This window comes from Rhinoderma darwinii, chromosome 6, assembly GCF_050947455.1.
Source record: "Rhinoderma darwinii isolate aRhiDar2 chromosome 6, aRhiDar2.hap1, whole genome shotgun sequence".
Taxonomy (NCBI): domain Eukaryota; kingdom Metazoa; phylum Chordata; class Amphibia; order Anura; family Rhinodermatidae; genus Rhinoderma; species Rhinoderma darwinii.
The window spans coordinates 131,885,576-131,946,523 of NC_134692.1; the positions used below are offsets into that span (position 1 = coordinate 131,885,576).

Consider the following 60,948-nt stretch of genomic DNA (forward strand, 5'->3'; position numbering starts at 1 on the left):
GATCACATGTTCCCCAAAGATATAGTTGGAAAGTGATCATGACTTAAAGGGTAACTAACTTTTAAAAAACTCCTGACATGACATAGTGACATGTCAGAAGTTTTGATCGGGGGGGGGGTCCAAGCACTGAGACCACCACCGATCACTAAAACGAAGCGGCAGAAGCTCTCAGGTGAGGGCAGAGCCGCTTCAGTTCTGATCGGCGTTTCTCGGAAAGCCAAACAGTTGGTGTACGAGCCCATAGATTTCTGTTGAGTCCGTACACCAATTTCTCGGCTTTCCAAGAGAAGCCAATCAGCAACCAAGCGGCTCAGCGATCACCCGATCACCCACAACAAAAGGAGGCCACTGCCACTTCTGCCGCTTTGTTTTCACAATCGTGGGGGTCTCAGTGCTCGGACCCACACCAATCAAAACTTCTGACATGTCAATATGACATGTCAGAAGTTTTTTAAACGTTTAGTTACCCTTTAAGACAATGGACAACTTTTTGAAAAGGATTCCCACTGGTGACTGTGTATTTGTTATGAAAACATAAGGGCTCTAACATTGAATATACAGTTTTTTCTCCTTTTAAACAAACGTACCCGATGCGGCGCCGAACGTCACTCACACAATGGCCAAATTATATGTGCCGCGGTATGCAACTGCCATCGCCATTTTCAGCCCCTCTCGGAGATGCAATGTAATGGAGCCAATTTATGTTGTCAGAGGCTGTTTCTGTCTCTATCAAAGTGGAAGATTCTTCTTTTAAATGCTGACAGTGGCTTTTCACCTCTCAAGCACTAAAGAAATGCATCACTGGGTGAATCCCGGCCATGTAATTTGTGTCATTGTCACTACACAATGACAAATTGCTCCTTGATGTTAAACTTCCGAGTAAAGGCTTCTTAGTGCACTTACAGCAAGGAGCCGTCAGTGACCCATTTCACGCTTCAAGAAAAATCCTATTTTGTTTTCTGTTTTTCCGTAAAAAACAAAATAAAAAATTTGAACCTACTTCATAACAATAGCCACCTATGCAAATAGTCCGGAGAAATTGGCTGCATTGTTTTCAAGATGGTCGATTGATTTTTTTTTTTTTTTCCTTCTGAGCTTGTGTCTCTGCCATGTGTATTTTCCAGATAAATAAAGACATTTTATAGACCTTCTGTTAAAGGCAGCAGAAATCCAATCTCTCTCCACCTCTCAACTCAGACCACTGGTGTTTGCTGACTATATTGCTTCTATATAAGACAAGTCATGAAAAAAAAAATGGTCTTTTATTGCTTGACTCTTTGTGCCTTGGAACTCAGCCGGGTGTTTAATCAAACGCAAATCTATTCTTTGCTTGTGGCCTCCTGTTGTTGTTCCATATTACATTCATCAACTTAACCCTATACTAATGATAGATAGATAGATAGATAGATAGATAGATAGATAGATAGATAGATAGATAGATAGATAGATAGATAGATAGATAGATAGATAGATAGATAGATAGATAGATAGATAGATAGATAGATAGATAGATAGATAGATAGATAGATTAGATAGATAGATAGATAGATAGATAGATAGATAGATAGATAGATAGATAGATAGATAGATAGATAGATAGATAGATAGATAGATAGATATGAGATAGATAGATAGATAGATAGATAGATAGATAGATAGATAGATAGATAGATAGATAGATAGATAGATAGATAGATAGATAGATAGATAGATAGATAGATAGATAGATAGATAGATAACAGTGGCTTTGTGTTCTGCACTTAAGTCTCAGCCAGACTAATGAGGAGGACAGACATTTGGTAGGCAGTGCCTGCAGGGTGCTGATGTTGGCTGCGTTATTACAATATATTCTACTTTGCGTATCATTATGTCGTGGTGCGCCTCTGTTTATTTGTCTTTATCTCAATCTTCCTTTATTACTTTTTATGTAAATTGCAGATACACAGAGATAATCATTGTCAGGATGGAAGAAAAACTCTTAGAGAATCAGCCGCCAGATATTTACGGTGCAATGTGTCCATGCAGAATGAACTGGGAAAATGCAGAAGCAGAGAGACCACCGACTGGACCCAGAGGCCGACACTAAGAAAATGACTGCTGTTAATCATGCAAACAAAGCATCGTGCACAAATAATGAGCCTGGTGGTAACTCAAACCAAGAGTCCTCGGAGACATAAATCAGGGAACACGTCTTCACCTGCTGTTACTGCTCAGCAGAAAATATTCAGGGAGATGACTAAAGGTGGATATATCAGCAAGCTCTATAGTGCCTGCTGACAGGTACTCCTCTCAGCAGGAACAGTGACATTTTCTTCTCGTTCTAGGCATGCCCAAAATTCTTGGCAGATTAGCACATCTTGTATTACGAAACTACCAGCAATAATCGACAGACTGACCCCCTAGTCCCTGGATGGTCAGTGGAGTTTATCTAAAAATTCTGTAGTTTTTCTGCTGTGAGACCCTAAGGCTCTGTTCACATACTGTTTGTGAACTACATTCTGTGTATTTATGGGTCTCATTCACCCGGTATGTGCTAAAAGGGTGTCCTGCTTTTGGCACGGCCTAATAGGCATACACTGATGTTACTCCTTGGAGTCTTTGTTAAGCCCACGGCTACCATTCAAACCATTAGCATCCTGCAATCATGTCACGGGGGGGGGGGTTGACAGGGGGAGCCAGGCACCCGTGCCAAGCTTGTGCCATAGTGCTCTAAAAATCCAGCGCTGTGGCATAGTGCGTGTTAATGACTGCTGTAAAAAGGCGTATGGGCAGTCATTAAGAGGTTAAATAATAAAATTCAACCTGTCTGCAGCTGCCACTAGGGGGAGCTCACTGCATAGGGATTTATACAGATTCGATTGACCTGAATAATAAATGAGTATGCAGTGAGCTCCCCCTAGTGTAACAAAAAAATGAAAAAATATCTTTCTTTTTTACTAGGAAACCCACCCAACCATGTTTGCCCGAGGGGGTTAAGAACAGAAAACTAATATTACAGAAGTGGATAGGTCAGAAAGGTCTATAGGACTAAAGCTGGCCATACACATTGGAGTAATGTCAACTCAACGCACAAATTTCGGTGGGAACAGTCGATAGTCTAATCTGTATAGGGAGATCCAAACAGTCCCCTGATGGTCCGTTGTTCCCAAAGGAGATAAGTCAATGCCAGGGTTGTCTGGTAGCCACTTATCCCTGTCTCCCTATTTAAAGGATGTTTGGGGGGGGGGGCAAGAGTCGAAGCTAGACTTTCCTTCACCCGGGGAAAAGCTTCAGTTCCTTGCCCTAAGGGTATGTTCACACGGCAGCGTCCATTACGGCTGAAATTACGAGGCTGTTTTCAGGAGAAAACAGCTCCGTAATTTCAACCGTCATGGCATGTTGAGGCGCTTTTTCGCTGCATCAATTACAGACGTAAATGGAGCTGTTTTTCCTTGGAGTCAATGGAAAACGGCTGCATTTAACGTCTGAAGAAGTGACAGGCACTTCTTTTGACAGCGGGGCATAAAAAAAATGACCGTCAGAACAGAACATCGTAAGACCAATTCAAATGAGTGGGCAGATGTTTGCCAACACTATCGAGCCGCATTTTCGGACGTAAACCGAGGCGGAAAACAGCCGAATTACGTCCGTAAATAAGCCGTGTGAACATACCCTTACCCTGTAAATATTCTGGCCAAGGCAGAATGGCTTGTTGACACCCCTCCTGGTATTCGACCTGTTATATCTATGGCTGGCTTTACTCGTGGACTTATCCATCGCGAGAGCAGTTCTTTCTGACGGCAACAAGAAGAAGATTAGAGGGTTGGCTCATCACTACCCTGGACATGATACGCCATGGTTTCACATCAACAGTACTGATCTTCATTACCGGTGATCTGGGCAATTCAGACCAATCTCCTAACCCCGCGATGGTCAGGTTGATTTTTTTATATTTTTTTGCGGCAGGGAATGGGTCAATATTTGACATCTTGGGGGATTAAGAACAGCTGCACCAGAGCTCTGTAATAGAGCTCCATGCAGCTATTTGTAGGAAATGACTCTAACGCTCATTTCAATTTTACAAGATGTCGTTCCAAGATGTTTTACCAAAAAGTAACTGCAGATAATTTGAAAAACTGTTTAGATGTTTCATTATGGAGAAATAGGAAAATTGGTGAAGACTAAACATTTAATTATGGGGCGAGAACGAAATATTGCACCGATTTGACAGGTACCAGATGTAGCGGCCTCATTTCTGCTCCGATACGTAAAGTGTCAGCACTTGTGGCTGGTCTCCTGCAATTGAGGTAATGGTAACAGCAACGGTATGTGAGATCAGGTGACATGACATGGGGGCCTGGTGTTACTTTGCATATGAAGTAGTCAGCTGTCATGTATGGAATAACGGAGAGCTCCCATACTGTACATAAAGACAGAGCTTGGAGGATGCAGGGCAGAATATATTACACACCTCTCAGCATTATGCCAAGTAGCGTAGACATCAAGAGCATTTCTGGAGGAGCGTGAGCACGGCGAACAGATGCCTTTATCACAAGCATAGCAATTACAAGGGAATGTCAATCTCATGGCCTGGAAATCACAGCACTTAACTGTTGCCTGCTCAGCTGAAGCATAGAAGAACCTAAGGACCTTTATTCATGAACTTGTCAGATCACAGACTTATCTTGCCCTTGCTCTACCATATCCATAAGTCAATCTCCAGACGAATGCTGAAGACTCAGATTTGATTTTTCAACCTTGCCCCCCAAGTATTCCCTACTGAGGTTCCACCTGCTTCTGAGAGGAGGTGGTTGGTCTGGTCCCTGCAGGTAAGACTTGTCCCCAAGGTGAGGGTACAGGGTTGTCTTCAATGGGTTAAAGCATTATCAGTTGGGTCAATCTTGAAGGAGAATTTTCTTAGCGAGGCTGCACATATGGTGAGACCTAACCTGAACATTCAAGGTGGGATTGCTGGCTTATCTGTCCCTTCCTCCATTATATTGGAAATGGAAGACCACTTGTAGTGGGTGGTGGGGGTTTAGAAGGTCCATCATCCACCCCAAAAATATTTTATGTTTATAATACATTAGAGCATAGTGATAACGTTGAGTTAAAATAATGAAGTAGATGTGCCTGCCCTCCTGACCATCGATAACACCACATGATATTACAATGAGCTGTGCCAAAAAAAAACTCAGTGTAACAAGGCCAAGAGGAGATGTAGACCCACTGGGTCACTAATGGACTTGACTTACGTCTTAACCAGGGAGCGGAATCTAAGAGATTGTGGGTTCTTCAACCACAAGCCCGCAAGGGGGTGTGGACTTTCCCACAAGGAATCCCCAGGTCGCTGCCCGTGGAGTAGTAGCGGATGGCGCGTAGAGAGGCAGATAACACCAAGCAGTAGTACCTAGGCAGCTGGCAGGAATCGTTGTCAGATGGAGGTCAGGACAGGCAGCAGACAATAAGACATTGTTAATGCCAAACAGAACAGGAACAAGACATCTTTGCAGACTTCAGGAACTAAAAGGACTTTACTGCTAAGACAAGTAGAAATGGGGGAAAGTCCTTAAAGAGGATCTATCACTAGGTCATAGAAGTTGAACTAGTTTATTGACCTGAATAGTGTTGTCTCCCTGATTCCAGTGCTGTTTTTTTTTTTTCCCTGGACCCCCCGTTCCAGAGATATGGCCCACTGTGGAGTTTGCTCCCTTTATGCTAATTTGCTGCAGTTAGACAACAGGGCGTGAACTACCCTCAAACTGATTGGTCAGCATCAGAAGCAGGGAAGCTAGCTCCACCCCGTTGGCTAGCTACAGCAAATTAGCATAGAGGGAGCATCAGGGGCATTTAACTTTAAGAGCAACCCACTATCAGAGCGGTAAAATGTAGGGGGAGAGTGGTGGCTGGAGGTGGACATCGGGCACCTCGAAAAGTTGAGCCAGCAAGTTGTTACGCTTAGCAGTGCTACATCTGCATAGGACAGGGCCTGGAGAGAGTGACTTTCCTTTAAGAGTCTAAAGACCTTGTCTTACCCCTAATAACAATGAGAATCATGTAATGTCTGTGGAGTAGATTAACCCTACAGTGTCCAATGCTAATCTACAGTAAACACTAAATAGACGGTCTATCTTATCAATGCTCCGATACACAGAAAACAACTCGGGAGAGGTAAGGAAATCTATTGATTATGATATTGTGAATTATTAATGACATTCCCAATTACACCATTGGTATTTATAGCTTTGGCTCTGGCACACGGGATGAAACCTGCAATATCAGTGCATGACTACAAGCTGGAACAGTGTCTAGATCTGTAATGATCATAGATTCATCAAGACCACAGTATAAAACCCATCACCATCATTGATTATCGAGTCTAGTAGAAGAAGTTCTTTGGTTTGTATATGGATTGTTTAAAGTACTTATATTTCCAGGGCAGTTAATGGGGTTGTCTTACAAGAAGCTGGTCCTGGACCTGACTTCTATAACCCACCGGCAATCACTGGCCGCTGCAACAGAAATCTAGCATTACATGCCACCCATTCAAAAGATTGTCCGACCATGTAATGCATAGACGGATCATGTCTGCCAGAGCAAATCTCCATTCCGGCTCTTAAAGGGGAGTCTCCAATAGGCAACCCTCCCATATGACATCCATTTGCCCTAATAGGACATATGGACAGCGGTTGTATTTATGAGTCAACCCCTTTAAACGACCTATTCCTAAGAGCTTACAATCTATGTCAATCACAAGCCAAGTTAATATTAGTCAGTGGCCAGTAAGTACCATCTCCACTAGAAATTGTGCACCCCATACCCTTGTGCCCCCAATCCAATATTGCATCATGCTCATTAAAGGGTTTTGCCACATGTTGGGCGCTAGAAGACGTAAACTTTGGAAAGTCAAAACTCTTATGGGCCACACAAGTTATAGAAAAAGCCCTTGAGTGCTGGAGGTGTCCTTTTTGTTTAGGAGAAGGGTAGTGGACTTCCACCAATTGTAACTAAATTTCATAATGTGGCATCGGAAATTACATGAAATTGTTTTCTTTGATCTAAAAACCCCCTTTTAAAAAGGTTGTAGTAAGAATATAATCAGGGTTTTTTTTTTTCCAAAAACTGCACCACTATTGTCCATGGGCTGTGTCTCGTTTTGCAGTTCATCTCTATTAAAGTGAAAAAGGCAGAGCTGCAATACCAGACATAGTCCATGGACAAGAGTGGCGCAGTTTATGGAAATTGTCTAATTGTGGACAATTTAAAAAAATGAAACAAAAACATGGCTGATTTCTTCCAGACACAGTGGCACTCTTGCCAATGGTCTGTGAGTGGTATTTCAGCTCAGCCCCTTCAAGTCAATGCGGCAATACCACATATAGCCCATGGGTGGCGCTGTTTCTAAAAGAATGTTTTTGTAATCTCATATAACCCCTTTAAGGAGAGGTCTAAGTCTATTTGCAGTAGAAACGAAACACATGCGGAAAGACTAACTACAGTAGTCCATCCCATAGACCAGTGGCCCCCAAACTCTGGCTCTACATGTGTAGCAAAACTACAACTCCCAACATGTCTAAGACTATTGTGCTCCATTCTTGTTAGTGTGGAAATGGTCAGCCCAAGACTTCAATCTTCTGTATAGATCGATTCATCTCCTAGACAAGGGTATTGGAAAATACTTGGAGGGATAGAAAAAGAGGAACATAGTTGGAAAAACCAAAGGAATTAGGGTTATGGTATAAATACTAGTGGTCTGCATTCTCTAGATTGTCTATGTGCTAAATCCTCAATTCGTATCTTATCAGAGCTTCGGTCTAAGATGAGCATCTTATAAAAAGTGTTTTTGCCGAATCGGAAGAATACGCTGTCATTGTGTTACTGTGTGTTCCTCTCCTTCGCGGATCACAGGACGCACAGATGGCTCAAACATCTCCATGTTTTGGCACAGCTGAGTTCTTCATTAAGCGAGAAGGCCGTTCACAGCATATTGACTAAAGGTTCTTCAAACATGTTTACCTACCAGATTGATTACATGCAGACAGCGGCGATTCTTAAAATGTACACGAGCTGAGTCTCCCAGAGCTGCTGTCTATGACAGGTCTATTCTGTGTAAACCATCACATGTAGGGACAATGAAGTCTTCGGTTCTGTCACTTGACTAGACTAAGCCATCATGCACACAGCCATATTACCATAACTCCTGAGGTGTACGACGCCGTAATACAGCACCCATAGAAGTCTGTGGGCCTATAATGTATCTCCGTAACCGAGGCATATGGAGATTTTTTTTATTTTTCTCTCGGATCTATACAGAATCCAAGATTTAAAAAAATCATGCCATGTTCCACCGGATGTCATATTATGGAGAAATTCTCACCACTGTAAGGGTATGTTCACATGGCTTATTTTCGGCCCTTTTTTCAGGCCGTAAATGGCTGAAAATCGGCCGAAAAATCGGAAGCAGAACACCTCCAAACATCTGCCCATTGATTTCAATGAGAAAAACGGCGTTCTGCCCCGACGAGCCGTTTTATTACGCGGGTGTTTTGAAAAACGGGCGCGTGAAAAAACAGCCGCAAAAAAGAAGTGCAGGTCACTTCCTGAGACGTTTTTGGAGCTGTTTTTCATTGACTCTATAGAAAAACAGCTCCAGAAACGGCCGTAAAAAATGCAGCGAAAAACGCGAGTTGCTTAAAAAACGGCTGAAAATCAGGACCTGTTTTCCCTTGAAAACAGCTCCGTATTTTCAGAAGTTTCTTAGGTAGCGCGTGAACATAGCCCAATACAATGGCATTTAATTAAATTTAATATAGTGCAGAAACATCTCTATTTCCGGTACTCCAACCCCAATATATATATATATTTTTGGTGACCATTTAAGGATGGGGGTCACTACCAAATTATTACACTCCTATTATAAAATCTAATTCTAAACCATAAATTTATTTATTTTTTCTCAAAAATATAAATTTTCTAAAAATCATTGAATTTCGCCTCCAGATTTCTTTACACGACGTAAAATATAATTATCAATAAGGGCATCTCGCTGCCCTCCATAGGTGGAACAAAGAACCCTTCGCTGCTCCGAGAGGTGACATTTACTCCAACCATGGCAAGGTCATGCTGAAGGGTTTCCCAAGCTAATCACAGCATTATTGTGTTTCACAGTTCAGATGAATCAATAAATCCCCACCTCCTATATCCTGAGGCTAGACGCGTTCAGCCGCTTTCAGTCCCAGTGTGTACAGCTGGAATTTATGCTCTATAAAAACCCCTGACGTCAACAAACAATACGAGTGTGTGTCCACCGAGCGGCTTCCAGGCTCCGTGAATTCGGGGCGGAAATTAGAAAAAACGGTTGTCCAAGCTCTGTGGGATGTTTTTTCACTGAAGATAAATGTTGGAAAGTTTAGTACCTGACGGCTGCGGGGTAATTTATTTTGTATTTTGCAGGACGTTTTGTGATGTTTTTCACAGCACTTAAATGTGGCAATAGAAAGCTGAAAAGTAATTGGTCATATGGGGGTCAAAATGACCAAAAAAACAAGCAGCTCCGGAGCACTCGGTAATTACAATCAATATAATCCCCAGGCCATCTGGAAACTGTGCAAGTTCTGTTCCACAGGTTACGTAAAAAAACATAAAGTTGTATTCAACGTAGAAAGAAAGGAAGGCGGAAGTGATGTCGTTATTAGGGTTGGCACCGGCACAATTTTCTATTATTAGTGCCCAATAATAATATAGGCAATATTAATTTTGTGATCTTAAACTGATATGTAAGGTAATTGCATAAATGATAGTTCCATAAATCGTAATCGTAAGGCTGGATTCACACGAGCATGTTACTGTAATGGCAGGAAGGAGGTGAAGGGAAAGTGAGCCCTAATCTACCCACCGCCCTGTCCCTGCCTACTTGCAACGACCCGCCCTAGGCGACGGGGTACAACTGGGCGGCGGTCCCTACGCTGTCTAAGTGCACGGGAGAACAAACAGGGAACACGCAAGGGAAGGGTCAGTAGCCACGGAACGCCGCGAGGAAACGGAGCGGTGAATGAGTAGTCAGGACCAGGATGAAGTGGAGTATACCAAAGTGAGCACGGAGAAGGAAGCAAGCCAGAGGCAAAGCAAAGCAGGTTAAGCGGAACTGCAGCAAGGCAGAAGCACGGCAGGAGCAGGCTGGAGCAAGCAGCAGTGGGGCCAGGAATCCGGAAGAATTACAAGCACTGAGGAAGAGAACACGGCAGGTAATAAAGGACAGGGGGCGGAGCTAACTCTGACTGACCAGGCCGCGATAGGCTCTCCCACTCCTGAGCCTGCCACCCTGGTTGGTGGGAGATGGTGTCAGTCGAACAGGTCTGGCCTCAGATGTGGATTGATTAATCCCATGAGTATACCTAGACGTAGTACCTGGCAGATCCCTAACAGTTACGTCCGTAATGGACGTAACGTATTTCGGCCGCAAGTCCCGGACTGAACACACTGCAGGGAGCCGGGCTCCTAGCATCATAGTTATGTACGACGCTAGGAGTCCCTGCCTCTCCGTGGAACTACTGTCCAGTACTGAAAACATGATTACAGTACGGGACAGTTGTCCTGCAGCGAGGCAGGGACTCCTAGCATCGTCCATAAGTATGATGCTAGGAGCCCGGCTCCCTGCACTGTGTTCAGTCCGGGACTTGCGGCCGAAATACGTTCCGTCCATTATGGACGTAACATGGTCGTGTGAATCCAGCCTAATACAGCTCCATGCCACCTCCAAGTCGAAGGGCGCCATATTAGAGCTCCAATGGAGGTATTACTTCCAGGGAGAATATCTCCGACCTACTCCGTGTGCCGCCATATAGCCTCCCGCGTACAGCTGTGCTGTATACATGAGGCCTTATTCAGACCATTGCCAGTCCAACAGTAGGCATATAGCTTTGCAGGAGCGGCTTTGGACATCTCTCCTGCTCTTGTTTTTAAATTTCGGCAAGAGATGCGGCTTGTTCTTCTTGAGTGTGTCCCTTTAAATACTTCTCTAATAACTTTTACTTTTTTGTGCACTCCCCCTCTTATGTCTAATACCTTATCGTATAGGGACATTTCATATAGTTCAAGACCTCATGTAAAAAAGAAGCCGGAATTCACCACCCGAGAGCCTCATCAAAGCCCAAAAACTACCTGCTGACATCTGAGATACCTATTGAGTCTGGAGTCAGCTTCAATCATTAGAAATATGAAAGAAACAGACACGTCTCCCATCAATAGTGTCAAATATAGTGTGGACTGTTTTAAGAAAATCTCCAGTCATCACGTATTACAGTAGATGTTACATTAATGACACGAATGTGATGCCACAATATTCTTTGCCTAGATAGTGCCCAAAAATAGCGTCATACAGTGCCCATGTAAATATTGCTTACAGTGGCCAAATCCCCAGATAATGCCACACAGTGCCCATATCAGCTACGGCCACCACGATAAGCCCATAAAATGTTTACCTCCACCGTGTCCTAACACACACACATATATATATATTTTCTTGCCCTTATTGTTATTATATGTGGTTCACCTTTTCACTAATGATTTTGCCTGTTTCTTTTTACTGTACATGAAAGTATTGGATTCAATTGATTTATTTTATCTACCTTCTTTTACGAGAAAATCTCGAAGACAAGAAGGCACAACTTTTTTTTACTAACATCATTTACAGGGATATTCAGGAAGGCAGTACAATCTGTGCCTACATCATTTACAGGGAGAGGTGGGGAGGCAGTGCTATGTGTACCTACATAATTTACATGAAGCAGTACTATCTGTACCTACATTATTTACATGGAGATAGTAATATATGTTCCTACATCATTTACTAAGGCAGAGACAGAGGCAGTACTATCTCTGCCTACATCATTTACAGGGAGAGGCAAAGAGGCAGTACTGCCTCTACTTACTTAATTTACAAGGAGAGGCAGGGAGGCAGAATTATCTGAGCCTACATCAATTACAGAAAGAAGCAAAGAGGTAGTGCTATCTGTACCTACATAATTTACTTAGAGACAGTACTATCTGTACCTACATCATTTACAGGGAGAGACAGGGAGGCAGTACTATCTGTACCTACATCATTTACAGGGAGAGGCAGGGAGGCAGTACTATCTGTACCTACATCATTTGCAGGAAGCGGTAGTAATAGCTGCATCTACATCAGCAACAGGGAGAGGCAGTACTATCTCTGCCTACATCATTTCAAGGGAGAGGCAGGGAGGCAGTACTATGTGTACCTATATAATTGACAGGGAGAAAGAGGGAGGCAGTACTATCTTTACCTACATATTTTACAGGGAGGCAGTACTACCTGTGCCTACATCATTTACAGGGAAAGACAGGGATATAGTACTATCTGGGTAACCCACTCTATAACATCCATATGCCCTAGTAGAGCTTATAAACTGGTGTTGTGTCTATGAGGCAATCCCAGGCAGGAATCCACACTCATATAGGATTCAGAGCTCATTCTTGACACTATTAAGTTACTGGCTTCTATGTTCTCCACAACAGGAGTCGTTCACATACATGGAAATTACTCTCTGGTCCATTTCATCTAAATAACCCATACAGAGAAAGAGAAGTTCCTGACAACAGTAATAGCAAATGCTACTATAATATAATAATGTCATAGTGTGGCCAACAGCGGGGCATGGACTGACATTGGCCTTGCTGTAGGATGCAGTTGCTTGCACAGCAAAGAATTGCCAGATGGAAGATATGCAGACTATTGAGTAAAGGATCCTTTATCTGTCCTAGGAGGTAAAGCTGGAAATGTTCTTACTATCATCAGAGGTATCTTTCATCTTTTATTTCCAGCAGGGCTGCAGCGAAAGGAAAAGATGAAAAAATAAAAATCGGCAGAATTTTCTTTTATTCTAAGCCGGGTATTGCCGCTTCTCTTTCTGGACTGCGCGGTATTCCCAGAGGACAATGTCCGTTCGGTAGTAAAAACAGACGTCCCTGTTATTCTTCCCCTCACACCTCTGCGTTGTCTCCAATCAATCACACGCGCTCCACACAGCATAAGGGGACGTATAATGCTGAGGAATGGGCTCCAAACATTTTCTACAATGCATGCGGTTCTATAAAGCATTAAACAGGGGCATCAGTCTGCCGCCCGTCTCACTGATCCCCATCCTCACACACGGCAGCATGTCATAAATTACTCGAAATGGTGCCGCTATTACTGAATCTTAACAAGGAAATCATTAGAAGTCCAAAATTGCTCTACATTGGAGATCAGCGGCTAAACATCTAAAGAGGAACTCAGAACCGTAGATAGACTTTCCTACACCCAAGAAAAAAAGTTACGTTTGCTGCCCCTATCCCTATTCATGAATATCCTGGCCACGAAAAAGTGGTTTGTTGGCACCCTCCCTGGCACCCCATTAGTTGCCCCTTAGCTACTCCCCTGGAGGAACTTATCTTAGGAATTAATCTACTGAGTGGCCTTTTGAGCTATGATTTTAAAGATTTATGAACTGTCGTTGTTCCCTTCAATTGTGCTGGAGCCACTTATAAAGTTATACATGGCAGCACATTATTGATTCCGTCGAAAAAACGGAAAGCTGCCGGAACCGTGACAAATGGGAACCATTAGCAATGTTTCCGTCATGGTTGATATCAATGGTGACTGAAACGGAAGCTGTGGTTTCTGTTTGACTTTCCATTGAGGGGTTCACCCAACGGAAACCTCCTACGGAACCCCGGAACGGAAAGCCAACGCTGATGTGAACAGGCCCATATCGCATAAACACAACCTCTATCCCCTACAGTTTACGGGTGCACTCCCTTATGGCTTACCATGTACTGTAGGTATATATAATACAATCATACAGTGCCCAAATCCCACTACCAAATTAATCAACTAGGGAATGAAAACATTTATGGTATCCAGGCGGAGAATGAACGTGCGCCGCTCTCTCCTTTCACTTCTACAGGAGTTACGGAAATAGCCGAGCGCCTTTCCATTACTCCCATAGAACATAATCGACACCTCTCCATTCATTCTCCGCCCGGATGCAGTGGCCAGCAAGACCGGATGTTGGGTGGAGAATTCTCAACATAGATGTGGGCCCCGGAGCTTGTACCCACATCTATAAGACATCTATGGCCGATCCTGTGGATTTACCAAGCAAACCACTCTAATCCTATAAACCGAAAGAGAAATTTGCAATATCATTTTTACAAGCGTTTGAGCTGTGTTTGCATGGTTGCTGTTATAGGGGGCACTCCGGATCACAAAGCCAGACTGCTGTTAGGGCTAGTTCACACTGAGTATTTTGGTGCTGTTTTTGATGCAGAAACCTCGTCGAAAACTAGCGCGAAATGTGAGGCGTTTTTCCCGTGAGCAGTAAAAACGCTCGCGGGAAAAAGAAGTGACATGCCCTTTCTTCGGATGTTTCCATCTCTGACCTCCCATTGACATCAATGGGAGGCAGAAATCGTGTTTTTCGCCGCGGTTTTTGCCTGCAGCGCTCAAAAGCCATGGGCAAAAAACACTGCGTAAAAAGCGATAAATGTTCTGCCGGCAGGTCAAAATCTGCCTCAAAATTCCTTCAGGATTTTTCTGCCTTCAAAAAACTTAGTGTGAACATACCCATATAGGGGACGCTCTAAACTACTGCTGCTTTAGGCCCCATACACACGACCGTAGATATCGTCCGTAATTACAGACCCATTCATTTCTATGGCCAACGGACACCTTCCCGTATATTTGGTGTCCATGCCGTAGAAAGGCTCCGCAAAAGATGGGACATGTCTTACTTTTTGCTTTTTACAGACCGCGCTCCCATACTTTAAACGAGAGCACGGCCCGCAAACACGGGCGGCCGTCAGCAGCCGGCCGTGCCCGTAATCACAGACCGTATTCCAGATGACACAATCTGACTGCTGTTTGAGAGGAGCCTGCACTTTTACCTCCATGTAGTTTTCAGGTCCATGTGATTTATTTCTTACTAAAACTTTATAGAGGTCGGAGCTTTGCTTTTCTGATACAAAAGGAACTTTTTGCAGGCAGACAAAATTGTATTATTTAGCTCTACGGCTAAACTTGGGATTTGGAGCTGAGTATATAAAAAAACAAAGCACTGGCCGCAATAAAGATCTATCAATAGATGAATCAAAAACAAAACAAGATGGAATATGCGGGTGGATATTCGCTTTCAGCATGTTCCAGTGTTGCCAAATACATTTTCGTTATTTTTTTTAACATTATTTTATTTGTTTTATACATTTTTCTCCCATTGCTAAACATATATAAAGATTCTTTTTATATTACTTTAATGTCTAGTTTACTAAGGCAGGTACAACACGTGCAGTTACTTTATGAGCATTGTGAGTTATAGAAGTCCTGGGAAGACAGAACGAACATGAACTCTTTCTTATGTCGTGTCTGCCAGTCATTACATGCAGGGCCGCCATCAGGAATTTCAGGGCCCCCTACAGCTAAATTTTCTGGGCCCCCCTACCGTGGCACCGCCTGTTAACGGTACTCCGTCCAGCACTATATCATGGTACCCAGGACCGCCATCAGGGGGGGTATTAGGGGTACTGATGTGAGAGGCCCGGCCAAACCTAATTGAAAGGGGGGCCCGGCAACTGCCGCGACTTGCCTTTGGTAGAAAAAAAACAAGCCCCTGCAATGGGGCCCGTTTTTTTCACCAAAAGAATGTCGGGAGCTGCGGGCCCCCCTTTCAATTAGGTTTGGCCGGGCCTCTCACATCAGTACCCATAATACCCCCCCTGATGGCGGCCCTGGGTAGCATGGGGGTCGTCATGGGGGCCGTCAAACGCGCGCACCCGCAAACTCCCGCGCATGCGCACCCGCGGCCGCCTGGAACCGCGCACCGAATTTTGAGGCAGATTTTGACCTGCCCACACTATCTTGCCGCGTTTTTTGCCCGCGGCGATTGAGGACAGCAGACAAAAAACGCAGGGAAAAATGCATTTTCTGACTCCCATTGATTTCGATGGGAGGTCAGAGGCAGAACCGCGGCAAGAAAGGACGTGCTGCTTTTTCTTTTTTCCGCGACTGGCTCCCATTGATTTCAGATTAAATCAATGAGAAGTTGTTTGGTGCTGATTCTGACGCAGTGTCCGAGTCAATATCAAGGCCCAAAAACTCTGTGAACTGGGCCTTATTGTTAGGGCTTATTCAGATGAACGTGTAATACATCCGTGCAATGCGCGTGATTTTCACGCGCCTCGCACGGACCTATGTTACTCTATGGGGCCGTTCAGACTGTCCGTGAGTTTCATGCAGCGTGTGTCCGTGTGTCCGCTGCGTAAAACTCACGACATGTCCGATATTTGTGCATTGTTCGCGCATCACGCACCCATTGAAGTCAATGGGTGCGTGAAAATCACGCCCAGCACTTCCGCAGCCGTATAAACTATGAATGAAAACAAACATACAAACAGAGTGTCATAATGATGGCGGCTGCGCGAAAATTACGCAGCCGCGCATCATACGCTGCTGACACACGGAGCTGTTATGGACCTTTTGCATGCGCAAAACGCCACGTTTTTGCGCACACAAAAAGCACATGCTTGTGTGAATCCGGCCTTAGGGTAGGAACACACTAGGCATGAACACTGCGGATTTTATGCAACACATTTTATTGTGGACAATCCGCAGCGTATCAGTCGCAGCCGAGTGGATGAGATTAGAACAAATCTCATCCACACGCTGCAAAATAATTGACCTGCAGTGTGGCTTTTAGCTTTTTAAGCCGCAGCGTGTCGATGTATTCTGTGGAATCGCCGCTCCTCTGTTGCGGAAATGCTGCGGTTCTGCCGCAAAAAGCACACATGAGAAAAAAAAAAAAAGGCACTTTTTTAAATTTATAAAAAAGTTTAGACTTGCCCCGGCCGTAGTCCTGGTGACTCGATCCTCTATTCTTAGCGCAGCCCGGCCTCCTGTCATGACGTTTCATCCCATGTGACTGCTGCAGGTCACATGGTCTACAGCGTCATCCCAGGAGGCGGGGCTACGTTCAGAAGAGAGAGATGCGTCACCTAAACTACGGCCGGGGCAAGTCGAAACTTTTTTTTCCCTGCAGGATTCCCGCAGCGGACACGCCTCACGAAACCTGCGCCACTATTTGGTTCGGTTTTGCTGGCGGAATTCCCTGCGGCTACCGGGGGCAGATAAGCTGTGTAGTTTTACTCAGCATATCCGCCTAGTGTGTCCCTTATGATGTCGCTCCTGGAGCTGCTGCCGGTCTCTAAATAGGCAATTGGTCCAGTAGAATTTGGAATTATTTTTTTTTTGTGAACCAGCTTAAAAAAATACAAAACTTTTGTGTTAGGGCCCTGTTGGGCGCGCGCGCTTGCGGTCGTTCGCGCGTGGTCGCGCGCTCGCTCGTACGCGCGCAAGCGGGCGGTGTTTCGCGGCGGTGATAAGAGGGGGGCCCGCAGCTCACGACATTGTTTTGGTGAAAAAAACAGGCCCCATTGCAGGGGGCCTGTTTTTTTCTACCAAAGGCAAGTCGCGGCAGTTGCCGGGCCCCCCTTTCAATTAAGTTTGGCCGGGCCCTCTACACTACTACCCCTAATACCCCCCTGATGGCGGCCCTGATTACATGTGGGCATTGCGCCCAGGCGTTAGTAAGGAGGTATCAATCTCATCTTCTCCAAAGACCGAGCTTTGGGCTAGGTGACATGACACTTTGTCATTTTTCTTTCCACATGGAAGAGTTATCCGAGTCTCCAGAGCATCTCATGTGGTGCAGACACCTCAATCTATGTAGATATTTCATTCCAAAAAGTAAAAGGAGCATCGAAGGAAATAATGGACCTAAGGAGCAGTAACTTGTATAGACCCGCTCACTTCTCCAAGACTGCATAGAGAGCTAAAGCGAGACCAATTCGTGTCCCCTACAACTTTTCAGAATAGGTGATTGTATGGGGACCACTGAGAGAAAGGGTCAGCTCAGGATGACCCCATTCCTATTTTACATGGACTGTTTAAGCCCTTTGTATATGTAATATGCAATTGCCCCATTCAACCCGATATGTGTTGTGTGGTAACATGACCCAAAAGTACCATTTTGAATTTTTGCTATGGGGACCAACTATCTACACTCATAGGCAGAAAAAATGGGCAAGTGTAAGGCTCTAAAGGACCAAATTGTGATGTCTAGACGACTGGGTCAGAGCATCTCTAAAGCGGCCAGTCTTGTGAGGTCTCCCCCGGTAGTAGTTAGTACCTACCAAAAGTAGTCCAAAAAAGGACAACCGGGAAATCGGTGACAGAGTTATGGACACTTAAGGCTCATTGATACGGGTGAGCAGCGAAGGCTAGCCTGTCTGGTCCGATGCCACATAACAGCTAGTGTAGCACAAATGGCTGAAAATGTTACTGCTGGCTATAATAGAAAGGTGTCAGAACATGGAGAGCATTGCATCTTACAGCTGCGTAGCCGCAGACCAGTCAGAGTGCCCATGCTGAGCCCTGTCCACTGCCAAATGCGCCTACAATGGGCACGGAGCATCATAACTGGACCATGGAGCAATGGAAGAAGGTGCCTGGTCTGATGAATCACGTGTTCTTTTACATCATGTGGACGGCCGGGTGCGTGTGCGTTGCTTACCTGGGGAAGAGATGGCACCGGGATGCATTATGGGAAGAAGACAACCCGGCGGGGCAGTGTGACGCACTGGACAATTTTCTGCTGGGAAATCTTGGGTCTTGGCATTCATGTGGATGTGACACGTACTAACTACCCAAACATTGTTACAGACCAAGTACCTTCATAGTAACGGTATTTCCTAATGGCAGTGCCCACTTTTAGCAGGATAATGCCCCCGCCACACTGCAAAAAATGTTCAGGAATGGTTTGAGGAACATGACAAAAAGGTCAAGGTGATGACTTGGCCTCCAGATTCTCCAGATCTCAATCCGATCGATCATCTGTGGGAACTGCTGGAAAAACAAGTCCTATCTACGAAGTCCGCAACTCGCAACTAATAAGGATCTGCTGCAAACATCCTGGTGGCAGATACCACATCACACCTCCTGAGGTCTTGTGAAGTCTATACCTCCATGGATCAGAGGCATAGGAAGACCTACACAATATTAGGCAGGTATTTATTACTGAAGACCCCTATAACCTATGTTATCCAATGTAATCCCAATGTTAGACAACCTACGGCAATTGCAGCTCATCTTTCATCAGGGAAGTACTGACTTTTTTGGATCAGTAAATGGACACTCAATAATGGAGCGTCTATGTGTATTGCTGTAATGTTATGCAGAAATTTCTAGTTACCACCCAGAGGCAAATCTTGAAGATCCCTGACCTCAATGGAAAATCCTGGGTCCATCAATTAACCATTGATGACATAGTGCCAGAGATAGTCAGAACTTGGTTGGTGCCCTGTGTTCGAAACCTTCTATTAATGCCACATATTGGTGTACCAATCAGTTAGTGGCACCCTTTTAGTAGTCACAGGTCATGTACAGGTCGCACACCCCTATGGCTGGCCCGATTGGTGCAATATCCAGGTAAGTATTTAGACTGTGTTTACATTTGTGTTGAAGACACAGTCGCAAATTTAGTCAGGTCTACGATATTCCAAAAACAGCTTTCCATAGGTTGTATCAGGTATTGCAACTCAGCTCCATTGACAAAAATGGAGCTGAGTTGCAATACCGGACACAACCTGTTCACAGGTGTGGCGCTGTTTTTTTAATCCTGTACAACTAGATGAGAATGTTCCTCCACTACAGTCTGGTCTCGCTTGGCAAAGAAAGGGTTTAACTTCTGTCAAGTATTAATTTCACAGTAATTAGCTCTAGGATTCCAGTCCCTATAGATCCTACAATTCCAAGGCTTGTGAGAGTCTGAGTTTGTCCTGTTCTTTGCACAATGCTAATTGCCTGAATACAGATTTCTGGGTCACTAATTATCAGCAGCGACACTCAGCTCAGGGACACAATTACAGAGAAAACCCTAATTAATCAAGGGTAATTAAGAAACTTTATAATTCTGGGAGAGATTAATGAAGGTAGTCGTGCAGTAGAAGTCAATGCTTAGAGGCTGCGTCTTGCACTCTCTGTCACGGGTTGCGCTGTCTCTTCTGTAAAGTGGATTTCGGAACTGTGTCATGGAGTGGCCACCCCTAAGAAATTCCAGCGGAGAAATAAAAATTGGGTTTGTATCTATTACTAGCCCCTCAATATTTACCCCTTTACTTGATTCCAGGTTTCAAATACTCTTCAGTGAGGTGCACAATAAATAGGAATTTACGCATAAATTAAAGGAGATGTTCTGGATTAGAAAACATGGCTGCTTTGTTCCAAAACAGCGCCACATCTATCAATGGGTTGTGTTTGGTATTGCAGCCCAGCTCTACTAAAGTGAGTGGGGCTAAACTGCAATACCACACACAACCTGTTAACAGGAGTGGTGCTATTTTTGGAAGAAAGTAGCCGTGTTTTTGTAATTCTGGACAACCCTTTTAAGGTTGGCCATAGACGCCAGAGCTTGGCCGTGCTCAGATAAACTTCTTGAAGCCTTTAAACCACTTGCATTAAAAGATTTTTTTACCAAGATAAGAAAGTTGAAGAGCGGAGTCGTAGCTAGGTTCTCCTTCACCCAGGGAATAGATTAAAGAAACACTTGGGGGAAATTTTTTTATCTTGGCACCTCTTACTGGACACTGTATTGCTGAACTATCTTCTTCGTTCTGGGTCGCCATTATGTCCCTGCATAACCTGCACTTAGTCCGAATGCTCCAGCGTCTGCTGTGTGGACCGGAAATCTCTTTTAAAGGGTAACTAAACATTCATCAAACTTCTGACATGTCATAGTGACATGTCAGAAACTTTGATTGGTGGGGGTGACGGCCCCATTGAAATACATGCATGATGCATCTGTGTGACGGCCGTTGTTTTAACGACTGTGGCACAGACGTACTCTACGTTCGTCTGAATTCGGCCTTACTCCATTTTTTCCATAACTTGGAAAACCAATTTAATATGGTATTTTAGTGATGCCCCTGGTGGTGACATCACTAGTTCTAGCCTTGGGGTCCTGAATCCTCCCCATTCCTGCATTAGATGAATCTGCTCAGCCAGAGGACTATTCACATAGTTTAATAGGACAACTACATTAACCCTTCAATCCTATTAACCCATATACATAGGTATGTCCATGCCGCCTGTAGTCCGATACACTGCAGATATCGCAGTGTGAGTGGCCGTCGTGAGATTTCCTACTCTTTATATAAAGCTTACTTCTCCTTTATAGCTGTTTGATGAATGTAGGTCACAGTATATTACACCGAAACATAAAAACAAGAATCAATGTTTAATCGTAAAAGTCTAAAAGTGTATTCCACAGGGGACAATGACAGCATATTACAGACTTTATGTGTTAATCAATCCTTAGCTTAAGAACACCTAATAAGGAAACGTAATGAGAATCTTCTGCAAAATACAAAAAATCACCCAGATTAAATTCTACAGCCAGTCCAATCCAAGCGACTGCTAAAAAATGGGAGCTACAAAAAAGTTTTATACACACATAATTAGCAATCAATGCTGGTGCAGGTCATAGTAAAAGCTAAAAAGACACAAGCAACGTCCTAATGGAATTTAGAGGTCTGAATTTAAAGGGTCCGTCCATCTTTGAGCAGGATTTTACCACCAAAATGTATATAAAAAGTCGAGTTTGTATGTACTTACTTTGTACAGATCCTGAGTTACAGTCTGTATTTTACTCCAGAGCTACTTTCATAATTTTTTTGGTTGTTATTGGAAACAGTCGACAAGATTGTTGACAGACACGCCCCTTACAGCTTAGCTGTTTTAGAAGCTTTTATAGCAGCCCTATTGGTTGTCAGTTTCACCATTAGTTAGTGGCTCAGAAATTCCTGCTTCAAAACGGGTCACATATATGTCACGTGATCTCTATTAATGCTGCTGACCGGCTGAGACGGCCCTTAGCATACGCACTCTTCTGGCATCCCTATTGGCACTTTAGGGTGTAGCTTAGTAGGTGCAAATAGTTTCATTTTATTATGATATGACCTGATGTAGAGGCGTTCAATTCATTTTAAAGGTCGATTTCACACAAGCGCAATATGGGTGCTCTGTATTATGGATGCAACATCTCAACCTCCTGCGGTTCATCAGGACCGGAGTTAGGCACCACGGACGATGCTATGACCCAATGAACCGCAGGTGGTCCGGATTTTGTGTCCGTAATACGGACTCGGCCATTCATCCTAATGGACGGCATTTCATACTCCATTTGAGGCTTCCCTGGCCAAGGCTCCCCTCTATATGTCGTCTATATACCCTAATAGAGCCTGTGGAAAGGGCAGTTTTACCAGCTTAATTCATTCTACGCTATCACTCTTTTTCCCATTACATTTTTATTGTAATAATTCCATTCCAGCCAATGCAATTAAGGTAAGACAAATTCTGTGTTACGATTCCAGCGCAGAAATCAAGCCGTGAGTGTCACACAGGGGTGACTGATAAAAAATGACTTTCCAAAGATGAGATGCACTCATTGTATTGGGTGGTAAGGCCTCTTAATCCCGTTACTGCCCCAGAGGCCCGCATTGCATTGCAGCAAAAGGATTAAACTCCTTCAAGAAGAAAGACGAAGTGAGATGCTGAGTTTATCAGCTCGTACAGATGTAGCTCCTGTCATTGTTGCACCAGATAAAACAGTTTTATTAAAGCCCCCAAAATATCATAGGGTGACTATAGAATCAGCAGCAATGGGAGCTCTGAAAGTTACAACATAATATCACGCCAGAGAGGATAAAGAAACCTGCTGTAACGCTATAGAAAATCGGATGATATATGGAGAAAAAGGTTCCTTATCTGAGTATAGAGGAAAGCAGAGAGCAGCATGCAGTGCACCCCTGACTGGGGACGTGCCGTGGAAGCCTCCTGGCGCCGCTGCTCTGGAATTGTTTAAACTGATGTGACATATTTCAGTAAGATCATGTCTGGGTATCTACAGAGCTGGACAAACAGGGACATTAGAAACAAAGCAACGTTCTGCTGTCACAGATGGTGAAGCCGGGGGTCCTTCAGTAACCGGCCAATAAAAACAGGCCACTAATGATTGTTCAGCAATGGGACCAACGAACTGAGCTTCTTCAATTACTGGAAAATTACAGCTGTTAGTCCAATGCCAAAGAAAAGTCATCTAAATTCATTAGTATCTAAAGCATTAAAAAAAATAAAAAACGTTCTCACATAAATATTTTTTTACATGATTAGCTTAAAGGGTATGAATACTTTTGCAATTCCTTTTTAGTAATACAATGCATTTAAAAAAAATGAAGCAACTTTGCAAGTAGTCTTGATTCAAATTCTCCTACAGTTTTGTATCTACAGCTTCTATACAGACTTATGTGTCTCCATGGTTACAGACTACAAACAAACCCTGTATGTAGTCTGATCCTGCAGTCATGTGTTACTCTACTACTTTTGCCCCCTCTTCTTGTTACCATACTGAGAGTAGAAGCAGGTTCAGATTATAGAGAGGGCAAAAGGGGCAATTGCACTGGGTCCTCCATGACCCAGTTTCCTAAAGCTTTATCACTCTTCCAGCAGCAGGACATAGGAGGTGGAACCCTTTTCTCTTTGCTTGACGCTCTGATGTCCCATGTGCTTGCACTGCCAACTAGAAGAAATGCAATGATTATTGCCATAGGGAGGTAGAGTGTGGGTGCTACACGCCTCATCACAAAATAAAACATGTAAGATCCTTGTTTTCCCCAAAAGCAGACAACGGGGAACAGTTTTGCTGGTCCCATAAACATTTGTGGTATCTGCCTGCGTTTATCTAATGTCTATGCTAAATACTTGTGTTCCCCATAAAATCTAATTCTGGAGGATCTTTTCTTAGAATGCTGCGTTGTGCCATTCCTCTGTTATTCCTCCGGGAAATGTATGACTGAATTGACAACTGGGTGTTACCATTCCCCATAGTTAGCGGTTTGTGTCTCTCATAGCCTGATACTGTCCATTCAGTGCTGCCAGACTATGTAGAGATACCCTATTGACAAGGGCGATGGTAACACCCTGTCGTCATTTTATTTATACATTTCCAGGAGGAATAACAGAGGAATAGCACAATGCAGAGTTTTAAGAAAAGATCCTCCAGAATTATTATTTCATGGGAAGTACAAGTATTTACTAAAACAGACATGTAAGATCCTTGATTTCCCCAAAAGCAGACAACGGGGAACAGTTTTGCTGGTCCCATAAACATGTGTGGTATCTGCCTGCATTTATCTAATGTCTATGCTAAATACTTGTGTTCCCCATAAAATCAAATTCTGGAGGATCTTTTCTTAGAATGCTGCGTTATGCCATTCCTCAGTTATTCCTCCTGGAAATGTATGACTGAATTGACAACTGGGTGTTACCATTCCCCATAGTTATCGGTTTGTGTATTTACTAAAACAGACATGTTAGGAGAGGAGACAGGTACTCTTTACCTTAAGGCCGGGTTCCCACGTAGAGTAAATAATGCGGAATTTCCGCAATGGAATTCTGTGAGGAAATTCCACAGCGTTTAAAGTAGCAGCAAAGTGGGAGAGATTTAGTAAATCTTATGCCCACACTGCGGGGAAAAAAAACGCAGCGTAAACGATTAATAAATTGACCGGCTGTGCGGAATAAAAAATTTTAATTGCATTTTCACTGATTTTCTGCTGCAGATTTTCCCCATTGAATTCAATGGGGGTGCAAAACCCAGAATAGAAAGCCAAGTTTTGTGACATTTGCGGCGTATTTGCAGCGTTTACGCCGCAAAAATCGCAACACCGGAAAAATAAAAAAACATACTTACCCAGAACGCCCTCCTTCTTCCTGCAGTCCGGCCTCCTGGGATGACGTTGTATCCCATGTGACCGCTGCAGCGTCACATGGCCTGAAACGTTATCCAGGGAGGCCGGAGCAGACGTCAGAGGAGGGGGTGGGTATGTGCGCTTAATTACGCAGTGGAATTTCTGTCCGAAAAATCGCACCACAATGGTGAGATTTCTTGTCTGGAAAGTCCTGCGGGTTCCAGGGCGAATACGATGTGTGATTTTTACGCAGCGTATCCGTCCCATGGGAACCCAGCCTTACAGAGAGGGGGCCTCTACAAAAAAATATCTCTGACCCTGAGTAGAAAAGAGGGCAGAGGGAAGGGTCAGACTATATACACCGTGGTCCAAATTATTATGCACATTGGATTTAAGTGTCATAAACATTTAATTATTAGTTTTTCAATTAAACTCAGCTGTCAAACGACGACGCATAGAAATACAGCCTCGTCAAAAGAAGTGCAGGACACTTCTTTGGACGTTTTTGGAGCTGTTTTCTCATAGACTCCAATGAAAACAGCTCCAAAAACGGACGTAAAAAACACCGCGAAAACGGCGTGAAAACGCCGCGAAAAATGCGAGTTGGTAAAAAAACGTCTGAAAAGCAGGGTCTGTTTTCCCTTGAAAACAGCTCTGTATTTTCAGACGTTTTTGTTGACTACGTGTGAACATACCCTTAGGGCTCTTTGGATCATTGTAATCAATCTCAGACACCTGTGATAATTCGTTTGCCAGGTGTGCCCAATCAAAGGAAAACTACTTAAGAAGGACGTTCCACATTATTAAGCAGGCCACAGGTTTCAAGCAATATGGGAAAGAAAAAGGATCTCTCTGCTGCCGAAAAGCGTGCAATACCTTGGACAAGGTATGAAAACATTGGATATTTCAAGAAAGCTTAAGCGTGATCATCGTACTGTGAAAAGATTTGTGGCTGATTCAGAGCACAGACGGGTTCGTTCAGATAAAGGCATAATGAGGAAGGTTTCTGCCAGACAAATTAATAGGATTAGGAGAGCAGCTGCTAAAATGCCATTGCAAAGCAGCAAACAGGTATTTGAAGCCGCTGGTGCCTCTGGAGTCTCGCGAACCTCAAGGTGTAGGATCCTTCAGAGGTTTGCAAGTGTGCATAAAGCTATTATTCGGCCACCCCTAAACAATGCTCACAAGCAGAAACGGTTGCAGTGGGCTCAGAAATACATGAAGACTAATTTTCAAACCGTGTTGTTTACTGATGAGTGCCGTGCAACCCTGGATGGTCCAGATGGATGGAGTAGTGGATGGTTGGTGAATGGGCACCATGTCCCAACAAGGCTGCGATGTCAACAAGGAGGTGGCGGAGTCATATTTTGGGTTGGAATCATGGGGAGAGAGCTGGTAGGCCACTTTAGGGTCCCTGACAGTGTTAAAATGACCTCTGCAAAGTACGTAGAGTTTATGACTGAGCACTTTCTTCCGTGGTACAAAATGAAGAACCGTGCCTTCCGTAGCAAAATTATCTTCATGCATGACAATGCACCATCTCATGCTGCAAAGAATACCTCTGTGTTATTGGCTGCTATGGGCATAAAAGGAGAGAAACTCATGGTGTGACCCCCATGTTCCCCTAACCTCAACCCTATTGAGAACCTTTGGAGCATCCTCAAGCAAAATATCTATGAGGGTGGGAGGCAGTTCACATCAAAACAGAAGCTCTGGGAGGCCATTCTGACATCCTGCAAAGATATTCAAGCAGAAACTGTCCAAATACTCACAAATTCAATGGATGCAAGAATTGTGAAGGTGATATCAGAGAAGGGGTCCTATGTTAACATGTAACTTGGCCTGTTAAGTTTTTTTTTTATTGAAAGAGCTTTTGATTTCTGTAAATATGACCTCCTGATGCTGCAAATTCAACAAATTACCATTTTACTTCTCTTTACAACCTTTAAAATGTTTTGATCTCTGCTGTGCATAATAATGTGAAGCATTTTGAGTTTTTTACTTCTAAAAAAAAATCTGTTATCATTAGGAGATTTGTTCAATAAAATTTGCATTATACTCCAACGGTTGATGGCTTGAAGATTATACTGACTGTCATTTGCATCGACTATTTAGCAAAATCAGCGAAAAATAGCATTTGCATAATAATTTGGAACACGGTGTACAGGGTTTGTTTATAACCTGTAACATGTCACATAGGTCTTCATAGGAGCTGCATACGGGAAATCCTAATGTTTTCCCATGTAGGGAAAATAAATGGTGTCCCAATTCCTATACCCTAGTAGGGCCTATAATAAAATATTGCCTCACGCCACAAAACTACTTTAATTCTGTACTTCTTCAGAAAATGACACTGTGTCTAAGAGTACATCAATAAGAAAATATTTGCATTAAGTTTTAATGAGTATTTAGACAACCTCTAAACCTAGGTTGGATAATGAAGACGCAGAGTTCATTATGCATTGATCACAGTGAGGCAAGGACATTGTCACTCCATCTACCATTCCTTTCTCCATCCATATATTTGCATATAGTGATGGGAGTCATGCATTAAGTGTGATCCCGCTACATTCATTTTCTTTCACTCCACTGGTGACAATGGCAGAAGGCTATTATCTGCTGGTCTGACCCTTCATCTAAAATCTATTTTAAGAACTAAAAGACATGTTGGTTGAGAAGGGTCTGTTCTCGCCATGACCACTATAAACCTGGAAGACCCAAATAAAAGGATATGACAGCCGATTAAAAAGTGCTCTCTCCACCTCGGCCCCGACTCTGGCTGGTGCCCTCATTAGCATAGCGGGCTGAAGATGGACTTTGCAGAGAACGTCTGCCTAAAAGACAAACTGTCTCCATAACTCTGTCAAACGCAACAGTATTTGATCAATAAGGGCATCAAAATGTGTCGTGAAGAAGACATGTGCAGAACAGAGGACCTGAGGTGTGGTCCCCGGAGCACCCAGCCCTATGCCAGGTCTACTCCATTCTCTAATAAGACGTTCACATTGGATAGTGATGTTACTGACTGAATATGTAGACTGTTAGGACACTTTGTAAATTACACAATGTTCAACTTAAGGGGCCCTTTACATGGTGCGGCTTATGTACAGAAAATGTCAGAGGCGGCAAATGTAATTCTGTTTTTAAAATGCAACTGACATTTTTGTGCCACTCGTTGCCTAAATAATCCAGCAGATAGTGCTTCCATAATAGTTCCATACAGTGGCCATATAAAACTGTCATACTGTATAGTAAGCTCATATTATTTTTATGAAGTTCCCACATAATACTGCCATATAGTGCCTTCACAATAGTTACACAAAGTGTCCGCATAATACTACCATATAGCGCCTTCACAATAGTTACATAAAGTGTCCGCATAATACTACCATATAGTGCCTTCACAATAGTTCCATAAAGTGCCCACATAATACTGCCATATAGTGCCTTCACAATAGTTACACAAAGTGTCCGCATAATACTACCATATAGCGCCTTCACAATAGTTACACAAAGTGTCCACATATTACCATATAGCGCCTTCACAATAGTTCCATAAAGTGCCCACATAATACTGCCATATAGTGCCTTCACAATAGTTACATAAAGCGTCTAATAATAATACTGCCATATAGTGCCTTCACAAAAGTTACATAAAGTGTTCACATAATACTGCCTTAAAAGTAGTTCTATAAAGTGCCCACATTATACTGCCATATAGTGCCTTCACAATAGTTCCATAGAGTGTCTAATAATACTGCCATATAGCGCCTTCACAATAGTTCCAAAAAGTGCCCACTTAATACTGCCATATAGTGCCTTCACAAAAGTTCCATAGAGTGTCTAATAATACGGCCTTATAGTGCCTTCACAATAGTTCCATAAAATGCCCACATAATACTGCCATATAGTGCCTTCACAATAGTTCCATAAAGTGCCCACATAATTCTACCTTATAGTGCCTTCACAAAAGTTCCACAGAGCGTTTACATAATACGGCTTTAAAAGTAGTTCCCTAAATTGCCCACATAATACTACCATATAGTGCCATCACCATAGTTCCATAAAGTGCCCACATAATACTGCCATATAGTGCCTTCACAATAGTTCCATAAAGTGCCCACATAATACTGCTTTAAAAGTAGTTCCATAAAGTGCCCACATAATACTGCCATATAGTGCCTTCACAATAGTTCCATAAAGTGCCCACATAATATAGTGTCTTTACAAAAGTTCCATAAAGTGTCCACATAATACTGCCATATAGTGCCTTCACAACAGTTACATAAAGTGTCCACATAATATTTCCATATAGTGCCTTCACAATAGTTCTATAAAGTGTCCACATAATACTGCCATATAGTGCCTTCATAACAATTCAATAAAGTGTCCACATAATACAGCCATATAGTGCCTTCACAATAGTTCCATAAAGTGCCCACATAATACTGCCATATAGTGCCTTCATAACAGTTCCATAAAATGCCCACATAATACTGCCATACAGTGCCTTCATAACAGTTACATAAAGTGTCTTCATATTACTACAATAGAGTGCCTTCACAAAAGTTGCATAAAGTTTTCACAAAATACTGCCATATAGTGTCTTCATAACAGTGCCATACAGTGGCCACATAATATTGTCATAAAGTGCCTTCATAATAGTGTATTAGAGTGGCCACATAATACTGCAATATAGGTTTTTATAACAGTGCCATATGGCGAGCACATAACAATGTCATATATAGGACAGTGCAAAAGTTTTAGGAGTTGTGGGAAAATAATGCAAAGTAAAAATGCTTCCAAAAATGGAAGTGTTAATAGTTTTTTTTTATCAATTAACAAAATACAAAGTGAATGAACAGAAGAGAAATCCAAATCAAATCAATATTTGGTGTGACCACCCTTTGCCTTCAAAACAGCATCAATTCTTCTAGGTACTTGCACAGTTTTTGAAGGAACAGTTACAAAAATGTAGCATGAAATAATTTTATTTACATGTGTAACAGGCCCCGTTAACGGGGTTTCCCACTTTGGATAATCCCGATGATTCGTTCGTTACAGGGTGTCCTGCTGCTGGAACCCCCAGCGAACAGCTGTAAACTGTGCAGATACCTGGCAGCAAGTGTTCAATTCTCCTGCAGCACCACTACAGGAGAAATAAGGCATTACACTGCTTTCATTGAATTCACCATTCACCATGTAATTCACGGACATGACTGAAATTAACTCCGAATTCCCTAATAGCATATATGAAAATGGATTTTGTAAACGAGACAACCCCTTTATAATAAAAAATACAAATTAATTGTCTATAGAGAATTTTAAGTATCGCAAATCGAATTATTGCTTAACAACTCTCTGAAAAATGACTTGCTAGATGTAACAATAATCATTAACTCTATGGTACTAAATTTTTTTTATCTCCAACAGATGAAAATCTCCCCAATAAGTGCATGTGGGGCAATGTTAAGATACAGTTGACATCCCAGTTTGTCCCCCAGTGCAGCGTGTACCATATTATTATGAATATAGTGATGAAAAGTCCAAAAAGAAAAAGTGGCGTAAAACCTTGATAATTGAGTCACGTGCACTCAGTCCCAAAAAATGGCGGTAAGGTTAGTTCTACACGGCGACTTGTGGCCACGCGATATACGGGGTCAGTGAGGCCCTGCTACATCGCAAATAAAAAATGTGATTACGTTGCGACCCGCATGTTGCCGCGTGTGCGACATGGCAGTCGGCAGAAATCCAAACCTCTTGGATTTCAGCGGAACCACATTCACTATCATTAGTTGCCATTCTAGATCTCATATCGCGCGTTCACAAGTCGCTGGGTAGCCCATGCCTACAGTTTGCTAAACATCAACAGACACCATTGCATGTGTCATAAACAGCGGCGCAGGGTCCAATAAATATGTCTTTTGGGTGGGTCACCATGTCCAATTTTTTATGGGAAATATCTTTAAATTAATGTCACAAACAAAATAAAAAAATTGGAGGAAAGTCTTAATCTCGTATCAGAGGAAAATCGTGACGTTTATGGAGAGTTCACCACATATATATCAGTGCAGTGATAAGAAATGATAAAACATATAAACACCAGTCACTCCACTGCGCTGGATGTCAGGATGTTGCTAGAACATAGGCTTATATCTGTTATACAGGAGAGCTTACTAGAACATAAGCATGGATCGGTTATACAGGAGAACTTACTAGAACATAGGCTTATATCTGTTACACAGGAGAGCTGGCAAGAACATATGCATGGATCTGTTATACAGGAGAACTTACTAGAACATAAGCATGGATCGGTTATACAGGAGAACTTACTAGAACATAGGCTTCTATCTGTTACACAGGAGAGCTTGCGAGGACATAGGCTTGTGTCTGTTATACAGGAGAGCTTGCTAGAACATAAGCATGGATCTGTTATACAGGAGAATTTACTAGAACATAGGCTTATATCTGTTACACAGGAGAGCTGGCAAGAACATAGGCTTGTGTCTGTTATACAGGAGAGCTTGCTAGAACATAAGCATGGATCTGTTATACAGGAGAACTTACTAGAACATAGGCTTATAGCTGTTTACACAGGAGAGCTTGCGAGTACATAGGCTTGTGTCTGTTATACAGGAGAGCTTGCTAGAACATAAGCATGGATCGGTTATACAGGAGAACTTACTAGAACATAGGCTTATATCTGTTACACAGGAGAGCTTGCTAGAACATAGGCTTGTGTCTGTTATACAGGAGAGCTTGCTAGAACATAAGCATGGATCTGTTATACAGGAGAACTTACTAGAACATAGGCTTATATCTGTTACACAGGTGAGCTTGCTAGAACATAGGCTTGTGTCTGTAAGGGTATGTTCACACGCCCTATTTACGGATGTAATTCAGCCGTTTTACGCCTGGAATTACGCCCGAAAAAACGGCTCCAAACCGTCAGCAAATATCTGCCCATTGAATTCAATGGGTCTTACGGTGTTCTGTGCAGACGGGCTTTTTTTTTACGCGCCGCTGCCAAAAGACGGCGGTTAAAAATACGACCCGCACCAAAGAAGTGCATGTCACTTCTTGGGACGTAATTGGAGGCATTTTTCATTGACTTCAATGAAAACCAGCTCCAATTACGTCCGTAAAAAAACGTCGCGAAAAACGAGTGCACTTGTTAAAACGTCTTAAATTCAGGAGCTGTTTTCGCCTGAAAACAGCTCCGTAATTTCAGACGTAATTGACGTTGCCGTGTGAACATACCCTTATACAGGACAGCTTGCTAGAACATAGACTTGGATATGTTATACAGGAGAGCTTCCTAGAACATATACATGGAACTGTTTTACAGGAGAGATGCTACAACATAGACTTGGATATGTTAATCAGTAGCACTTGATAGAACATAGACTTTGATCTGTTATACAGGAGAGCTGCTAGAACATAGTCTTGGATCTGATATTAAGGGGAGGTGCTAAAACATAGTGTTGGATCTGTTATACAGTTGAACTTGCTTGAACATAGTCTAGGATCTATTATGCAGGAGCAGGGGCGTAGCTAGAGGCTCATGGGCCCCGATGCAAAAATTCTTACTGGGCCCCCCCCCCCCGCAAACTTCTCATGGCCGACGGTCCACTTTCAGCTGCATCGCTGGGTCTCCTAAGTGACCCAACAATGCAGCACTAGCAGCCGGGGGCGTCACTAAGGCTGGGTTCACACACACTATTTACGGATGTAATTAGGGCGTTTTAGCATTGAATTACGTCCGAAAATGCGGCTCAAAAGCGTCGGCAAACATCTGCCCATTCATTTGAATGGGTCTTACGATGTTCTGTGCCGACGGTCATTTTTGTTTACGCGTCGCTGTCAAAAGGCGGCGCGTAAAAAAGTGCCTGTCACTTCTCCAGACGTAAATGGAGCCGTTTTCCATGGACTCCATGGAAAACCAGCTTCAGTTACTTCCGTAATGGACGCAGCAAAAGACGCCTCCACATGCCATTACGGCTGAAATTACGGTGCTGTTTTCTCCTGAAAACAGCACCGTAATTTCAGCCGTAACGGACGCTGCCGTGTGAACATACCCTCAGGGCTTAAAATGTCAGGGAAATAGCCCCAATACATATGTGTCCGCCCCAAAAAATAGTGTGTATATGAGACAGCATAGCATATCTATAGCACTACGACCCTATAAACTATGGATAGGATGAGATACAGTGGCTGAGCAGACAGTATCACACATGATAGGATTAGATACAGTGGCTCAGAAGGCAGTATCACACATGATAGGATTAGATACACAGCTCAGCAGACAGTATCACACATGATAGGATTAGATACAGTGGCCCAGCAGACAGTATCACACATGATAGGATTAGATACAGTGGCTCAGCAGACAGTACCACACATGATAGGATTAGATACAGTGGCTCAGCAGACAGTACCACACATGATAGGATTAGATACAGTGGCTCAGCAGACAGTATCACACATGATAGGATTAGATACAGTGGCTCAGAAGGCAGTATCACACGATAGGATTAGATACACAGCTCAGCAGACAGTATCACACATGATAGGATTAGATACAGTGGCCCAGCAGACAGTATCACACATGATCGGATTAGATATAGGGCCCAGCAGACAGTATCATACATGATTGGATTAGATACACAGCTCAGCAGACTGTATCACACATGATAGGATTAGATACAGGGCCCAGCTCGCTGACATTTTGCTTCTTTATGTGTTACTGATTATTTTTGTGTTTGTGTTTTTTTTACAGGTTCGGTTGTTGGACTTCGGATTTGAGGACTTCAATGACGGCGTTTTTTTTATTCTCAATAAAATGGTTAATGAGGGTTGTGTTTTTTTATTTCAATAAAATATTTTTTCTATGTGCTTGTATCTTTTTAAACTTTATTATCACCGCCTTAGTAATGGCCGCTGGCTGATTGACAACCTCCATTACTAAGGCGAGGCTTAATGTTAGGCGGTGCAGAGGCCAACACTAAACCCCATTATCACCCCGGTACCCACCGCCACCAGGGGTACTGGGAAGAGCCGGGTACAAACCAGTACCCGACCATCTGTAGTGACGGGCAGGCACCGGGGTGGCCGCAGGCTGGTAGTATTAGGCTGGGGAAGGCCAAAAACAGTGGCCCTCCCACCCTTGTAATACTGCCTGCTGCTGCTGTGTTGTATCTGGCTGGTTATGAAAATTGGGGGGGACCCGACATCGTTCTTTCCAATTATTTATTATTTTTTTTTTTTTTTAAATGACGTGGGGTCCCCCCCATTTTCATAACCAGCCAGATACAATAAAGCAGCAGCAGGCAGCATTACCAGAATGGGAAGGGCCACTGTTTTTGACCTTTCCCCTCCTGATAATACCAGCCTGCGGCCACCCCAGTGGCCAACCATCACTACAGATGGTCAAGTACTGGATGGTACCCGGCTCTTCCCAGCACCCCTGGTGGTGGTGGGTAACGGGGTAATAATGGGGGTTAGTGTTAGCCTCTATACCTGCTAACACTAAGCCCCGCCTTAGCAATGGATGCTGTCAATCAGCCGGCGGCCATTACTAAGGCGGTAGTAATATAGTTTAAAAAAAAAAACACAAAGACATAGAAAAAATATTTTATTGAAATAAAAAAAAAAAAAACACACAGCCCTCATTAACCATTTTATTAATAAAAAAAAAAGCTGTCATCGAAGTAGTCCTGGAATCCGCCGTAGTCCAACGACCGAACCTGTAAGAAAACACACAAAAAATGATTAGTAACACATGTGGTAGGGTATGTGCACACACACTAATTACGTCCGTAATTGACGGACGTATTTCGGCCGCAAGTACTGGACCAAACACAGTGCAGGGAGCCGGGCTCCTAGCATCATACTTATGTACGACGCTAGGAGTCCCTGCCTCGCTGCCGGACAACTGTCACGTACTGAAAACATGATTACAGTATGGGACAGTTGTCCTGCAGCGAGCCAGGGACTCCTAGAATCGTACATAACTATGATGCTAGGAGCCCGGCTCCCTGCACTGTGTTCGGTCCGGTACTTGCGGCCGAAATACGTCCGTCAATTACGGACGTAATTAGTGTCTGTGCACATACCCTAAGGCTTAGATACAGGGCCCATGTGTGATACTGTCTGTGGGACCCTGTATCTAAGCCTACCACAAGGTAGGCTTAGATACAGGGTCCAGCAGACAGTAATCTTATACAGTATAAGATTAGTGTGTGCTGGGGCCCTGTATCTAAACCTACAGTGTGGTAGGCTTAGATACAGGGCCCAGCAGACAGGATCACGCATGGGCCATGTATCTAAGCCTACCATGTGATTGGCTTAGATACAGGGCCCAGCAGACAGGATCACACAATCTGTGATCCTGTCTCATGGGCCCCCTAAGCCTGATACATCGTAGGCTTAGGGGTTGTGCAGTCCCTAAACATTGATGGCCTATCCACAGAATAGGCCATCAATAGCTGATGTGTCGCCCGGGACCCGCAAATCAGCTGTTTTGAAGGGGCCGCAGCACTCGTACGAGAGCTGCTTCCCCTTCATTTCACTACTCGCTCACACTGTGAATCGCCGACACCGATTCACAGTGTGACCGGAATGAAGTGACAGGAATGAAGGGGAGCAGCTCTCGTACGAGTGCTGCGGCCCCTTCAAAACAGCTGATTGGCGGGTCCCGGGAGTCAGACCCCGCCAGTCAGGGCTAACCTTACCTTCCTCTTCGGCCGCGGCGGGAGTTCTGTAGTCTCGATGCTGTGCGCGGCGGCATAGCGCTGAGACGTCATGCGCTGCGCACAGCGCTTGACGTCAGGACCTCCGCTGCGATCCGGAACCAGGAAGGTAAGTAAAGTATGTTACTATAGTAACAGGGGCCCGCGGCCCGAGTTACTATAGTAACTTTTTATTGATGTGGTGCGGGGGGCCGTGGGCCCCCCTGGCTTCGGGGCCCGGTCGCAATTGCGACCGCTGCGACCCCTATAGCTACGCCAGTGTGCAGGAGAGATACTAGAAAATAGGCTTGGATCTGTTATACAGGAGAGATGGTAGAACATAGTCTAGGTCTAGGATCTATTATGCAGCAGAGTCCAACTTGTCCAAACAGCAAAAGTAAGAGCAGTACAGCAGAAATGGACCTCACAGGGGTCAATAGGACTTATGAATAGGACCAGTTCTGCCTCTTTTCCTTGATCCATTATGCAGGACAAATGTTAGAACATAGGCTGGGATGTTATACAGGAGAGATGGTAGAACATAGGCTTGGTCTAAGATCTGTTACACAGGAGAGATAGATGCTAGAACATAGTCTTGGATCTATTATACAGAAGTGATGCTAGAACATAAGATTGGATCTATTATACAGGAGAGATGCTAGAACATAGTCTTGGATCTATTATACAGGAGAGATGCTAGAACATAAGATTGGATCCATTATACAGGAGAGATGCTAGAACATAGTCTTGGATCTATTATACAGGAGTGATGCTAGAACATAGTCTTGGATCTATTATACAGGAGAGATGCTAGAACATAGTCTTGGATCTATTATACAGGAGTGATGCTAGAACATAGTCTTGGATCTATTATACAGGAGTGATGCTAGAACATAGTCTTGGATCTATTATACAGGAGTGATGCTAGAACATAGTCTTGGATCTATTATACAGGAGAGATGGTGGAACATAAGATTGGATTTATTATACAGGAGTGATGCTAGAACATAGTCTTGGATCTATTATACAGGAGTGACGCTAGAACATCGTCTTGGATCTATTATACAGGAGTGATGCTAGAACATAAGATTGGATCTATTATACAGGAGAGATGCTAGAACATAGTCTTGGATCTATTATACAGGAGTGATGCTAGAACATAAGATTGGATCTATTATACAGGAGAGATGCTAGAACATAGTCTTGGATCTATTATACAGGAGTGATGCTAGAACATAAGATTGGATCTATTATACAGGAGTGATGCTAGAACATAGTCTTGGATCTATTATACAGGAGTGATGCTAGAACATAAGATTGGATATATTATACAGGAGTGATGCTAGAACATAGTCTTGGATCTATTATACAGGAGTGATGCTATAACATAGTCTTGGATCTATTATACAGGAGTGATGCTAGAACATAAGATTGGATCTATTATACAGGAGTGATGCTAGAACATAGTCTTGGATCCTTATCATACAGGAGTGATGGTGGAACATAAGATTGGATCTATTATACAGGAGTGATGCTAGAACATAGTCTTGGTCTTGGATTAATTATACGGGAGAGCTTGTTGCCGGCAGGGCAGGGGTTAAGCGTTGTGTAATGCTTCTCTGCCCGGTTTCAGCACAGGGTGGGTTAAGACAGAAGGGTGGGAGATCCGGAGAGCCCTCCTTCCCCAGCTGATCTCAGACAGGGGGTGTGTGTCAGCAGTGCCGGCATCTGTGTGCAGCTTTACCGGGACAGTCACACATGCAGGAGCCCAGGGGGCCACAATGTGGCCCCTGTGCATGGAGTCATGGCAACCAGACTGAGCCCTCGCAATGCCCGCAGATATTTCTTCCTGTGCACCTTGTGCTTGTCCTGCACCCTGCTCTGCTACAACCTCATCCTGCGCGGCGGGCACCTCAGCATGCACAGTCGGGGGTATCAGCACCTCAGCTGCCCCTCAGTGCTGGGGGGCAAGAAACTACTGCAGAAGGTTCTCCTGTGCCCACACTCCGGAGCGGCACTTCCCTTCACCAACACGGACCTATCCTCCTACACTGACTGGAGTGTCAAGAATCAAACGGAACCCCCTGAAATAATCGGGACCCCTGCAAAACCTACTGAGCACTCCCCTGGAAATAGCACAGCTGCACTCAGATATGGGCACAAGAGGCTGCCCCAGGCTATCATTGTGGGGGTCAAAAAGGGGGGCACAAGAGCGGTACTGGAATTTATTAGGGTGCATCCAGAAGTGAGGGCTATGGGCACTGAACCCCACTTCTTTGACAGGAACTATGAGAGGGGGATGGACTGGTACAGGTAAGTGGAAATTTCTTGCTGCTATTAAGGAAACTGGAATCTGATTATTTATAAAGCTGGACATTAATGTAACATCCATATCATCCATCATTACAAATAATTGATCCGTTCCGATCGCCTAAGCATTTTGATGCAAATGAAATATTTTTGAGAATATTTTTCACTTTGCTTATAGCAAAATGTCACACATACCAAATATGAGAACAGGCATCTGATCAGGCATGGAATGGTACTGTCTCTTTAAATCCGAGCATTTTATGGCTTTTTATTGCATATAATAACCCAACAAGTCAATCAGAAAATACAAGTACAATACATAGAAGAGCAGCCAGTAAATGTAACCACTACCTGCGTACATTCCTATACTATACATTATAATAGCTGATCTATAGGGTTAGCACCCATAAACCCCAATGTTGGATCAATGGTTTCCCTGTCATGAGCTCCTTAAAGGGAAAATACAGGTTAATTCAAAAATATTCAAAAATGAATTCAGATTAATGGGGGTCCCCATTTTTATCATCATGTGTGGGGTATAACACGAACCAATCCGAGTGTCCCTCTCGAACAATTAATTAGTTTGTGACTATCTAATTTCTGATTTTGTTTGTACGTGTCCCCTCTGAAATGTAAAGCGCTGCGGAATATGTTGGCGCTATATAAAGATTATTATTATTATACAGGCGCTATATCAAATTTACCCACATAGGAATAAAAAGCCGGGGTCCTGGTGAATAAGAAAGGGGTAGGACTGTTTTTAAAATAACAAAAAACTCATAAATTTTATTGAATCTCTTATTTATGGAAAAGTGTACTTCCCCTTTAAATCAGTCCACAATGGCACGGACACGGTTAACGGTATCTATAAGACGTGTACCTTGTGTACATGGTGTCACATGTGGCCGCTTTTCAACATTTTAGGAGTCACTGAAATTCTAATTCCTCAAACTTACATCTTACGCAGAAGTCGTTCGGAATGATTGAGCGCGGTTACCTAGAAGCGTTGCAAGGACTGCACAAATACTGCCAGCAAGGTGACCATGACAGATGGCTTCCAATATTGTATATTATTCACTGGAGAGCGTCCCTGCAGTGGCTTCATCCCAAAATTCCAGCAGACTGGTGTATCCCAGCACCGCGCCTGCCCAAGCAGCCGGGATCACTTGAGGTCCCTCTCATGGATACATTGAGGACCACACGATGTCTTCGATAATGAAATCAATGTAGAAAGAAAATGTTAAGACCTTCCACTCAGTAGGAACCGGGGCGCACAAATTTGTTCCAACACTGGAAAGACCGCACTCCGTACACACATTAATTACCGCGTCTTCCCGGCTGTACGGCAGCACATTAACCCTCTCAGTGCCCGGGAGTTACCTCGTAGTAATTGGACATAGTTCCTGCCATAATCCTGTTTATCCGTCAGTCATCCGCACACCACTGACTTCATTTTTATGAGATGCGTCAGCCAGGTTTTATGGGTTTTGGCAATCGTTTCTCAACTCTTAACATAGTGCAGTGAAAATATACTGAGACGTCATGTAAAATATACATCTACCTATATACACATACATGTATAATATACTGCTGAGACGTCATGTAAAATATACATCTACCTATATACACATACATGTATAATATACTGCTGAGACGTCATGTAAAATATACATCTACCTATATACACATACATGTATAATATACTGCTGAGACGTCATGTAAAATATACATCTACCTATATACACATACATGTATAATATACTGCTGAGACGTCATGTAAAATATACATCTACCTATATACACATACATGTATAATATACTGCTGAGACGTCATGTAAAATATACATCTACCTATATACACATACATGTATAATATACTGCTGAGACGTCATGTAAAATATACATCTACCTATATACACATACATGTATAATATACTGCTGAGACGTCATGTAAAATATACATCTACCTATATACACATACATGTATAATATACTGTACAGAAAGGTGCTATTTGGGGGCATAATGTTAGAGGCTACTTGCTGGTTCATAGCTTTTCTAGGATTTTCCTGGATGATATCTATCTATCTATCTATCTATCTATCTATCTATCTATCTATCTATCTATCTATCTATCTATCTATCTATCTATCTATCTATCTATCTATCTATCCTTCTCCTATCTATCTATCTATCTATCTATCTATCTATCTATCTATCTATCTATCTATCTATCTATCTATCCGTCATCTATCTATCTATCTGTCTATCTATCCTTCATCTATCTATCTATCTATCTATCTATCTATCTATCTATCATCTATCTATCTATCTATCTATCTATCTATCCGTCATCTATCTATCCTTCATCTATCTATCTATCTATCTATCTATCTATCTATCTATCTATCTATCTATCTATCTATCTATCTATCTATCTATCTATCTATCTATCCTTCATCTATCTATCTCATATCTATCTATCTCATATCTATCTATCTATCTATCTATCTATCTATCTATCTATCTATCTATCTATCTATCTATCTATCTATCTATCTATCTATCTCAATGATGGCATTACAGATTCAGCACACTCCATGCTCATACATATTCAACTAAACGGCCACAAATGACTTTTTCCTTCTCCTATCTATCTATCTATCTATCTATCTATCTATCTATCTATCTATCTATCTATCTATCTATCTCATATCTATCTATCTATCTATCTATCTATCTATCTATCTATCTATCCATCTCATATCTATCTATCTATCTATCTATCTATCTATCTATCTATCCATCTCATATCTATCTATCTATCTATCTATCTATCTATCTATCTATCCTTCATCTATCTATCTCATATCTATCTATCCTTCATCTATCTATCTATCTATCTATCTATCTCTATCTATCTATCTATCTATCTATCTATCTATCTATCTATCTATCTATCTATCTATCTATCTCAATGATGGCATTACAGATTCAGCACACTCCATGCTCATACATATTCAACTAAACGGCCACAAATGACTTTTTCAATAAAGGTAACTCCACTTATAACGTTTCATTTTCTAGTCTACAGGTAAAATCCTTGGACCTTTTTGGCGTCAGTCCTCTGATGTCAGTTCAAAAGGCTGATACCTTATGGTCCTGACACAACAGTTTGGAATTGTACATACTGGTCTCTTACATATATAGGGGGGCCAAGAGGTTTAGTGATTATTTTCTCTTATCTGGCACCATATGGAAGAAAATATTTACTTATGTAGGGAAGTTGTTCCTCCATTTAAGATTCTATTAAACCAGGTTTTGGAGGACGGTTGGGTCATACTAGCACAAATACAATTTTCTTTAAAGCGTAGGCACACTTTAAAGGGGTTGTCTGTGGGGTCTACCTTTCAGGATCTTTATGTAATAGCCAAAGTAGTTAGCGGCTACAAAGATAGTCTTTCTCTCTCTACTTCAATTTCCAGGTGGTGGCGCTGCATGGAAATTGGACATTTGCTGTGGGACACCCTATGATCATCTTATCATTGGAGGATCCTAAGTTGACCACCTCTTGAAAAAAGATTTTTAGCAAAATTCAGGGAAACCTAAAAATAACCAAATTTGTAATTAACTTTTTATGTCTTCTCTTGCTCAGAGTTGATCAACAAAAATCTCACGGTCTGGCTGTGTAGTCTGGACCGCCCCCATCTAGCTGTTAGAAGACAGTAAGGGGGCGGGCCAGACTACACAGCCATACTTCTGTGTAGCTGTATATTTTTATCTTTTATTTTTGCATGTGTCATTTCCTTGTCAAACCAAGCTCAGAATCTAATTCAAGTTTATTGCAAATTAGTTTATTTTTAGTAATCCCAACTTTTTATTAAAAGTCATTTTTGAAGTGAAGTAACACTTCAATATCTTACAACCTAAGAGTCTCCGTGATTTTTCGTGAGTCGACAGTGTTTACTGCTGCCCCGTAATGGGTGATATCATGTACAACAAGGATTCGTTCTAATGCAGAAACTTGCCTTCGGCAACTGTATTAGAGACAGCGGTTACAACGTGCAGGAGGGACACGGACCCTGCCAGTGGCCATATTTATCATGGAGACACAGATGCTGTAGAAGATAAGTCATGTGGAAAAGTGGAGTAATATATGTTTCATTTATGCTTCAATTACTATTCATGATGAAACCAGCGAGAATTCACTTACATCTAGAGAAGAGCATTGAAAATTTTTTGTGGCTTGTATCAACTGATGCCAATTATTAACAATTTTTAGATAAAAAATGTGAGCTACTTAGTAATAGAATAATATAGGGTGGACCTGGCACTGATACAAAAGCCAACAATAACCCCATCAATATTTTGCTTTAACCCCGTAATTTTTTTATTTACCCCCACAACTGCGGTTCTCAGTTAAGTAACCATAAATAGTTATTAGCCACCAAGACTCATTTTTGAGCAGGTCCGATAAATTTTTGCATTGGTGGAACCATGGTCACTTGTATAGTCACCATAGGCACAGAGATTAGTGCTCAAACCTTTATCACATTGGTAAAAGAATGGCCGCCTGTCCTGATTTCATGACAGTGGTCACATGGGGTTTGTTTATGTTGGCAGATTAGGGAAATCATTACTAAGGCATTCTAATTAAAGGTTCTTTCGACATGTTAAGGGGGAGGGCATTTTCAGTGTCTACCTTTTCATTCAAGTGGTTGTATGAAATTAGAAAAATTGGTGTGTTTATCCAGAAACAGCGCCATTTTTGTCCATGGGTTGTGCCTGGTATTGCAGCTCAACCCCATTTACCTGAATTTGGATAAACTGTAATTCTAGACACCGCCCTTGGATAAGATTGGCAATGTTTCTGGGGGGAAAAAAATCAGACCCTTTTTTTCTCATCTCATGAGTGGGTGTTATAAAAACCTAAAAGAGAGCACACTACTAGGTCTCCTTGACTCCCATTGGCTTCAATAGACTTGTGCGGTTAGCTCTCTACTGAGAACCACCAATGGGATCCACATACTCGGGACCTCGACAAGGCAATTTTTTTAAGTTTCTGATTGATTTGTCAGAAGACCCTCATGCGCTCGAGTGATGACCATAATTCAAGGCCAATAGGAACCATCTCTCATGAGAGTCATGTCTAGAAGTCTATTTAGTAAAGCAAACATGTCGCAGTCCTGTGGATAGGAGCTGGTTAGGGTATGATGGATTCAGAACTGAGTGTTAATTGTAGAAAACAGACGTTGAGTAATTATAGTCCCAAAAAAAAAAAAAATTGCATGGGGCAAATTTGATCACTCATTGACTCCCATGGGTGTATTATTTGTAGCATGACACATTCACAAATTCATCCTCAATCATTCTCACCCCAATTTTTCTTCGGTTAGGTTCATTTTGGATGCAAGCTGAGGAGATTTGAAGGGAGAAAAAATACAATTGTTCTCACTGCCTTTTACATTTTCCCCTATTGCATTAAAAGGGAACTTTCTAATATACCCCCGATTGTGCCCCTTCATTACAGTACCCCTCCGTAACTACTCAGCAGCTTGTCCGGTATCTATTCATTATCATTACTTGTAAGAAGACTGAAAGTCTTTCCTATAAATCACCCTATCAATGCCATGCCAGGTTCAAGTTTCCTCTTGAGCTGCCCCTTTTTTCTAGACCTCTCTTACACATGACTTCAGACAGAGTTTGCAAGCCTTTAAATACTCCTTCAATGGAATAAGTTATAGGGTCCCCTATCAAAGCTGAACTAGTGGTTACGGTACAGATGAATTGGCTATTGGTGGGCCAGAAATAGAACATCTGGTGTTTCCACCCCATGTACTCCATAGAAACAAAAAGAGATGTGATTCACAACAGGCAGGGACACATAAGCCTTCATAGCTTTGGTATATGGCTGCAAAAGCTTATGCTAGGAAACGGAGTTCGCACAAACATTCACCATGATATTCAGCTGATATAGGACGGGGGATGCATTTAGAATAAGCAATTATTCACATTACTTCAACTTTAATAGGATGTCCAAACTTCTAGCTCTGTCTGGGTGGAAGGGTCCTCTACAGGATACCCACCCAGTCTCCAACCTGTGGCTCTCCAGCTTCTGCAAAACGACAACTCTCAGCATTGACTGCCCAGGCATGCTAAGAGTAAAAGCTACGCAACAGCTGGAGAGCCACAGGTTGGAGACCACCGTCCTAATCTTTATATTGTCTGGTGACAGGGTCCCCTATAGCACCCCCTAATCTATAGTTCTAGTGACAGAGTGCCCTTAAAGGCTATGTACACCTTTAAAAACTTATATATATATATATATATATATATATATATATATATATATATATATATATATATGTGGATCAGTGTGCTTGGTGCAACTTTCTAATTACTTTTTATTAAAAATTATTTTAACTTTTTGAGATACAGCTGCTTTGTAGCCTGTATACAGATCAGCTGTATCTTGCGCTGAAACTTGTATCCATCATGTCAGCAACACTGACAGGTTCAGTGACCACGGGTCCTGGGTGTCTCTTGACAGGCAGGATCGAGCGGTTAGGGTATGTTCACACGGCAGCGTCCAGGAGAAAACAGCCCCGTCATTTCAGCCGTAACGGCATGTGCAGGCGCTTGAACGCCGCGTCCATTACGGACGTAACTGGAGCTCGTTTTCCATGGAGTCCATGGAAAACGGGTCCATTTACGTCTGAAGAAGTGACATGACACTTCTTTGGCGCGGGCGTCTATTTACGCGCCGTGTTTTGACAGCGACGTGTAAATATACGCCTCGTGTGAACAGACAAACGTCAGCCCATTGCTTTCAATGGGCAGATGTTTGCCAACGCTATCGACAGTGGCATAACTACCGCCGTAGCAGCAGTAGCGGCTGCTACGGGGCCCGCGGCATGAGGGGGCCCGTGTCGCCCGCCGGCACGGGCCCCCACCATGGCCGGAGGCTCCGCTAGCAGCCGCTATGGCTGCTACAGCGGGACGCCACTGAACACTACGGCAGAGCAGGGAGGTATCTCCCCGCTCTGCCATTAACTGGTTCCCGACCGCTGGCTGTATTTTAACGGCCAGCGGTCAGGGTCCTTAAAACCCGAGCCATAGACTTTCTATGGCTCGGGTTTTAACTTGCTGCCCGCGCGATCGGGCAGCTGAATGTCGGGTCTCCGGCTGTCAGTGACTGCCGGGGACCCTGAGGAGAGGATAGAAGCAGCTTTCGCTGCTTCTGTCTTCTCTGATCACTTGTACACAGCGCTGAATGCGCGCTGTGTACAGGAATAGAGACAGCAGCAGCGGCGCTGTCTCTATTCCTCCCGGTGATCATGTGACTGGTCACATGATCGCCGGGTGCCGTTAGTGGCAGACTGCTGGTGGGTCTAACAAGACCCAGCACAGCCCTATTAGTGACAATCGTCACTATGAGAGGGCTGATTTCCCCTGTAACTGGGGCTGCTGTGCAGCTCCAGTTACAGTGGAAAAACATGGTGTAAAATAAAGAAAAAAAATATATAAAGTTCCCCAAAGGTCTTCTTTGACCTTTGGGGGACAGACCATAGTAATAAAAAAAGAATAAAGTAAAGTGCAAAAAAAATGTAAATAATAAATACACATAAAATACCCACCCCAAAAAAAAAACGTTCCCCCCCCGCCAATCATTTTTGTAATGCTAGCGCTGACCCAATTACCCTAATATAGACATGTAATATATAAAGATTTACGGTAGACAATGACGATCACAAATAAAAGGTATATTTTAGGGTAAAACTGTTATTACCAAAAACAAAAAATAGCTGAAATGTAAAAAAGCTTACTTTTTTACTATTATTTTCAAACTTTATGAATAAAAATTCTAAAATAGCAAAAAAGGTGCGTATAAAAACGATAAAAAATTAAACCTGCATTGTCTACGGGAAAAACGACGCAAAAATCACGTCGTTAGCCCAACAAATAAAAAAGTTAGAGCCATTTAACTAACACGTGCTAAAAATGGCTAAACGGTGTCTGGTCCTGAAGGCGCAAAATAGAGCAAAAGACATGTATAGGGGATAGTCAGAGGTTTGTCATGGAGAAGTTCAGGGGCTTTCAGTCCCCCGTTCTCCCTATCGCTGCCAGAGATCACACATGTATCCCCTGTCCTGTGGAGAGGGGATACATGTATTTTGTAGGACACACTGTAGGTCGCATTTTTTGGGAGGGGGGACGCTGTATGGCGTTCCCTACAGGGGGGCTGTATGGCGTTCCCTACGGGGGGCTGTATGGCGTTCTCTACAATGGGGGGCTGTATGGCGTTCCCTACAGGGGGGGGGGCTGTATGGCGTTCTCTACAGGGGGGCTGTATGGCGTTCTCTACAGGGGGATGTATGGCGCTATCTACAGAGGGGGGGCTGTATGGCGTTATCTACAGGGGGGGCTGTAAAAAAGGCACTATCTACAAGGGGGGGGGGGTTGTGTGACACCCAGGGGAGGGGGGGCCCCAGTCATATGTTTGCTATGGGGCCCAGTCTTTCCTAGTTACGCCCCTGGCTATCGAGGTGCATTTTCGGACGTAATTCGAGGCGTAAAACGCCCGAATTACGTCCGTAAATAGGCCGTGTGAACATACCCTTATCAATCGCATCTAAGTTATGAACTTAGATGTGATCGGTAACAGCTCGATCCTGCGTGTCTTGACCCGCTATCACTGAACTTGTCAGTCCCGCTGACCTAACACGCTCTGGAAACAGGATACAAAGCAGCTGTATCTCAAAAGGTAAAAATTATGTTTAATAAAAAGTATTAAGAAAATTTCACCAATCACACCGATAGACATTTTAAAAAAAACAAAAAAACTATTACATAGCCTTTAACAAAAGCTGTCCTCTACAATCTAATAGTTTGGGTCACGTCTCCGAGCTGTCTGACTTGAAATGTACGTCCTGTCGCCTTCCAGGTCCCTTCACCACTTGATTCCATCTTCTTATTCCTGTAGATTGTAAACTAATTTTTAGTAGGGCTCGTGTTCCTATTGTTTCTTGTTTGTTTAAATTAATTAATGATGTAATTATAATAATTACCCAGTGTAATCCTGACTGCATAGCACAGTCGGACACATTGCTGTATTCATTCAGTATGAGTAAGCCGTCTACTGCCTGTATAATAATGTCCGTCAGAGGAGATTCATGTGTTTCATTATTAATGAATATTTCCCTTCAAGTTTTTTTTAAAGGGGTGTCTGTTTTATTACTACTCAAGTTAATAAAGGGGCCCCCCCATTCAGGACCTTCTTCTATTAGCTAGAACAGAGATGGGCTACAAAGAGTGTCTCTTTCCCTGGAGGACCCTGCGTGTCCATGCGTTATACAAACAGCCCATTGATTTCAATGAGAACTGTGTAATACTCCACTTTTCCTGTGGTGGCAGTGCAGGAGAATTCAACACATGCTACGATCACTGGGGGTCCCAGCAGCAGGAAAAAAAACAGTAATAAGCTTATTGTATGGGACCCTTCTAATGATATAGGATAGGATTATAGGAAGTCTAGCTCGATTTTGGAACCACATTGCATAGTATATTATGGAATTGTATTATGAGCAATTCCTAAAAACAATTTTATGATCCAAATCACTCAAATTCCGGCGGCGCGAGCACCCCAGTGCTGAGCACCAGGAAGGGGGGCCCCAACAATATATACTGCCTTAGGCAGGGTATTTAGATACAGAGCTAGGGCAATAAGTTGAATCTTGGCCTCAGGTGAAGAAAACCCTATCTACAACTCTACACGGGTCTGCATGCTTCAACATGCTAAATATAGGTGATTCATTCACTGTATACAGGGCACCAAAAATATTGACTGCAGGGCTGTAGCAGGATGTTTGATTTCCCTACAGCCCCAAGGGCTTATAATCCAAATCAGTCCTATATGTAAAAGAGACTATGGTGAATATACTATTTTATATAAGGGAACTGCTGATGATGCAATCCTAGTATAACACGTAACTTGTCTTTACACTGAAGTTCTTGACTCCCTCCAAGGTAAAAACAATATGTAAAAGCATAGATTTCTACATCGAACAAGAACAATAGTCTTGGCCGTCTCCCAAGTTCTGTTGTAATGAATGGGGAAAGGGAGGGCGCGTGAATTATAACTTAACTCATAGCAAAATGTTTACTTCTAACGTAAGGGTATGTTCACTCACCCTATTTATGGACGTAATTCGGGCATTTTTTCCGCCTCAAATTACGTCCGAAAATACGGCTCCAAACCGTCGGCAAACATCTGCCCATTGAAATCAATGGGTCTTACGATGTTCTGTGCAGACGGGCTTTTGTTTTACGCGCCGCTGTCAAAAGACGGCGCGTAAAAAGACGCCCGCGTCAAAGAAGTGCATGTGCATGTCACTTCTTGGGGCGTAATTGGAGCCGTTTTTCATTGACTCGATTGAAAAACAGCCCCAATTATGTCCGTAATTGACACTGCGGAAAACGCGAGTACGAGCAATTACGTCTGAAATTCAGGAGCTGGAAACGGCTCCGTAATTTCAGGCGTAATGGACGTTGGCGTGTGATCATACACTTATAGCTCTTAAAGGTTGTCACTGCATTGCCACCAGTGACATCAATAGAATTTACCCCATAGACAAGGACCTCATAGCAAAGTTAGGAACAGACCCCCACCTTGTTGACAATATACTGAACTGTTTTAAAATACCTTCATTAAAAATTGTACCCTTAGGTAGGAGACGCAACTGCTATGTGGCCGTGGTGGGAGGTAGCCTGGCACTAAACTCCTGTGTAAGCCCCTGAATACCCTACCGAGGAACCCTAAGTTAATAAATAGAGGTCCTTCATTTAGGACCCTCATCTGCCTCTCACTCTGGAGGACCTGGTGCGCATTACATAGACAGCCCACTGATTTCAATAGAAACTGTAAAAAGGCCTCGATCATATCTCCGTTAGGGGCCTCCGTCACAAATCTCGCCAACAATACTAGAAACCGTAATGCATCATGCTGCGCTATTGTATAACACTAGACGGAACCCATTAAAGTCAATAAGTTCTGTCGACTGCCGGTGTTGTTAGTCATGCACAGGAACCAGCACATCCGGAATTTCCGTTGTAATGCTTTATGTCACCTGTGGTGGCACTGTAGGGAAATTGAACACTTACTGCCAGGTTCCCTCACAGACTAGATCTGGTTGTGGAGAGTCCCAGCAGCCGGACACACTGTAATCAGATTGACAGGGAATCTTCTTACAAAATGGTATAGTTCAAAATGGACAGCCCCGTTAAGTAAGCAATCCACCACCACCACGCGTTCCTACAACTCAGCTTCTGTGGCCCATAGTAGTTACTAGTATTTTTTTTGTGACCGGAAGTAGCTATCTTCCATCTACCATCGTCAGCCATAGTAGCTCTCATGGAGCTGCGTTTTTTTGTCACCCATCCCCACCCTCTCAAGTCTCCACCAATCATTGCTTGATTGAATTTAGCAACAGTCAAATTCAACATTGGTAAAAAATTTTGCCCATTTCTAGCTTACTACTCGTTTATATTTCTTTCCTCCGTTATTTATTCTACAGAATTAATTAGTGCAGTTTCTTTTTTAATAGTTCAAGACACGAGTTGATCAGTAGCAATATTAAGAGTAAAGAAACTGATCCGTCTGACTTGTAATTAATAGACTGTCCTCCAAACGGATGAATAATTCTGATCAGAGGTGTAATGGGAAAATCTATGGCGGGCCGTGATTAGATTCTGGCAGCAGGATTTCGCTCACTCTCCAGTTTGCCCTTTCATATATATCCTCTATGAGGCAGATAGGTGCTCCGCATGCCTAGGAGCTGTGTAAAATGGGTCGGCTGGGAGCTGCATAAGCCAAGATCATGGTAGTAGAAAGATACTCTTAGCGGGGGAATGCGCTGACTTAGGCCACTGAGGAACAGTATATTTGCATAGTTCGGGGAGAGTACACTGCCAGTACTGGATCTTCATTTGTGCTGTCCTAAGGCTTCCGACTAATGTGCTCTTGATTAATATCAGTGCAGCGTTGAGAATATTCTTGCCAAATGTTCCTTGAAGAAGTGTTAGGCCATCAGTAGGTAAAACTTTTTTTTTTTTTCTACTTGCAATCTTTAAAGTGTCCCTAAGTCCATATTGTTTAGCGACCTGGAACGTAGGAGGTATCTGATAAAGTAGAGTCCAAATGCAGGTGGAAAAAAGGGAATCCATTATTATTAGAGAGGAGCGAAACTTCAAACTTTTTTCCGGCATTTGCCGAGTTGCCATTGGCCTGTGAGGCTCTTTATGAACCCTTAATCCACAAACTTCGCCTTTTATGCCAACTTGGCAATGGTAATATAACGCTGGTACTGGGCATTAACAAGGTATCACCATCATGGAGGTGATTGTATTCCTACCACGCCATGATCCAACCTGAGGGGAGGTGCACCAGAGGGTTGGGTCTTCACTTGGCCATGATCCTGGTCTTTTGGAAAAGCACACTGAAAAGTTTGCAGGTTCTGGTGAATTTCCACCTCCTCTCCGTACTATAAGATTACGATCTAAATCCAATTACAATGTACGCCATAAAAACCAGACTGGATTTATTAAATTTATCTGGAACCTTTGGGTCACAACGGAGTATACAGAATTTTTTTGAGCTTGAGGTCTACTTATTCCACCGGCCTGATTTTAGCATTGAGAAGCCATACTGGTCTACCAAACCCTTCTGTGAACAATGCAGCTATTTTGCATGCTAGAGCGCACAAGCGGGCACGATAACCTTTGCTACCCCTGCCCAGTGTCTACATACATGTTATGTCTGCAAGCTGCATCTGGAATCCTCATCAATTGTTGTGCCAGCCAAATTCTCAAAGCCGTGGGAGAATAGTTGTAAGCGGTGCCTGGCAGCCCTGATTGAGAATGTAATCTGCAAATTTCAAGGTCTCTGTGGCACGTCACTCAGATATACTAGTCATGATGTAGCTCACAAATAATTAAAGAAGAGTCTACGTGGTCCACAGGAGACTTCACTTCTTATTCATTCCTTGGCGTTTTCTTATAGGTCTTTCAGTCACTGTATATCTTGCAAGGGAATATTTAAAAAAAAAAGGTTTCATTTCTCCGGCATCGGCGTGCGGTTTGCCGGTTGTGTAAAGGTTTTCTCCTTCTAAACCTGAATTGTGCAGTACCTGAATAGTAATAATTCCACAGTACAGTCCGTTTCCTGCTCGTATCGCATTACATAGAAGAATTGGCACATAATGTCCCTGATGGATAAATTAATGTTTAACAAAATATACTTATTAAATCAAAGAAATTATTTATTAAAAATAGATAAAAGAAGCTCGAAAACAAATGTTTTGCATCTTCATATTGGGAGAATAAATTTAGGACCAGGCACTGTTTCGCCATTTTTAGCACGCGTTAGTTAAATGGTTATAACCATTTTTTTTATTGGGAAGGTAACATGATTTTTGTGATTTTTCTCTTTACAATAAATGCAGGTTTCTTTTCTTTTCTTTTGATATATGTAATTTTTTTAAGCATTTTTAGGCTTTAAATTAAAAAAATAAAGTAAAAAATATGTTGTTTTTTTTTACATTTTAGCAAATTTTTTATGGCAATAATATAGTGTTACCCTAAAATAAACTTATTATTTGTGATAGTCATTGTCTACCATAAATTTTGATATATTACAAGTCTATATTAGGGTAATTGGGTCAGGGCTAGCGTTACGACAATGATTGGCGGGGGAGACTTCTTTTTGGTGGGGTATTTTATGTATCATTTTTTATTCAATTAACTTTTTCTTTTTTATTATTAGGGCCTGTCCCTCAAATTATTTTTTTTACACTATACTTTCCACTGTAACTGGCTGTGACTGCTTTCACTGTTAGGGTTGTGCGGGGACTAGTCGCATCATAATTTGGACCAACAATTGTTGCCTCTATTCTATACACAGTGGTTAATTGAGTGCTGTGGACTTGAGTATAGAGAAGACAAAAGTGTTGAAAATCACTTCTGTCTTCTCTCCAGGGTCCCTGGCAGTTTCTGATGGCCGGGCACCCGACATTTAGCTGCCCAATTGCTCACGCAGTAAGCTTAAACCCGTGACGTATATATATATAGTTAGTGGTCCTTAACTAGTTAAGAAGAATTTATCATGGGAACTGATAAACCACTTGGCCACCAGGAACGGGACACTGCGCGATGAGGTCACCAAGACGTAGGTGCTTCCTTGCTTGGCCACTAGGGAGTAGACCCAAGACACAGGTCCATCTGACTGTGATACTATCCTAATGCTTCCTTGGGAAACTGGTTTTCGCCCAATGACAATGTCATGGACTCTTCCCTTATGAGCCATGGAAGCCTTGGTCATAAGTACCTTATGATTTTCTTCTCCAGGTAATGAATGTGGGTGTGAATAGGAAAGGTCTTGGTAGTAGATTAAATTAACCATATTTGTTGGCAGTGTCCACCATTAACATTTGATGTCATGGACTCTTTCCCTATGAGCCATAAAAGTCCTGGTCACCAGTTATTTTGAATATTCATCTTTATCTGCAGGGAGAGAATGTCTATGTGTATGTGACTAGGAATGGCCTTGGTAGTAGGTTAAGCCAATTTTGGTGGGATATGCCAGCAAGCTAACGTCTATGGTCCACCATCAACGTTTGATCGTTATTAAGGTATTTGATCAGGTTGAGTCTAAAGTTGGCCATAAGCATTAGATAATTGTCGGGATCCACCAACATTTTCGGTAAAATCCACAAACAATCTATTTTCTATGGGGGCAGCCAGGCCAACCCCTAGAAAGAAGCTGTTGGGGAAAACAAAAATTTGTCGTGTTGAACTTCAACATGCCCAATTCCTTGTTCCTCTGGGGATAAGCAATGCCAGGAGTGACTTAGGGTCATTTTACACTGGCCGATCAACAAGACAGAGAGTTGATCGCCGCTCGTTTGCTACTTTCACAAGGAACTAGTATGGGGATGCGCGCTCGTAACTCTGATCGCTCATCCTCATACATTTCTATCATGTCAAGGAGATGTGCTGCCGACAACGATAATATTTTAGGCTGCCAAAACGATACAATCAGCCGATGAACGAGCATTTGCTCGTGCATTGGCTGATCACTGCCGTTTTTACACAGGGCAATGATCGGGATCAAGTATTCTGTGAATGCTCGTTTGCCCGATAATTGCCCCGTGTAAAAGGGCCCTTCCTCTCACATATCTCCTTCTTCCTATGTCAGTAAGCATTCAGGTTCAATTGATCCAAATGTACTTTTTTTTTATAAGCGAGTTTGGCAGGAACTGTATCTGTTTGGTTAAAGTCTTCATTCTATGATGTCAATGAGTCAACTTTCCAATTCCAATGCTCGACTGGTTTCAAAAGCCTAATAAGACTGATAAAAATGTGACAATACATTGTAAGACCTAAAGGGGGTTTCAATGCAAAGCTGGTAGAGGGTATCGCCTCTATGTAGCTAATGGGGCTTTGTGGGAAGGTGCAATTAGCTGAGGATGTGTCAAGGTTGTCACCTTTAAAAAACATCTAAGGACCCTTAGCTGGGTTAAATTGATTGTATGAAGGTTCTGTATACATCTGAGCTGTTAGCACAAGGGTGGGGGTCTATAATAGGATCTCCCTTGGGTTATCCAGTTGTTGCCTCATTTATAGTAACAATGTGGTTTGTACTATTATAAGACCCGCTGCTCAAGTACATCCATTCCCTGAGGCTTTCTCCATACAGTGTTACATAGAAACATTTCCCATGTCTAAACAGAGACATACGATCTATCAAAACAGAAGCAAAAATGTGAGATGTTACTGGATTTCAGATATAATATAAGGCACGGTTTTTGTTTTTAGTTCTTTTTTCTCTAGCCTCTTTAATTTAAAGGTGTTGTCCTACCACCAACACCACTGTCCTATGTCCTATTAGGGCATATGGACATCATAGAGGCGGGTACACCTGTGTGCCAGAATAAAGAGCCCTATGCGTTATATGGACAGCCATTCATTTAAATCAATCAATGAAATCAATAACAGCTGACCGGGTAGAGATTTCGGGAAGACACAGCTCTAAAACACATACTGTAAGTGTAACGATCCCAGCACCTGTGTGTCCATCACATGACCATGTAACAAACCCAGCACCTGTGTCCATCACATGAACATGTAACAATCCCAACACCTGTGTGTCTATCACATGACCATGTAATGATCCCAGCACCTGTGTGTCCATCACATGACTATGTAACGATCCCAGCACCTATGTGTCCATCACATGATTATGTAACGATCCCAGCACCTGTGTCCATCACATGACCATGTAACGATCCCAGCACCTGTATGTCCATCCATCACGTGACCATGTAACAATCCCAGCACCTGTATGTCCATCCATCACATGCCCATGAAATGATCCCAGCACCTGTGTGTCCATCACATGACCATGTAACGATCCCAGCACCTGTGTGTCCATCCATCACATGCCCATGAAATGATCCCATCACCTGTGTGTCCATCACATGACTATGGACAGTATTTTCTCCACTGGAAGTAAACAATGAATGTTCCTATTGAATAACAACAAGCAGAGATCTTGAAAACTGTGCAGAATTAATGCAGAAAGTTTATTGGAAAATTGTATTTTATTTATACAAAAAATAACATTAATTTGGAGAAACCGCACAACCTCATTGAGAAGCCAATGGGTGGTCCTACTCAAGTGATTGACAGCTATTTCTGTTTATACACTCCTGTTGAGAAGGCTGTCAATCAATGGTTGAGACCGCCCACTAGACTCTTTGTCCCACATTAAGCAGGGATTTAAATAAATAAATTACAGGATATCCTGAATCTTTTGTCACAAAACTATATATCAATCTGTTCAGCTCCTCCTGCTATATAACATACTGCCTGCAGATAGGACAGCATGTTTAACATGACCGATTCCCTTTAAAATGTATACCTGCCTTTTAACATCATATTTATGGTTCGTCATTCTGTGCTAATTAATTTCTTAATATATCTTTAGAACAGTCAGAGCTCTATTTTTCTGGTACTGAGCTCCAAATCTTCTGCATGGGCATAGCGTTAAAACATAACATTCAGGCTGCCTGCAGCAACCACTAGAGGGAGCTCACTGCATACTGTTTTATTATTTTATACTGTAAGTAGCATACTGAGCTCCCTCTAGTGGCGGCTGCAGGCAGGCATAAATGTTTTAACTCTATGGCGATACAGGGGATTTTAAGTTCTGTATAAAAAAAACTGAGCTCTGACCGCTATAAAAATATATTAAGAAATTGATCAGCAAAGAAATTTTAACCTATTTAGATTGAATAGAACAAAATTGTGTTCAGCTGTGGAAATTCACAAATACATAATTCATATATCTGTAGAAATATAACTTTTGGTCTGTTGTCACCGTTTTCTTTTCTTCTTTAGGAGAGCTTTTGAATATTTCACCCAGGAAGCATTGCCTAAAATCTGCTTACTCTCTATTCATATGCAAAGGAAAAAAATACATTCTGCTTGTTGTTACTTGGAAAGTGACCTAACAGCTTAGCTCCAACTATATCACTTTCATCTGAGCTCCCAAAATGCACTGCACTCTGGTAACAGAAAACCAACAAAATTGCAAATTTAGCTTTGGATGTGACTAGAGAAGAAAACATTGTCAATCGCTCAGCCCACAGCTATTATCCATGTTTCAGCCAGTAACATGCACATTTGGCTCTGCTGAACATACATGTCTGTTCCTGTAATGCTCATATATGTATATACTGTTGTGTCATACAACATTATAAGCTTTTTAGACACAGCAACTGATTGGCTGTAGAAATATAGTTAGAGAGGCCGAGCCTTAAATTGCCCCTGCCCACCCCAACTCAATGGTGCCCTAGGCATTCACCTACTTTGCCTACACCTTGTCCTGGCCCAGGCAGGTAGGACTGGGATACAGACAGAGAGAAAAAAAAGTAATAGGCTAATGACAATAAGGGACAGGTGAAGAATTCACAAATGTTTATATGGCGGACCAAAACAAGTGGATGAGTTTAGAAAGTTGTCAAGTATTAAATATATATTTGTAGCACATATAGTCATTTCTAAATAATACCCTGAAAAAAAATAAAGAGACGGCATGGTTTTCATGTTGCTGTTTGGCTGGATGTATTAGTGCTGGGATTTCCTGCTGAGCTAGAGGAAGATAGAGCTGCTTTATTAAATGTTTAGGAACAGGCAGCGTCGGACTGTGGTTACTTGGGCCCACCAGAGGAGATTATTCTGAGGGGCCCACCCTCAATCTATGCAGAACATGTACACGTCCATTTTTTATTTCATCATAGTCCTTGTTGTTATCATTCTAGACCGGACGTATTATCAACAAGGTCTAATAGGTCATTTGTAAATCATCCCATAAAAACTAGACTCTAGTGGTAAGTGATTGCTCCAAGTGGTTTGTCTTCTGCTTGAACTTTAAGGCCCATTATTGTGTCAGAGCCTCGGCCCACCAGAGGATGCTCTGGTTCTCTGGTGGGCCAGTCCAACCCTGGGTAGAGGCCACATAGCTTTGAGGACTTGTTTTTTATTAATATTTTATAGTAATGAAATGACAAAAAAATAACAGAGAATAAAAAACTCTTGTTCATCGGACTATGACTTCCACATTGAAGGAGTAAGGGACTAACAGGTTTATATAGTCCACCCCCTTTATTGCTGAAAAAGGATCGGCTTTAACCCTGTTTTTAGTGCCACCCAAGCAGGGAAAGCAAATATCGGCCTAACCGATGGCTTCACATGAGCGGCTCCAGTAATTTCCAGTCTGTTTCTTGCACAGTGTGGAGGAGCAATACACGGATAAATCTTCATCCCGACAAGCTTTTGATTAGGAAATAATTGCAGCAGCTGTAGCTTATTATGAGGTTTTTTAATGAATGGAGCTTGCTTTATCTAGGTTGGAATTTCACCTCCGATTAATTACTTTGAGACAAATTATCTGCACATAAATGCCTGTCTAAGTAAGGCAGAAACTAACGGAAGTAGATGGCAGCACGGGCACTTCTATAGTGGAGACTCTGTCTGTTTTAATGATTTCTAGCTCCGGCGGGTGCTAAGAGGGCTTTATGTATTTAAATTTTGCTTCTCGGGTGGCAGACTGGCAGTGTTTTGATTAATTAGGATGAGCCCAAGTCACGGGTGTAAGCAGCTGTCACTGCCGTCAACTATTTCTCCAGCCGGTCCTATGTTGTGTCTAAGTAGCACGTGGATCTGGACCCGGCAACATGTTCTTCAGAGATTTAAATAATTATCCTGCATCTGGAGTTGGGTGCAATGGGCTTTGTGTAGTCAGTAAAAGATGCGGCAATGACTGATCATGTGATCGCGGGAATACAAACCTGTGATCAAGCTCCAAGACCCAACTTGGTTCTGATACCGACCCATGTGTTGTTATTGCACTGCAAGGCCTCATGTGTGCATCCATATTACGGCTGTTTTATACAAAGCTGTAATAGGGCTTCCATAGTGGTGCATGAGACCTCTGCTGCACCTCCGTAGACCTCCAATTTAATACGGAAGATTTTTCCATGCGATCCAATAGGTAGAAAATTGTGGCATGCTGTTTAGTCCACACATACTTAATAGCTATGTACAACTTTGGTGGACATTTAAAAAAAAAAAATGTAATTCGGTGTGATTGGTGCTGCTTTATAAATAGTTTTTATTAAAAATTATTTTTACTTTTTGAGATACAGCTGCTTTGTATATTGTATACAGAGCAGCTGCATCTTTAGCTATGACCTGAATCCGTTAGTCATGCTGGACCCGCTGTCACTGAAGCAGTCAGTCCCACGGACCTGACGGGAACAGGATTTAGCGCTACATACAGCTGCTCTGCATACAGAATACAGAGCAGCTGTATCTAAAAAAGTGGAAACCAAATTTTTAATAAAGACTAATTAAAAAGTTACGGCAAAAACACTGACTGACATGTTTATTTTAAAAAAAATGTTCATCCATGGTTTTCATAGATTTTAAAATTGCTAAACGGTGTGTGGTTATTGAAGCCCAAAATATGTCATTATAGGGTTAAAATCTGCAAGCAAACTTTCTATATACTCTCAGCATTGTGATCAAACATTTATGAGATCCGCCATGTTAACACACTGATCATAATATGCTCACATAACATACTGAGGATTTGTCAGTTAATAAAGGGGGTGTCCCTCATTCGGGGGCCTCTATCAATTAGCTGAAATAGAGCAGCTATAAATCTCTAGCTTTGGAGGAGCCTGAATTACACGGACAGCCCATCGATTTTAATGAAAATAGTGCAATGCTTCATGTCCCCTCTGGGGGTGCTGCAGAGGAATTTAACATTTTCTGCCGGAGATCACTGATTACTGACGATTCATGGTATTGGCAGCAGAACATCCTTTAATTTTTTGGGGGAACCCTTTTAATAAAAAAAGATTATTCAGGACCGGTAAAAGTACATTTATAATTTATAACTGATTCTTTTTATGGGGAAAAAAACATTTAAATAGAGAATCAGGAAAAGTCAAATAGTCGTTTTTATTGTTCTTGAAGTAAACTTATCCCTTTAAAGTCACTGCTTTAAAGATGTCCATAGACGACCTGATAATTTGGCTTATCTGACTCATCCGTGTATCCATGGTGACGCAAAATTTATTACAACAGAGTAATACAGCACCTTACTGGACCTTGTAAGTTAGGTGAGAGTAATTGTGACGCCGCATGAAGATCTGGAGAATAGTAACAACTTGTAAATTGGTGAAAGATGCGTTATTAGATTATCATTACTAACCTTTTCTTTGCCAAGGTCGTAGTACTTACGTCATGGAAGTGAAAGGGCTATATAAAATTAAAACAAAAAGAGAGACTATCTGAAATGGAGATCGGGGGATGGTCAGGACATCCGATATCTTGTTACCTGTCGGAAAAGAATATTGACTGAGAGCTCTCCCTATTATCACACTACAGAAGATAAAAATATCCCAATGAGATCAGCATCGAGACTTACTATACTAAGGAGAGACCCTGGGTATAGTAAGACCCTGAATATCCTGCTACAGCGCCTCTTGGTTGGTGGGATGTGTGTATATATGTGCTACCTATTATGTTTTTACTTTAAATTTATCCTTCAAATACTGAAGAGTTAAGACTAAAATGAGTTCCATTTTAAAAGGGTCTAAAATGAGGACTATTTATTAATTCTTATTAGTTCAGATATTTTTAATATTTAAATTTTCCTCTCTTCAAATACAGAAATCTGATGCCTCGTTCCTTGGATCGCCAGATTACAGTGGAGAAGACCCCCAGCTACTTTGTGACACGGGAAGCCCCTCGTCGGATTTCATACATGTCATCTAGAGTCAAACTGATTGTGGTAGTCCGTAATCCTGTGACCCGGGCAATTTCAGATTATACTCAGACTCTTTCCAAGAAACCGGACATCCCCAGCTTCAGTGAACTAGCCTTCTGCAATAGGACAAGTGGGGAGGTGGATACTTCCTGGAATGCCATCCGGATTGGACTCTATGCTTTACATCTGCAGCCCTGGCTTAGTCATTTCCCAATATCCCAAATGCACTTTGTAAGTGGAGAACGGCTGATCACCGATCCAGCCGGGGAGATGGCAAGAGTACAGGACTTCCTGGGCCTCAAACGCCTGGTTACAGAGAAACACTTCTACTTTAACAAGACTAAGGGTTTTCCTTGTCTCAAAAAGCCAGGTGGTGGAGGAGCACCACGTTGTTTGGGCAAATCAAAGGGTCGGTCTCATGTACAGATCAACACTGAGGATATAGAACAATTAAGAGAATTCTATAGACCCCATAACATTAAGTTCTATGAAACTGTTGGCCAAGACTTTCACTGGGAGTAGGGTATATATTTAAAACCATGGGACAGAGAAGAAAATGTATCCAAAAAAAAAGACTCAGAGTAAGGAGGAACAAAAACATAGCTTTACCCTGTGGACAAAGTGAGGGCACCAAGAGGTATAGACTTAAGTATTATGGAAAAGAAGGAGATTATTATTATTTTTTAATGATGGCGGATCACGACAAGGGGAGGAAACAAGATTCTAGTAATCTGGGCATATCTAAGATTTTAAACCATCATGGTTGGACGTGTCCAACATATGGAGGAGACATGAAGCACGATGCACTTTGTTCTTCCATTGCAAATACTAGAGAATATAATCATGATCCATAGATGGAGCTTAAAGTATCATAACTAGAGGGTCCCAGTACCCCATAACAAACTATTCATACAATTTTGAGATCAGGTCACGTTATGTTGTTCTCCGAGAAAGGAAAAATGTAATTGAGCAAATTTCTGCAAAAAAAAAATTTCTGTAAAATAATGTAATCCTAAAACAAGAGCAATTATTAAAGGATTAAATTCTAATAAAATTAATTCCCTAGAGTTGGGATTATCATCAATATCAAAAATTGCTCTGAAACGATTTTATATGTTGCGTGTTTGTGGCATATTAGGGATGTATTGACTTAATTCTGCATTGAATAAAGTAAAGTGGAATTAAGGGGCAGAACACGGGCATTGCTTGCACCCCTAACAAGTTTACGTGTCCATTTTATATACCAAGGTCATATTTTAGATGGTTTGCTCTTTCATTGAGATTACAAGATGTCCATAAAAGGGGAATCTCCATTGCATGACCTCCACCTTCAAGTGGGTCTGTCATTTTATACTGAAGTAGGTTCTCCCTTGACATGGGAGCTTCAGTATAAGCCCTAGGAAGAAAAAAAATGTCTGTGTCTTTTGGTCTGAGTCAGGGTCTGTGGAGGCTCCTAGGCAAAACATTGTAAGGGGAGGGTAATGAGGCCTCCTGTATTCACTCCTTTTGTCCTCCCTTTAATCCAACCATGCAAGTATCCATATGATTGACTATTCTCTGCACTATAAATTGTCAATTTTTTGGTCCTCTGCATCTGAACAAGCTACCTACCCTGATGAGGAGACCGACCTATGACACAAGGGGTCCCTAATTTGCATATCCATAGTCAAAGGGCGTTAACA

General features: G+C 42.5%; 1 protein-coding gene across 1 annotated transcript; it reads left to right on the forward strand.

Annotated features, from left to right (window-relative positions):
• The first annotated feature begins 37,281 nt into the window (after positions 1–37,281).
• LOC142656497 (heparan sulfate glucosamine 3-O-sulfotransferase 2-like) lies at positions 37,282–60,621 on the forward strand. The gene is made up of 2 exons (XM_075831429.1): positions 37,282–37,877; positions 59,170–60,621. The coding sequence occupies exons 1-2, from the start codon at positions 37,369–37,371 to the stop codon at positions 59,786–59,788; spliced, it is 1,128 nt and encodes a 375-aa protein (XP_075687544.1). The 5' UTR covers positions 37,282–37,368; the 3' UTR covers positions 59,789–60,621.
• The last annotated feature ends 327 nt before the right edge of the window (positions 60,622–60,948 follow it).

Bases quoted from the DNA above. Each gene is read 5' to 3' on its own strand.
- LOC142656497 (XM_075831429.1), top strand. From the start codon at position 37,369: ATGGCAACCAGACTGAGCCCTCGCAATGCCCGCAGATATTTCTTCCTG. The intron at 37,878-59,169 runs GTAAGTGGAAAT...CTTCAAATACAG, and splicing joins AGGGGGATGGACTGGTACAG to AAATCTGATGCCTCGTTCCT.